General features: G+C 39.6%; 2 protein-coding genes and 1 long non-coding RNA gene across 4 annotated transcripts; all 3 read right to left on the reverse strand.

Annotated features, from left to right (window-relative positions):
- Positions 1-5,990: 5,990 nt before the first annotated feature.
- On the reverse strand, positions 5,991-37,786 carry LOC108433495 (forkhead box K2). 2 transcript variants are annotated; one of them, XM_017708104.2, is made up of 9 exons: positions 37,277-37,786; positions 20,197-20,388; positions 16,405-16,552; positions 14,457-14,603; positions 13,289-13,482; positions 11,788-11,993; positions 10,716-10,967; positions 9,664-9,876; positions 5,991-7,946 (listed from the first exon to the last, which is right to left on the reverse strand). In XM_017708104.2, exons 1-9 carry the CDS (start codon positions 37,573-37,575, stop codon positions 7,750-7,752), a joined length of 1,848 nt encoding a protein of 615 aa, XP_017563593.1. In that variant the 5' UTR covers positions 37,576-37,786; the 3' UTR covers positions 5,991-7,749. The 2 variants fall into 2 exon arrangements, with proteins under 2 accessions (XP_017563593.1, XP_037396847.1); XM_037540950.1 differs by lacking the exon at positions 20,197-20,388.
- Positions 37,787-43,116: 5,330 nt separating this feature from the next.
- On the reverse strand, positions 43,117-45,915 carry LOC108433475. The gene is made up of 2 exons (XR_001858291.2): positions 45,486-45,915; positions 43,117-43,656 (listed from the first exon to the last, which is right to left on the reverse strand). It is a non-coding gene; the product is annotated as an uncharacterized LOC108433475 (long non-coding RNA).
- Positions 45,916-47,734: 1,819 nt separating this feature from the next.
- Positions 47,735-53,300, reverse strand: LOC108433474 (transmembrane protein 238-like). The gene is made up of 2 exons (XM_017708069.2): positions 52,762-53,300; positions 47,735-50,720 (listed from the first exon to the last, which is right to left on the reverse strand). Exon 1 carries the CDS (start codon positions 53,298-53,300, stop codon positions 52,767-52,769), a length of 534 nt encoding a protein of 177 aa, XP_017563558.2. The 3' UTR covers positions 47,735-50,720; positions 52,762-52,766.
- Positions 53,301-72,089: the final 18,789 nt, after the last annotated feature.

The following is a 72,089-nucleotide window of genomic DNA, read 5'->3' on the forward strand; positions in this document are numbered from 1 at the left end:
TGTTTGCTGCTTTCCTAATAACAAGCCCTGGATCACAAGTGACGTAAAGGACCTCTTAAACAAAAAGAAGAGGGCCTTTAAAGACAAGAACCAGGAGGAGCTGAGGAACGTTCAGCGGAAACTCAAGTCCTGCTTAAAGAAGCCTAAGGAGACCTACAGAAAGAAGATTGAGCAGAGGTTACACGACAACAACATGAAGGAGGTCTGAGACAGTATGAGGACAATCACAGGACGCAAGCCAAGGAGTGACAGTGTAACAGCTGGAGGTGTGGAGAGAGCGAACGAACTCAATCTCTTCTATAACCGGTTTGATTGTCCTGTTTCATCCTCATCGGCTTCTGTCTGCCCTACCAGCACAGCAACCTCAGCCTCTGCCCCTCTGGACACCTCACTCCCTCTTCTCGGTGCTGCACAGATCTCCCTCCCACAGACTGTCAGCACACGCTGTGGAAAACCTCATGCCTGGTCCCTGTTCCCAAGAAACCTCACCCCAGTGAGCTCAATGACTACATGCCAGTTGCGTTGACGTACCACATTATGAAGACCATGGAGCGACTGCTTCTCCCTCTTCTCAGACCCCAGGTACAGCATGCACTGGACCCTCTCCAGTTTGCCTATCGGGAGAGGATTGGTGTCGAGGACGCCATCACCTACCTCCTCCACCGAACCTACTCTCATCTGGACAAGGGGAATAGCGCTGTGAGAATCATGTTTTTTGATTTCTCCAGTGCTTTTAATACCATCCAGCCCCCACTTCTCAGAGACAAGCTGGTGAAGATGCAGGTGGATCCTCACCTGGTGCATTGGATCACGGACTATCTCACCTGCAGACCACAGTACGTGAGGCTGACTGACGGTACATCTGAGACTGTTGTCAGCAGCACTGGAGCACCACAGGGGACTGTGCTCTCCCCCTTCCTCTTCACTCTCTACACATCAGACTTCCAGTACAACTCTGAGATGTGCCATCTGCAGAAATTCTCGGATGACACTGCCATCGTTGGATGTGTCAAGGGTGGTCAGGAGGAGTACAGGGGACAGGTGGAGGAATTTGTTGCTTGGTGTCGACTGAAACCAACTGCAGTTGAACATATCCAAGACCAAGGAGTTGGTGGTGGACTTCCGTAGGTCTGGACTACCCCTGCAGCCAGTCTCCATTGAGGGGGTTGATGTGGAGACGGTCAAGACCTACAAGTACCTTGGTCTGCATCTGGACAACAAACTGGACAGGTCAACAAACACGGACACCCTGTACAGGAAAGGACAGAGTCGGCTCTATTTTCTGAGGAGACTGCGGTCCTTTAACATCTGTAAGAAGCTTCTGCAGATGTTCTACCACTCAATCATGGCCAGCATTCTCTTCTACGCTGTGGTTTGCTGGGGAGGCAACATGAAGAGAAGAGATGCATCAAGGCTGGACAAGCTGGTCAGGAGGGCCAGGGCAGTGGTGGGAGTGGAGCTGGACTCTAGCAGTAACAATAGCAGATAGGAGGACTTTGGACAAACTGCTTTCTATCATGAGCAATGATAGTCACCCACTTTACACCATCATCATGAAGCAGAGGAGTGTGTTCAGTGGCAGACTGCTGTCACAGAGCTGCACAACAGACAGACTCAGAAGATCATTCATTCCGAGAGCCATCAGACTCTTCAATTCCTCCCATCGGGGACGGGAGGTATTCATATATTCACACATTCACTTTACAGAACTATATTTTTTACATGTACATATTAATAATTCTATGGCACATCAGTCACTTTTATAACTTTTATAACCAATGTCGTTTGCACCTTGCACTTTACTCTGTGAATTTATTTATTGGCTGTTAGAAAAATCTACTGCACTGCTCCATCTACAGATAGTTCTTTACCTTGTACAGAAAGTTTTTACACCCTTATATATTTTCTATTGTTCTGTGTTTGATAGATGTTGAATATGTTTCCTACTGTATTGTGTTGTTGTTGCTGGATGCCTAAATTTCCTTCGGGATCAATAAAGTATCTATCTATCTATCTATCTATCTGAATGGGAGTGAATGGAGCTCAACAGCTAAAAACGAGAAGTAAAAATAATTTCTAATCACTAGCCCATAACATTTTTAATTTTTAATAATTTGAATTAATTTTTGAAAGTAGAAGCGGGCATTACTGCGAGAGCGTGATGGATCGGTGAGCGGAGCAGCTCATTGGCTGTTTACGGTCACTGACGTCATGGACGTACATGAGGTGCCGTTTTAAACCCCTATAGCTCGAGTTTGAAAGCTCTTAAAAATATAACAGTGGCTGGTGTTAAAATGTTTTACGATGTTCTGTGTTCAGGAAATAATTGTAGTCTTTTACATTAAAAAGCATTTAGAAACTATGATTTTACTCAAATGTTCGATCAACCCATTCATTTTGGACTCACTTGGGAGCGCCCTCTAGCATTTGAGAAATCCGGAAGACATTACAGAGTGGGAATTCTCCTATCTACAAGTTCTCTGACATAACTTCTCTCACTGTGCTGTGAGTCATGTTAGCGCCACTTGCTGTGCCACAATCCCTCACACTGTGTCCACTCTATCTGCGTTGTCAATTCATCCTGTAGATGTAAAGCCAGAGATGACAGCTCAATTCTTGCTGTACATTATGAGCTAATCATCCTCTAGTCCTTCATCAGTGGTCACAGGACCCTGGCCACAGGACGCTGTTGGCTGGACATTTTTGATTGGTGGACTGTTCTTAGTCCAGCAGTGACACTGAGGTGTTTAAAAACTACAGCAGCACTGCTGTGTCTGATCCACTCAGACCAGCACAACACACACTAACACAAAACCACCACATCACTATTACTACAGAGCAGAGAATGATCTACCAGCCAAATAGTACCTGCTCTGTGAGGGTCCATGGGGGTCCTGACCACTGATGAACAGGGTAAAAGGGGGCTAACACAGTATACAGAGAAACAGATGGACTACAGTCTGTAGCTGTAGAACTATAAAGTGCACCTATATAGTAAGTGGAGCTGATAAAATGGACAGTGAGTGTAGAAACAGGGAGGTGGTCATAACATTATACCTGATCAGTGTATCTTGCTGAAATGTTTAAACTGGAGTTTTATTTCAACAGTAGACAAAACTTGTATTCAGTTATTTTTGTTAGGAAGTACCTGGGATGACTGACTTTGCCTTTAGTCGTAATTTTTGTTGGATATCACGCCTTTGCGTGTGTAAGTTTGATTGCTGGTTACAGTTTTTGATGATCTTTTTGTTTATTTACAGCTTTTCAAACGTGTGTTTCTTTCTGGCACAGGATTAAACACAGTGTCTTGTTCACACTATTAGTTGGGCTTGTTTGGTGTGTCAGGTGGAGATTCACAAACAAACATTCTGACAATCGCGCTTTGACAGTAGCTAAAAAGTAGTGCACTACTTTTCAAAAAGTAGCCAAAAAGTAGCCACTACTCTTTCTGGAAAAGTAGCTAAATGCTAGCTAGCTACAAATTTGGGGAAAGCAGCTACAAAGTAGCAAACTACTCATTTTTCAGTAGCTATCCCAACCCTGCATAACCCTCACCCAAAACATCTTTTTCTGAAGGAATAGGCACCTAGAGTCCCCAAAAATGACCATCTGTACCCCTCACACAATGTACCCGTGTCTTCAGTTCTGCTAAGATGTGAGGTGAACAGATTAAGAACATATCAAGATCCATTTCACCACCACCTCAAAGTCCTTAAAGGATGATGGACACACACTATACGCCACCCGGTGGCCAACAACAGAACTACTGGAGGCTCCACAGCCACCTTGGCAGACCCCCACTGCAAATGCCTGATCTTAATGTTTTGGCTTGTAACCACAGCAATCATTACATGAACATATTCAGTTAGATATCTCACTCAGGTTGTTGTAACTGCCCCCATGACAAAACTTTCTCAGCTGGATATATTCCATCTTCTTATGGCCTTCGACTGTCCACCTACAAAAATGCATAGAGCAGCTTTATTTAAAATCAATTATACATGTGTCTGCTTTATAGCAGAGGGGTTTTAAAACAAGCTTGTTTAAAAAATAAATGAATAAAATTCTCCATCCCTTTCTATACTTTGAGAGAACACGTCCAATTTATAAACAAGTATAGAACTGTCAGAATTAAAAAAAAAAAAAAAAAAAAAAAAAAGACATTTTTAATTTATATTAGATATAAAATAGCCAACCATGCAAGACATGATTGACCAGCAAAACTGTCACCACATCACCAGTACACATATACAGGTACTTAATTGTTGACGTTTGTGTAATTTCTTTTCTTGACACTGACAAATGAATAACTTTTTAATGGCCCTTTTGACTGGAAAAGAAAGAAATGAAGGGTGGTCTCTGGTTTTTGTACAGTACTGTATAATATAACTACTGATAAACTGAGCCAAACAGGACTCAGGCAGGCAAAATGTGAACAGTGGACTCAACATTGCTACAAAATGTTAGCAAAGAAAAGACAGAGATACAAGAGTTTAAGGTTTTTAAATTAATTTATATAAAAAAATTAAAAAAAAAAAAAAAAAAAAAAAAAAAAAGCATTTACTCACTGAAGCAGAACAGACATCGATCTTGTGTTTTTTTCTTCTCTTTTTCATTCTTTCTTTAGTTTGTAACATATACAATCTGGAAACAGACTAGACTGGTCACCCGAACAGATTCAAACAAAAATCAAGCAAGAACAGAAGGAAGGTGGAGGGGCTTCTGCCTACAGCATGACATCAAACACAGCCAGAGAGAAAAGGGGGGTGGGGGGGGGGGGACCAGGAGGATAAACAAACAAAAATAATCAAGTGCAGGTCTGGTCTGACTCAAAACAGCCTTTTTTTATGTAGTTACCATCTCTGATGTGTTCCTATAGTCCATTAACATGCAAGCTCGATGAAGCGCTTGGTTCAGCTACACGCGGCAATGTCATAGCATTAATCATATGGGTTACTGGTGCAGGTATGAAAATAATTAGGTGTAAGAAAGCAAGCCTCCGCTTGGAATCGACAGAGAAAAAAAAAACAGGACAAAATAAAATAACGCATCTGATACACATTTCTCCATTAAAAAAAATTACACTTGTTTCACAGAAAAATAAAAGAAAAAAAGTCCACATACAAACACACAGAGAAGGACATGCTCATGAGGAGTAACTGGAAAATGTCCTAACCTCTGCGGCTGGCATGTTTGAAATTAATTCTCCCCCCATCTCTATAAATGAAAAGTTCACAGGAAAGTACACAAAGGGGAAAAAAAGGATGCTCCACAGATGGATAACAAAATACTGCATATTTCTATGAGAACAGCTGCAATGGTGGGTGGGGTGGGGGGGGGGGGGGGGGGGGTGGTACAAAGGGCTAGCTGCCAAAAAGTACAGGAACTGGATGAGTGTGTTGATCCCTTTAAGTTGACGACTGACCCGTGATCCACACCCCAAAACAGACACAGACGAAGACGCACCCCGGTTGAAAATCCAGGCTGCATTGTTAGTGCTCTGTCCTCCTATGATGTCCTCGTCTTGAGTGTTGTTCTTAAAAGCCAGCTGCCAAAGTTTGGAATGTGTAAAACTCAGCAAAACCAGATAAAGTTCACTCAGGATATTTCACAAAGCAGGACTCAGTAAAGCTGGATAACAAGGAAAACACCAGCATTTTTCAACCTAAATCTCTATCTGCAGTATCTGTAGCACACAGTACCACAAACCACATCTGCATATATTCTGCCAATAGCTTCTATTGCAAGAGTCTATTATAGCTAAAAAAATTACATCCTTAGAAAACGCCCAAAACAAGTAGGGGGTGGGATGGGCTCAAAACAGATTAGGGCCACCAAGCTTAACTTGGTATATAAATGAAACTTTTCCTTTACAATAAGTTGCATGTATGATTTTGTACTTCAGTTTTAGGGTATGAGGGCACTGTATTATGGGTACAGTAGTGAATTTATGATATTACCTTGGCAGCTGGAGTCACTGGCACAATGCAAAAAGCTTCCTTTTTTATTTTTGTTGATAAGCGAACCATCCACAAAGCCCAAGCACTTAAACTGCGTTCCGGTCCAACTCCCTCATTTGGAAATCAGAAAAACCCAAAAACGTTTTACACCAAGCCAACAGTAAAGTTAAACTCTGGGAAAAGCTTCCTTCAGCGGTGTTGGCCTGGACGCAGAGTTCAGGGAAGGTAAACAGCAGCCATTACTGTAATGCAACTCCTCACAGCTCGCAGTGATGCCAGGCTCATTACAGCTTCAAATGAGCTTTCCATTAAAGTTTCAGTCTGAAGAACCGAATAAAGCGCTGAACAGAACATATACAGTGCATAAAAGGAAGAGGCACAACTAGCAATAGCTAATTTAGCTGAAGCGGTCAGGTCATCTAGCTAAAGTTTAGTAAGTTACAGACCATATCCCTTTAAAACGTACTAAAACTATCTGGATTAGCTGCAACACTAATACTTACAAACTACAGACTAACCAACCATTTTAACTTGTCCTGACACCTTATTTTAAGCACCCTATCTACTGCGTGTAACACTTCAGTTCAGACTGGAGGGTTTTCTATAAAGAAAGGATTCTTATTTAAAGCCATGATGAACTTGACATGAAACAAATAATGAATAATTCTCTAAGGAATCAAGACTTGACTTGGACTCACATCCCAGAGACATCTCTGCTACAGGTGCAGTGGACAGATTAGGTTGAAACATGATGAAATATTCCTTTATGCCCCAACTAGCAGTGCTTATCAAGAATGTCTCTTAGCTCGTCTCCTATTAGGCTGGCTTGATTTTCTTGATCGTGTTATCCGGCTAACTGAGAATTCCTACTTTGTGAAATACCCTTGAGTCACAGATTCTGGATTTTCTAAGTTGCGTGGGAGTGAGTCTGTGCAGAGCTGTACCTGTACAAGTGTGGCTAGAGAAGAGCAGCTGAATAATTAAGAGTCCAAATAACGGGTGTAGACCGTGTGCAAGTGTGTGCATGTGAGTGTATGCTCCGAGTCCTTTCCAGGTTAGAGACCCACACACACAAACATCAGAGCATGTGTTTGGTTTAAAATAATAACAATAATGATGATAATAATAATAATAATAATAATAATAGTAATAATAATAAAAAAGTCATTTCCATTCTACCAAAGAGCAGAACTCCCAGATGAATTTCCTGCTGAAAACTCTTGGCCAGGTTGGAAACAAAGCAAAATTAGGAGCGTTGTTTTTTTTTTTTTAACAGTTTGATGATTTCTTTCTTTTTTTTTCTTCTTTTTTTTTTTTAAACGCCGCATACCTCAGGCGTTCAGGCCCAGATGGCAGTGGCTGGCTGCTCTCTCTTCCATTGATTATGGAACAAACCTCCTCTGTTGAAGGCTGCCTCACCACACAGAAGTGCCCCTATGTCACTGCATCCACTTCTGCGGTCCATTTGGTGTGGATTTGCTTAATGTCCTCATTTCTCTGCCATTGTTTGCATTGACACTGGAATATATTGTTTTTTTTGCTTCATATGGACATACTGAATGGTCAGCAGTGTTTTCTTTTTGTTTTGGCACAGTAAGCAGGATGGGGAGAGAGACACAGACCGAGAGAGAGAGAGAACAAGGAGTAGAGAGACAATGATAGAAGGCAGAAGGGCAGTAGTGACGATGTAAGCAAACAGAAGTGTGCAAGAAGGGTAAAATAGTGAAAATGTGTGGCAGAACGAAGACGTTTGTGAAAGATGGGTGGGGGGTGTGTTTTATGCTAATGTCTAGTTGTGGTTGGCAGAGGGAGCGTCCGTGTCTGCTGTTCCATTAGGGTCAGAGGTTACGCTCTGCTGCTGCTCATCCTTATCCATTTTTGCTCGTTTATTCTCAGGCTCACTAGCGCTCTCTCCATTCTGCCTTTTGGTAGGGAGAGAGGCAGATGCAGAGGCATGAGCTGCCAACAAGTGAAGCGGGTTGGAGACTGCAAAGAGTGACAGAAAGAGAAAGAGAAAATGATGAGTCAACATCAAATAAAAACCACAGAACATCCTTTTCCCACACGCATGAATAAAAGAAGCAAAGACAGACAGAAAAACAGTAAGACCTATAAGAATGAGGAAAATAAGGCAAGAAGAGGGAAAAGCAGTATTTAAAGACCCTACATCCTACTTTTTCTTCTTCTTCTTCATTTTTTTTCCTTTGAGGTTCGCTTATAACATTTATGCGATTACACGCTAAGCACGGTCATAATTTGTTTTTCATGGTGTTTTTCCAACTTCTTATTTTCCTTAGAATTACTGTTTTTGGTACTGTGCTATCTGCCGTAGAGTCATTAATATGTAAAGGCACTTGTTTTTGTAACATCCCAAAAACAGTAATTTAAAGCAGGTTGGTTTTGCTACTTGCATTTATAGACTGTATGGACTAAAGGAATAAATGATCTTTTGAAATGTAACAAGGCTTGCACACTAGATCAAACTTACTTTAAAACGGTGAGGAAAAGTTTTGGTTTTCTATCATAGGGACCCTTTAAAAAGAGACTCTCTTGTAAGGCCATGGTTAAACACAACCAGCTGCTCTGTGTCCGTGTTTACTGGAACAATCTCCATAATAGCCCACCTCGCTTCACAGTAAACATTCCCAAACACAAGCATTACAGAGAGTGAACACAATGACTGATTAACACAAAGAACGAAAAATTTTGAACACATACAGCCTTAAATAACTTGCTTGTTCCCTTCAAACCTCATCCATCTGAAGTATGTGTGTATGTGAATAAATATTGGAGATGGCATTTTAGTAAAATTTGACATTTGAATTGCATGACATCATTCAGAAAATACTAAAATATTTGAATATTAATCTACTACAAAAAATACAACTAGACTGTAACAGATGAGCCCCAGAGCCAGAGCACAAATCATAGTAGATGGTTAGAATTTTATATGGAGAATGGAATCTAAAATCTGAGATAAAGAGACGAATACTAAGTCTCACCTCAGGCAATGTTACTAGCCCAATTCAGATAGCATTTCACATTGTACTTTTCAGCTTCCAGAATTCATGAAGAGTTAGAAAACTGATAGCAAACATGATTTTTCAAATGAGCTAGATATTTGGAATGGTGGGTAGGAGCCCTTTGAAGGCTTCAATAGTCTTTCTATGCTTTTTCTTTAGAGTAAACTGACAAAAAACATAAGATGGCTCTTCACTTTCCTCTAGTTTTTTAATATGAGAACAAATAACAGAGCACTTGCACATGGTCAAAAGAGTTTAGTTTAGTCATACAACAATATTTAGATGACAAAAGTTGAAGCCATTCTTAACCTGTCCATTAACTACAATGTCAGATGACCCAAATGATTCGGACACATTAATACCCAATCATTTGCTCCAACTGAAGGTGAAGCCTGTTATACCAACAGTCTTCTTTACAAAGGACAGAGCTAATTTACAGGGCAAGTTTAATAACCAGTTGACATGTTCTAGAAAAGCTGGATATGAAAGTATGAAGTGAAAGTATAAACTATGGTGTCTCAGTTAAACAAATTACTACTACTACTTACTTTGAGCTCTTACTACACTGCCTTTCTTGAGTTGAATTGAAATAAGTAAATATTAAGCAATGCAAATCAGTGATATTCCAGCACTAGCATTGAGAAGCACTGATCTTGGTTAAAACGTGTATGGAGACCTACCTGCGTTTGCCTGGCCTTGTATTGCAGTAGCGATGGGCACCACATGGGTGCCATTCTGTGTGATAGTTTTAACTGGCAGCTGGTGCTGGCCCAATGGGGCTTGCTGCACTATGGTAACCGTCTGAAGGGGTGTGGCAGCTGTGCTGCTCTGGATAATTCGATTGGCTGAGCCTATGGTGGCATGGGTGATAGTAGGGACTGCTTCTACTTTCACTAGACAGAGAGAGAGAGAGAGAGAGAGAGAGAGAGAGAGAGAGAGAGAGAGAGAGAGAGAGAGAGAGAGACAGAGAAAGAGAGAGAGAGAGAGAGAGAGAGAGAGAGAGAGAGAGAGAGAGAGAGAGAGAGAGAGAGAGAGAGAGAGAGAGAGACACACACAGAGAAAGAGAGAGAGAGAGAGAGAGAGAGAGAGAGAGAGAGAGAGAGAGAGAGAGAGAGAGAGAGAGAGAGAGAGAGAGAGAGAGAGACACACACAGAGAAAGAGAGAAAGAGAGAAAGAGAAAGAGAGAGAGAGAGAGAGAGAGAGAGAGAGAGAGAGAGAGAAATTTATTTCATCTACTTAAGAGTATTCACGAAGATCTTATCAAAACTAATTATTTACACGTGCATGGCCCAGGGCACAATATACCATTAGTTCATAATCAAATCACAATTTCTGCCTTATTGATATTGCAAAAGGCTGAAAAATTCAAATAAGCCACTAAGCAATCACATTTCCCCCCCCCCGCTGTTGGCTTTAAGCATTCTAACCAACCACAGTTCATGTTGCAATTGCACAAGGCATTTAGCAACTGCAGTATGTGGTAAAATAATCGCGATTCTATCATTATGTCCATATTTTGCAGCCTCATTCAAGGGTGTCCGGTTCCAGTCCGAGAGGGCCAGTGTTCAGCAGTTTTCCCCAATGCTATGCTGAATCATGTGCATCTAAGTAGGAAAATCACCAAACTGCACTGGACTTTAGACCCACAGGACTGAGCTGGGGATGTCTGGCATATACATTTGAGCACAGTATAGTTAAGGGAGGCTGTTCATTCTGCTCTTTACCCACTCACCTTTGACCTCTTCGTGTGCTCCATTCTCCTGGGGTTCTGAGGAGGCTGGGACAGCAGCAACAGGCTGTGTGTGAACTTTAGTGGTGCTAACGGCTACAGCAGCAGGGATTTGGTGTACCACATGCACAGTCTGCATCACTTGCTGTGTGGAGGAAGAGGAGGGAGCCGTGGCCACAGCATATGTCACCGGCTTCAAGCCCTGAGACAGCGGCCGCTGGACAGCTATTAATACAGGCTGACTGCTGAGAGAACCTAGAGAGAGAGAGAGAGAGAGAGAGAGAGAGAGAGAGAGAGATCTGAATCTCAAAACCCCTGTCTACTTACCAGCTTTTCTTTTCTTTTTTCTTCCCCCCGAATGATGTTGTTTATGGCTGTTAAGGTGACTAATGAAAAAAAGGGTTGACATGGATTTTTATTTAAAAGGTCTACGTCTAAATGACATTAAATATACCTTCATATATTGTTTCTCATGACATCACAAAAATAAATTCAAAAGGGGCTGTTTTTAGTTCAGTTTCCACATTTTTTACATATCATATCAAACTAAATAAAAAGACTAAGGAAGGCCAGGTCATTCAAGGTATTAAAAGAAGAAGGAAAAAAGTAGATTTGTTTTCATGATACTCTACAATGTTCAGTAGATCCATGGACTGCAGTACACTACATGAAGAGTAGCAGCTTCGTTTCAATGAACACAAATATGTTTGTCACACAGACATAACAGTTATGCTGTTGGCCAACGATGGTAGATTAGTTTGATTAGCTGAGTAATTGAGTAGTAGTTGGTAAGTTAACTGATAACAGAAATAACATTGCATTTGGTTTTTATAAATACAATTCTGTTCCACAAAAAACATGCATCTTCACCCAATATTAATATTATAACAAGTAGATACTAGGCAGCATAACAGGCATGTTCTTTGCTAGGTGAGGCCAGTGTAGTGTAGAGAGGTCTACCTGGCAGTTCCACATTTTGCTCTATCCCTGATCCCTATGTACTAGATCAGAGCAAAAATGAGGAACCATCTGGCCCCCCAAAGACTGAGCTGAAAAACACTGAAGTAGCATGTACCTGGTGTGGCCTGTGCTAAGCGAGCCTCCTGTATGACAGCTAGCTTTGGTTGCACAGCAGCAGCGACAGTAGAAGGGGACGGGGTAGGGGCAGGCTCTGACTCCATGGGAACAGGCGAGCCCTCACGTGATAGGCTGTCAGGAGTCTGAACACCACTGGAGTGGGCAGAGAGAACCCCCGAGTGATTGGGAGATGCTGGAGCACTCCTGTACACAAAGTGAAAGAGTAACATGTTTAAAATAAAAAGAAAAAAAAAAAAGAAAAAAAGAAAAGACACACAAAACACTTAAAAACTTACTTTACAAATAATAATAATAATACAATTAAATTGTATTAATTTCATCTAGAGCATCACAAGACATCATTTACGAATTCTTATCACTATATTTGCCTTTGTGATAACCTTGATAACACAGAAAGCTGTAATATGAAGAAAAGCTCTCTGCAAGGAGGGGGAAAAAAACCATGTGTTCTGAGTGTCCTGATAAACCTCATATATTGCATGTGTCTTCTTGTGGTTGTTTTGATGAATCATTGATGTAATCAACAAATAACTGTAGTCAAAAATCCTAATGGACTACAATTTATAACTGTTCCACTGTTATTGTTAATGTAAGCTGTTGTAATGAGATTGGAGTCTAATTATTGGAGTATAAATAATTACCTTGAGGAATTACCTTGAGGTAAATAAATACCTTGAGGTAGACAAATGAACAAGCATGTCAAACCAAGGTATATTTTTAATATGTTGTTGTTAACTTTAAAGGATCTAGTGAAAAATTACCGCCCTTATTTTTTACAAAACAACAGAAGCCATATTGTCCCCTATGGCTCCTGTATTTTTGTGCAATCTGTCAGAATGACTTCATGGATCATGGATTTAAGATATGAATATAGGTGAGTGTTGTAGAGTGCAGTTTTAAGAAATATTATCGAAATATCCGAAAAATCTAACTTACATAATTTTTCCTTACCTCAAAATAGTTAATCCACAGCAGAACCATATCGTCTTTGATTCTGCTGTAAAGCACTCCATAGCTAAAATAACTGAAGTCTGCATTATCCATTATTGGAGTCAAATCTCTGTCAAATACTCAAACCAATAAATCTTTTTTTTAATCATGATTGATCACGTCTTATTTGCTTAAATTTAACCCTAAAGAGAAACGTTTCCAATTAAAAAAAAAAAAAATAAAATAAAAATTATATATATATATATATATATATATATATATATATATATATATATATATATATATATATAAAAAAGAGTGAGGCCGTCTACAGTGCCAGTGAAAACATCATATAGATAGATCAACACCAGTATCATTATTCTCAGATCTACAGCTGTATTGTCTCCATCTGTCCACAAGGTGGAGACGCAGCTTCTACTCTTAAAGTGAGACAAAAGACCTGAATCACTGCACCACTCTTATAATTCTCCAAAATGCTCTAGTCATTTCTCAAGAGATGACTCACAATTTGACTCAGGGCATCCTACCTGGAGGAGAGGGGTCCTAAAGGGGTCCTGAAGCAAGGCACGCCGCGAGGTCTTCGTTTTCTAAAAGCCTGCTCGATGAGTTTACCCTCAGAGGACGGGTCTATCCTCCAGAACGAACCCTTCCCAGGCTCCTCCTGTGAGCGTGGCACTTTGATGAAGTAGCGGTTCAGAGACAGGTTGTGCCGAATGGAGTTCTGCACCACACACACACACACACACACACACACACACACACACACACACACACACACACACACACACACACACACACACACACACACACACACACCCTTCATTATTATCACAAACAAGGACATTTGAATCAGGCAAAGAGCTGAAATGCTCTAGAGCTGCAGAATTTATTTTTAGTGTTTGCTATGCTAGCACACTTTGATCTACTCAAAGCACTCAAAGAGCACGAAGTGGCAGTCTGGACATATGATGAATCAAGCTCTGTGCTACACAGAGTTCATTACTCAGACACACAGAGTACATTTTACAGGTAGCTTTAAAAATGTAAAAAGCCGCTGAAGTGCTCGTGCTACAGATGCTCACTTACTAAGTCTAAGGGCACTTAGGGCAACAAAGGAATACACAATATAAACAACCGAAATGGGAAATATGTTCCATGTTTGTTAATTCAGATCTCTTCAGCTTATTGACAACATTTAAATGAGGTCCAGATGTTAAAAACAGATTACTCCAATTATGAGTTGAATTCAGCTCACTGGCTGTACTGATGGTACTGTAAACTATGAACCAAGATAAAAATGTATAATGTTTGTACTAAAAAGACTAGTCAAGAAGTCCAAAGGTTTGCCAAGTTTGCAAAAACAGTTACTTTACTATTACTAAATACAGTCTGAGAATTGGACTGAACTGAACTGTTGCACTCACTGGCCAGCCATGCTAAAAAGGACTGTGTGAGTGAGACTTTTGCTGCAGGACTGGGACCAGACTGATCCAATTCAAACAAATAAATAAATAAATAAATAAATAAATAAATAAATAAAGCAAGCTACTGATCTGAAATCTAATTAAAAGTATCTGGATGAATTGTCCCATCATACTCTGCCAGCATGGCTACTCTGCAGTGCTGTGGACTCAGCCTTCTGCTAATATGGGTAGCATTTCTCGATAGTATGGATTATCTTGGACTACAGCTCACCTGCCAGCCCTTGTCGGCACTCCTGTAATATGGGTAGTTCTTGGTGATGTGTGTATAGATGCCGTTCAGCGTGAGCTGTTTGTCTGGGGCCAGTGTGATCGCCTGGACAATCAACTGAGCATAGGAGTATGGGGGTTTAGAGTCATCCTAAAGAAAGAAAGGTAGGAAGGGAGGGAGGTAGGTAGGTGGGTATATAGAGTAGAGAAAGAGGAAGAGAAAGAAACACACATTAATGCAAGTTGAAGTAATAAGATTCTATTTCAAGTAATGTTGGCCCATTTGTTTGGTCAATTCGTCACGAAATGTTCAATAACATCAAGGGCAGCTGGTGTTTTGATTTGACCGAGATGACATGAAAAAAAGTATAAAGTATATGGTACAAAGGCTGCCAGTTCATAGTAACCTTGAAAAGCACCAAAATCAAGAAGAGGGCATAAATGTTTAGTGTGGCTATGATAGGGCAGCCAGGGCATCATGGGGGAGGGAAAAAAAATACATAAATAAAAAATAAAAAGTCACAATATTGTAAATTAACTGAAGCAGTTAACATTCAATGTTCATTAGTTGGTTTAAATATCACTAGTTTAGACTCCTATTCAGGGATTCAGAAAGTGGGGGTGCTGAGCGTGCTGCAGCACTCTGATTTCAGGACTGTAACTGTTAACACCAACACCAATAAACAGATCTGAATAGTTTGAGTGTAGCAATGACCCCCCTGTGTGCTTGTTTAAGAGTGGAGATTGCATCTTTTAAATTTTATTTATATATTTTTCCTTGTGCTGTTTGAGTTAACGCTGTATTTTCATTACAGAGAGCTGAATCGCTTCCCTTGACAACAGCTGGCCGCTTTGGGGGTGTGCTGTTAAAACACTCGCAGGTTGAGGTTCAAAGAGACAAAGCATAGACTACAGAGTGACGGAGGCCAGCTTTACAACTTCAAGCAGCCTAATACTGCTTTTAAACTCAAAAAATAAAATAAAAAATAAAACCATTTCACCTGCTCAGTGCAAGATCCAACATCAAATGCACCACATATCAACAATCTGACTGGTTGCCACTTAGTTACTTTGCTTCACGTTTTTCCAGAATGGGAGAGCAGAAAGAGGATGTGCATCAGAGGTCTGATGTGTCAGTTATATGCATATATTCTCATCACCTGCCTCATTAATAGTGCTGATGACGATGTCACATATATACTGCTTAAAATTTCGGCACCCCCAACTTAAAACACCTTCCAATGTCCCTGCCCCTGTAGTCCATTGCCAGCACTTGAATTCCAGTTCAGATATCCCTTTATTTTTTGCCCCCCTGGATTTTACGTAAATGTTGCCCTGTGCAATGTTACACTAGTTAAACAGTTAAAGCATGATCAGGTAGTATTTTTCATGCTTAATTACAGTTTAACATGCAATCATCATGAAGACTTGTCACAGAGTTAAGTTTTTGGATTAAACACTGAAAAGTGTGCCACACACTATGCCATGTTCCACTACATCACAGGAGCTTAAATGCTGCAGCATATTAAAACATGGTTTCAATATTACATATATTAACTGGTTATTTGGTTAATTTTTGGATAATTGATCATTTCGTCCTGATCTACCAAGTTTTTAAAGATTACTCATCATTCTAGCCCTAAAACTCTAAATTCTAAACTCATTTCATGCCACATTTGTGTTTGCAAGTAGAAGTTTATTATACAGTTTGATATTAATGAAGTCACTGTTGTATGCAGTCTTGTGTCACAAAAAGAAAAAAAATATATACATTTTTGCCACAATTGTCTCTGATCTCAAAACAAAAAGGTAAATGATACAGAATGTAAATCACTCGCATGTAATTCATTGTGTAATGCACTATGTAATTAAAATACATAACTGCATGATTACATTTCAATAGCATAACAATGTCACTAAACTGTGTATTACAGGGTTTTAAAAATTCTTACCTTTGGGCTGTCTCCCTCTGATGCTTCCTTATCATTCTCTGACTGCGAGTTATCATTGATTAGCTGCAAATCTGATGGCACGATCCGGCCGACCCTGTAGCCTGACGAACCAGCTCCGCGGGGACTGGACGGACATGAGTTGGCCGCACTAGGGAAAGAGAGAGACAGACAGACAGACAAGTTGAACCAATCTTCATTCAAATTTTCTGTAAGGACTAAAAACTCAGTCCACAGCATCAACTCATACTATTCCAAGCAAGTTTTTTTTTAACTGAATAAATCAGAGTGCTGCTGCTGATTTGTCTAGGATGAGCCGATTCTCTGGCTTGATGTTTCAATCCTAATCTTGCTCCCCGAGAAGTTTCTCTAGAAGAATCTGCACTGCAATTATAAATAAAAAAAAATGCTACAAAATATATTTATCAGGCAATTTATAGTCTGCAGCTTATTAGAGCATCAAAGCATGCTACAAGAATAACAACCTACTGCGTTTTTGGAATCAATCAGAATGGCCTAAATGCTTTTATACCACAGAAAATCACATAGAAAACAGCAGATTCAGACTGTGTAGTGTAGAAAGTGCAGCTGAACTAAATGATGAGCCTGGCTATTATTTCCCCAAACCTCATGAAAAACCCAGCAGCTGCTGATCAAGGCTGAAAGGACGTAATACAGCCTGCTAAGCACACTCAAACTAAGTCAGAGAGGAAACGAATACATGAGGGCTGAATAAACACACAAACATGAGTTTTTTGAGAAGAAATCTAATGCCTGGTTCAATATAGCAAGTGCGCCTCCTCTCTCAGTGTCGGACATTAATTGTAATTGGCCAGGCCTCGGGGAATAGAAATTGAATCTGATGTGAGAAGGCTGTAATTAGTCTGCTAAAGCAGCGGAACGAGCTGCTCAAAAGAAACCGGCTGGCTAAAAGGAGCAACATCTGATCTAATACCGCAGCAACTTTTGGCCCTGCCAGGCAGCCATACAAGCAGGGTAAAGTACAAAAGCCGAAACCTAATTCCAATCCAAAAAGAACTGCTGGGCTCTTCCCCCTCAAACTAGCCGATACCTTGAGGTAGACAAATGAACAAGCATGTCAAACCAAGGTATATTTTTAATATGTTGTTGTTAACTTTAAAGGATCTAGTGAAAAATTACCGCCCTTATTTTTTACAAAACAACAGAAGCCATATTGTCCCCTATGGCTCCTGTATTTTTGTGCAATCTGTCAGAATGACTTCATGGATCATGAATTTAAGATATGAATATAGGTGAGTGTTGTAGAGTGCAGTTTTAAGAAATATTATCGAAATATCCGAAAAATCTAACTTACATAATTTTTCCTTACCTCAAAATAGTTAATCCACAGCAGAACCATATCGTCTTTGATTCTGCTGTAAAGCACTCCATAGCTAAAATAACTGAAGTCTGCATTATCCAGAAGATTTGTGTCTTTGAATAATCGAGACCAGGTCCACCTGTTCGTCATTAACAAGGATGGAGGCTCAAAAGGAAAGCAAGACCCAAAAAAGTTACTTTTATTTCTGAAGTGGTAACAACAATGTGAGAATTATAGGCCGGACAGGTGCTTACAGATCAGTTAAAAAAAAAAAGAAAAAAAAAAAAAAAGATTTGGTCATAGACCTTTATCAACTTAATGGTGAAACACAAAAAAAAGGCATACATTTTTTGTTTAGAGCTTTATCTCTAATTTCTGTGTAAAAGCTGGTTTTGTATGTAAGGCAGGGAGGTATTTTATGCGTCTAGGAGGTAAAATGACCAAAAAAAAAATTGTTCTAGGTTGTTTTCACTGATTTTTCAGGACAACGTGCCAACACTGTCAGTACAGAGCAATGGTTCTTCTTCAGTACAAGCCTGATCACCACCAGAGGTTGCTTCACAGTCCACCCTGATATACGATTAGACAAATTTTCTGCCCAATTTAAACATTTAATTCCATGTTGCTACCAGGTTGGGAGACAAAAGTGATTCAGTCAAAAAGGGGAGGAAGACACTGAGCAAGCACTGCAGTTTGGAGTAAGGGGGAGGAGAATAGGCCACAGGCAGAAACCCTGCCAGCTGAGACAGCTGCCAGACAAGTGTCTGACTGGAAGGTTGGGGGGGGGTCACTCTCTTTCTACCGCTCCTCTTCCACACATGCGCCGTCTCTTCATGGCCTGCAGCTGTGCTGATGATACAGCCTCAAAAAATGCCTCATAGGAAGGCAGGAACCTCAGGTTTTCCTGTGCCCAAGTAACAGGAGCAGCTCTGAGAACCCTAAGAGCTCTTTCATGCTTGTCACAGTGAATCCTCCACATGCAGCATTTTAAACCCAACTAGACAACTTTGGATTTGACAGTCTTGGGTTCCAATTACTACTTGCATGGTAGCACTGTAGATGGAGAAGTGATAAAATTGGCTAGTTCATGCTGGGACTGACATGGATTCATTAAAAAAAAAAAAAAAAAACCCACTAACTACAAAACGTAAACTATGAATATGTAATAGTTTAATATCTTACTGTAGGAGTGTTGGAAAGCATGTATATGGCTGTGTATGTATATACACTCACCAGCCACTTTATTACAGGTACATTATAGGTACACCATGCTAGTAAAAAATTGGACCCCCTTTGCCTTCAGAACTGCCTTAATTCTTAGTGGCACACTTTCTACAAGGTGTTGGAAACATTCCTCAGAGATTTTGGTTGATGATTTGAGTTACTGTTGCCTTTCTATCATCTCAAACCAGTCTGCCCATTCTCCTCTGACCGCTCACATCAACAAGGCATTTTCATCCACACAACTGCCGCCCACTGGATATTTTCTCTTTTTCTGACCGTTCTCTGTAAACCCTAGAGATGGTTGTGTGTGAAAATCCCAGTAGATCAGCGGTTTCTGAAATACTCAGCCCAGCCCGTCTGGCACCAACAACCATGGCATGTTCAAAGTCACTTAAATCACCTTTCTTCCCCATTCTGATGCTCGGCCTGCACTTCAGCAAGTTGTCTTGTCCACCTCTACATGCCTAAATGCATTGAGTTGAGGCCATGTGATTGGCTGATTAGCTACGTTAACAAGCAATTGAATAAACCTAATAAAGTGGCCACTGAGTGTATGTAACCTTAAGGTTAAACATTACCACAATGAACTTCTTGATACATTCAGATTTTCATAATGCACAATTTGTGATGAATCAAGGCATTTACACAATCTATGCATGGGAATGCAGGGCCATCTTTAATCGGGTCACATGAAGTGCGGAACTGTGATTAGAATACACTGAAAAGCACATTGCAGTCATAGATTAAGTCTCTGTGTGCTAGAATTGTACCGTGTACACCTGTGCGCATGTATGCCCTTAGAGTGTCAGGCTAGTTGCTTCCCCATCAGACTAATACTGAAGCTTTGTGTGCTTTCATAAAAATGGGTGAAGTTGTCAGTTTTTAACTGCTTAACACCCTTTAACTGCTGTTGCACTCAGCATTTTAACTTTAGACCCATTCACATTGTATGGTTTACAGGTATGACTGTGTGTGTGTGTGTGTGTCTGAGTGAGTGATGGTAGGACTGCATGTTTTATTTTATTATATATTTATTTTATCTTATTCTCTACATGTGAAGGTCTGTCTGATGTGCACTGTGAGCCCCTGTAACCAAAACCAAATTCCTTGTATGTGTAACATATCTGGCCAATAAAGCTTGATTCTGATGTTTTTGCATCGCTATATGCTGTGGCACAATGTACGGTTATAGCTCTATTATTCTCATATATCTACATGAGAGTATTTACCTGATGGTTCCTGTGGGGGAGGGCAAAGGGCTCATTAGGTGAGCAATGTTGTCAGGGATGTTTATGGACAGTGGAGAAATTTGGGGCTGCACTGCCTTCACTGGAGACTCCGGTTCCCTCTTCTCTTTCTTTATGCTGGCCAGAGCAGTGAATGTGATTTTTATACTAGTGCTGGGGAATCGGAACGTACACCTAGAGGGAGAGAGGAAGTGAGAGATTCAGCAACATGTCTGGATACCTTCAATATATAATTTAACCACCAAGGTGCTGTAATCTGTGGCAGTAATGCGTCCACTTTGTTAAGCACTAATGTATTAACTCTGGTTCCACACTGAACATCTTGACAGGAATACTGGCATGACTGCAAGCAAATTAATTATGCACATTATCCTATGTATAAATTAACAATTAACAACACTTGACATTGACTTGACATTCAAACTGACCTCTAGATTTCAACACGCGCTATGCAAATAAAACCTTGAAATAAATAAATTCCTTGAAAACCTTTTTACCTCAAAGTGTTTGTAAGATCAGCTCTTATTTTAACAACTCATGCTCTGTTAAGAACAGTGTAACCCGCAGGAACTATGGTGTTTTGTGCACCGACTAAAGCAGGACTAAGGAATATTGTTTTTTTGTTTTTAAAAAAAAAAACAAAAAACCCTAGTACAGCATGAACACCAGCAGTTAGCACATCCATACTGCTAACATTACCAGATTAGCATTCCCATTCACCTTCTGCCAAACATTTTTCAAAAACAAATGATGTCCTGTTAAAGGAATGTTAGTTAGTAAATCCTCCCTGAAATCTGTTTTATGCTCTTCCACTTGTTCACAACACTGGTGTAGAACAGCGTAAAAGCATGAACTGGGAAAAACTCAACAAACTGTCCACAACTCACTACCTGGGCAATATATAAAATAATTAGCACAATATTTGCCAATAAAAAAAAAAATATATATATATCCAATATATTCCAATCTTGATCATATTGGAATGTTCTCTCCAGGGCTAGAGCTCACTTAGCTGCTCTAGGATAATATCCAGGTCACTTTAGTTTGTTATACTGCAGCAAATCACACTAAGGCCAGCTGAAGCATAACAGCATTTATTTTTGGTTACATTTACTTTAAGTGTAGCTTGAGTGAAATAAGTAGAGTAAGAGCCATAAAGTTAATCAGCTAGCCTCACAGAGCATAGCAGAGAGAAGCAACTGGCAGCTTCTTATACTTCTTGTTTTCTCTCAAACAGAAAAAAAAAAAAAACTGACTACAGGTGTGCACCCACACACTATATAAAAAAGCAAATGCACCTGTTTAATGGTAAATTAGTATGGTCTAATTCACTTTGGTTATTTTCCCATCATCTTATACACACTCATCAGTTTACTTGTCCATCATCAACAATAAATCGATAACATCACCCCATCACCTAGGACTATTACCCATCCTAGCCTTCCAGTGACCAGTTCTGTGAAAGGGGACAAGATTTGCTTACAGGAAAGACCACAGGATGAGGTTCAAGCAACATCTCACATAAACCAAATTCTTCCTTTTGGGAAGTTGAAAGACACTGACCATTAACCCATCTCAAAATCTTAAGTTATGTTCCATCATTAGAGTGGTGCTACAAGCTTGAAGATTTAGGACCTATAATGGCAACTTGAACATTCTCATGCCATCAAGCAAATAAATTTGAACAACAGAAGTTATTATTTTGAAGCGTCCTCCACATTTAACGCAGTCCAGCACCGTCTGGACAGAAACTCAAACCTTCATTGTTCCACGTGTACCTAATGGTGCACGATGATACTTCACATTAGCATGAGGAGGGTGTTTGGGTATCTTGTTCTTTCTGCCCAAGTCTGTGACGTCAATCTGTAAAACTCTCGCCAAAGCCAACCCAACAGCTCTGACATTTGAATAAATATTTGATTTGAGCCTTCACAGGACAACTCGCAGCTGCGCAAGAGCACCATGTTTTAGCATATTCTTTGAGCTGTTCTGGGTGGCAGGCTGTTAACATGATAAACTACTATGCCAAATTAAATACTGAATGAATTTGATCTTACGGTGGTAGCAAAAAGTACACCAAGACTCAAAGCAAAGTCCAATGAAGAACACAGAACAGACCACGTAACATCAAATCAAATTTCTCTCTCAAAAAAAAAAAAAAAAAAAAAAAAAAAAAATACAAAAAGCAAACACAGTGCCACAGTGTCCAGACTACTTTGTCTGGTTCTGTATGCAGAGGGAAGATATTGCCTAGTTTAGAGATGACTTCAGTAGCAAGGCTCTGGAGGGAGTGTGTGTGTGCGCGCATCTCTCGAGGCAGTGCTAAAATTAACCATCCCTTGATACACCATCGTTCCCTTATAAACACTAAGAGAGGCAGATGTAAACAGCTGGGCCCGTCCCTTTTACACGAACAAAGGAAAGCAATAGTCCTGTCATTAGATAAAGCTCACAAGACCCCACACACACACACACACACACACACACACACACACACACACACACACACACTATATCATATTATATTATATTTAAAAAAATACATACATAAATAGTCCGCCCCATTCATTATTGACAATACATGCTGTATATGCTGACTGCCTCATCACTACACTACTTTTTTGCATTCATCACACATTCAATTCAAATATACTGTACATTCCTGAAGTTATCAGCTGACAAGGCATTACACTGAATAGCAAAAATGTTACAGTATACATGTTAACCAAATCACCCAAATGATCAATCAAATTTAATTACGCATACTATAAACTAGCTACTTCCTAAAGTCGGAGGGCCCGATTAAAAATCTGAATAAATAAGTCTAATTATGCTCATTTCGTTAGTCAGCATTATACTGACTTACGGCATCCACAACATGCTCAGAAAAGCGTACTGTGAGTAAAATTTATCAAAACACAAAATATCACATTGCAGTCCTACATGTGCAATGTGCAGCTGTATTATACACAAAAATATAGAGATTAGCTCAGACTCCGATCAGCAGATACAACAATTATGATCAGTATGCTGTAATGGCTGTTACTAAAATATGGCTTTGATGCCAGTGGCACTGCTGACCAAGGCTGGAATCTCATTTTTTTTCCATTTGAATTTTGTTCAAAATATCATACTAATATTGAATCAAGAACTCAATAATGTGAATCTAATCAAATAGTTTGCTGAGTATTTTGACTTTTTACTACAGCAGCAGTGAGCTTCTACAACATGGCATAAGCTCACTGCCTCACACAGAAACCATATTTTTAATTCTTATTTTTGTTTAATATTGACTTATGCGAAGACATTTTGCACAAATTGGATTTATCAATGAAAACACTGGATGCAGTTTTTTAAAAACCCAACATGCTTTCAATATTAACCAAAACATGGGAGGACTGGATCCATCAAGTAATGATGTCAACAATTTATTGGACAATGCAGCTCATATCACAGACACTTAGTAAAAACCCATTCTGGGCGAAGGGAGGCGGGGGGTTAACAACAGCTCTCACAGGATTGCTATAGAGCTCTACAACAGTGCTGTGCATGTGGGGGACGGAGTTCAACACTCTGATTCAGTATTAAAAGGAGTGAACAGAATCTACAGGCACACCATGAGCTTTGAACTCAAAGACCGCATTAATGTGTTAGTTTTCTAACTTAACATCATTATTTTTCTGGTAAAAAGACTTGCATGATGGGTATATCTCATTTTTCACAAAGAGGCATAAAACACAAACCCTTAATTTCACAGTCCCAGTGCTGACAATCATAAAAAGAAGGATAAAGATAATCACAAAAAAGTGGAAGAAAGAATTGGTGTCTACATTTTTTACTTACATAACTTATTTAGAAAACACAACTTTTCAATTGCAAAGCCTCAGCTTTCAACGCAAGAGCTGTTACAGAGCAATGATGATCAGTGATCTCAATAACAAACCTGCAGGGCTGGGTAACGAAACCTAACAGAGATTGAACTGGGTTTGTTGAATCAAACAAGGATCCTTTCATATCATTGACTGGCTTGGAGGGGTATTGAATACCCCTGTTCACTGTAAATACATTAAACATGTTTGTATAATAAACACATTAAACCTGTTCCTCACATTAAATATAAAATGTTACTACTCTCATTGCTTTACACCAAGTGGTGATTTTCTCCATTCCCAATGCCTTTGCACACATTCTAGTCCTCTGGCAATGGATCACTGACGGAGAACAGACTTTTTATCTGCAGGGGAAGGGCACTCAGCATCATGCCCTCCAAACTCTGCAATATCCCACTGCTCAGCGACTTTTCCTGCAAAAATAAACAAATACATATACATATCAGTCAATTTAGCCTTCTCTAAACCAATGGATGTACCGAATTCTTCACTGTGTCTGAATGATCGCTGTCCACCTCACATCAGCTGGCCAATCAAGTATCTGAACAGCTGTCTTCAGCCATCTCATGCTGACACATTAACAGTGCAAGAGAGCCAATAGTTAACAAGATCAAACACATCCAGACATTTATATCGGTTAAGAGGGAAGTGAAGTACACCAACACATCCCTAAGCTCTCCTGCCAATATGCTAAGGAATACTCCTTAAAGGGGGCTTTTTTTTTTTACCAAATTCATTATACCACCACTCATGACAACTGTGAAGAGTATAAAATTTATAAGATTGTAATTCAGTCTGATGCGTTAACATCATTTACTCCTTTGTGAGAAAGAGTTGTTTGTGTGGCCATTTATTTTGCATGCTAATCACCAAGTATAGCTGTGATTAGCATACAAAGCTCAAGATGCTAATTTCTGCTAGCCTGATCACAGTGATTAAGTTAGGTGATAATTTTTTGATCCCACAACCGGGGAAATTCCACCTCCGCATTTAACCCATCCGTGGAGTGAAACACCACATACACACTAGTGAACACACACACTAGGGGGCAGTGAGCACACACTTGCCCGAGCGGTGGGCAGCCCTATCCACGGCGCCAGGGGAGCAGTTGGGGGTTAGGTGTCTTGCTCAAGGACACCTCAGTCATGGACTGTCTGCCCTGGGGATCGAACCGGCAACCTTCCGGTCACAGGGCCAGATCCCTAACCTCCAGCCCATGACTGCCCCTAAATTCAATGTTATGTAAGCATCAAGCTAATTTTGCTTTTCATAGCAGCTCTCTACATTAACCACAGACATCTGAAAAAGACATTCAATGACGTTCTTTACTTTGGACGTTACAGTTTGGATGTTGCCCGTTTTAGTAAGGATTTAAACTCAATAGCCCTATTCAGACAGGATTAGTTTTCCATGGGGAGGTGGGGTAACGACATTGTACCTTTGGGTGTCTAATATTTATGAGTGATTCACATGGGATAAGAAATATTGATATAAATGACAGAGAGGGAGTGGCTATTAAATTTACAAGCCAGCTTCACTCCACAAAAGAGTACAAAAGATATTAAAACATTTGATTTGGACATTACCTCTTTCAGCCAAACCATTTACCTTACCATCTTAAGTGAACGCAGTGCGTTATTAGCATCGCCATTAGCTTGTAAACTCAAAACGAAGTCAGCTTCTCCACATAAAATATACACACGCGAGACAGGATTTTAACATTGTATATTGGCTTGATTTTAGCCCGGAGGACAGGCTGAAGTCATTTGCCAGCTGCTTGTTTGAATTTTCCCATTCCACCTTAAATGGCACAGCAGTTACATTCTGGCGCCTCAGGCATTATAATAACAACTGCCGCACCAAGGTGGAACGGTAAATTCAAAGAAGAAGCTGTGAAACAGCAAGTGTTTCTTCAAGTATCTCCATATTTAAGAAACTCCTGTTCCAAAGGATACAACAGCGTTTTTTTTTACTGGCACGTCAACTGCCACAGGATTAATGTAACATGGTTATTTTTATGGATCATATTAGAGAAGGTAAAAGGTGCCAGACTCTTTACTGAGCACATAGTTGGTATAAAAGGACTGACATGGCACAATCAGACAAGACTAAAATGCTGGTAATAATTACTAAATAGTAATTAATAATAATTACACACAAAGCCTTTTAACAACAACGTAAGAGAAACTTAAAGGGAACCCATTTTCAGATGTTCATAATTCTATTTTCAGGGTTTACTAGAATAGATTTGCATGCTTCAATGTCCCAAAAACATTTTTTCTCCTACAGTACATCTCTTTTCACTCTCTATCTGAAAGGCTGTGTTAAGGCTCCTGTGTTTTTAAGCCCCTACCCCACTCTGTGGTCAACCGCCAGAAGGAGTTAAAAGTGGTAGCGGCATCCAAGCTCCACCCCTATGGACTGCCAATAAGGACTGTGTTATGAGACTGCATCTTTTATCCAAAGCGACTTACATATAATGAGGTACATATAACACGCATAGTCAGGCCTTAAAGGAGGCCAAAAGGGTAATAGCGGGTAGAGAAGGGAAGGAGGGCAAGAAGGAGATGAGGTTGGTAGTGGTTAGATTGCAAGAGGCGATTAGAGTAAGTGCTACCTGAAGAGCTCTGTCTTCAGGAGTTTCTTAAAAATAGCGAGGGACGCCCCTGCTCTGACAGTGGAAGGTAGCTTGTTCCACCATTGGGGAATCAAGTATGAGAAAAGTCTCGATTGCTTTGTGTGAATGTTTGGCAAAGCTAAGCGACGTTCATTGGAGGATCGCAGCGGCCGGGCGGTGCTGTAAGCCTTTAGGAGTGCAGGTAGGAAGGAGCCTGCTCTGTTAACACCTTGTAGGCAATCGTAAGAGCTTTAAATTTGATATGAGCAGCAACCGGTAACCAGTGGAGCTCAATGAGCAGTGGGGTGACATGCGCCCGTTTTGGTTGGTTAAAGACCAGACGCGCTGCAGCGTTCACAACAAAGTAACAAAGGGAAAGAGCTGGAACTCAAATGAGCCTTTTCAGGCAGCTGAGGAAAGTTGCTTCTCTGGCAGAAAGTTTCTCCCTCTGATGTGTAGTTTGAGCTTTGTACCTCTGCAGACTGTTTATAAGCTCAAAAAGCAATAAAACACTAAATGAAAGGAAGAAAAAAAAACAAATGCATACAAGCTCTGCCACGTGTGACATAAGGACATTTCCTTTAATAGAGATGTCTGGATGTGAAACCATTGGGACCATAGAGATGTCTGGATGTGAAGACCATTGCAATGGTGAAAGCATGAAGGCTGGATGAGCGTGCCGGAGTGAGCAGCCATAACTGCTTTAATAGTGTCAATGAGAAGGTAGGGACTGAATTGACTCAAATCTGACATTTAACGGAAATTGCTGTTTTGTCCCAACATACTTGTATGCATTTCAAAATATTTTGGAAAATAGAGTTGTGGTGATATTTGAGATTTCATTAGTGAAGGCTGAGAGGGCTTTACACCTTTGCTCCACACATCAGTCTTTGGTGAGAAAACTCTTTACTCTGTATGAACATCTAACAGCACCCATGAGATTTAACGGCATTTTCATATTTTATTCACACTTCAGGCTTGAGCTTATGCAAGCTTGGGGAGCACATGGTCCAAAAGATATTTCAGATCTGGACACCGAGTTAATGCCAGACCTCCCACAAGTGGCATTAACCCATTTTGGTCTAGAAGTGGACTAAAACAGTAGCTAAACTGCATGGTCTCATCAGAGTGAGGAAGTGTGCAAGAGATTTTTCAGTGCACAAGGAAACAGCCTGGCCTGTCCTTCAGCAACTACATTCACATGGTTGGCACAAGCCTGAGTGTGTGATCCTAACACTGCACTTCATGCCAAGCTCCTACGGACCTGGCATAGATTCTGTGTATGCGGACACAGACACACACAGCGATGCTCACTTCAACACAAACACACACAGCCTCAAATATATAGGTTCCTGGTCTGGAAATAATTTTATGGGGAAATATTTGCTGAGAATTAGATAAATTTTATACGCAAAAGGGGACACATTGCACAATACTTATTTTATTAAGTACAAAACAACTGATCTCAAGCTCAACTGCAGGAAATGTCCAGCGATGCTCAGCATTTTATTAGCAAGACAGTGATTTTTCACTACCTATGCGAGTAAAGTTTGGTGGTTTACCACTCTTAAGCTGGTAGTAAACCTCCTACTAACTTAATGACGTCAACTAGCCTTTCAGTAAATTCTAAAGCCACAATATAGATTTCTGTAGTTTTGCAAGCTATTTAAATAGGACAGTCAACCTGGTGTATGCAAATTTCCAACTTGATATAGAGAATTACAAGTTAAATAATCTGTTTGTAAACATTTGTTGGCAAAATGTAGAAAGTAAATATCCCAAACAACTTGCTAAAACTATAGAATGTTGACATGGAATCTGTAAAGAGGATAAATGGGGAGGGGATATGTGAACTTATGACATCTGTATTTATTTGCTTTTGCAGCCTTTATAGAAAAGGCTGTTGTGATATTGTTCCTCAGATTTTCAGTGCAGCGTGAGATGTTCTGATGTAAGTAATTGCTAATACTTTATTTCTTTTTAGTTTGCACAATGGTGCTTTTGTAATTTTACATTTTGCCATTTGCTTAAAAGGAGAGATTAGTTAGCTTTCCGTTTACACAAAAATTCTGTACTTGCACCGCATCCAATTAAAGGAACACTTAAAATAATCTCCATTTCCATTGTTGTGACATTAAACAGCTTCATCAAGCACTGAATTGCATGTCAATATCATACAGCCCTACAAGCCAGTACAGAGATTTATAAATATGACAATCTTTCCCTAACACTTTCACAGACACCGACAGACACACACAAAGATCGTCACATCCAGTTCTCTAAACAGTAACGCTGAATGCACATGGTGACTAAGTTCATGGTTTGAAGCCAGGAAAAGGCTGCGCCAAGACATAAAGGGGAGAGTCACTTATCTGGCTTTTATATTAGTCACTCTTGTGTTCCTTATCTCTCTCTAAGAGGAAAGCACCGGAAGTAAATCTGTCCACTGCATTCCAGCTAATTGGGGCACAAGTGCTGCATGCTGTATATCGTTTGCTAAACGTTATAGTGATACTGGCCTTGGCAATAATGATACTGCAGCTGGATACAATATCAGGGGAGTCCTTTTTCCATGAGAATCCTGACCATCATGAGTTTTTCTGTGGGTATTCTGATGAATCAGGCTATTCATGTAATGTAATTTTTTTTAGACCATCTTTAGCAAAGTTGCACTATTGATTCTTCAGTGCATTAAAAGTATTTAAAATTTACAAGTTCCAATTAACAATGAGTAAGCTTTGCTTTTTTTTCGTAAAACGTGTGACTGATTACAGTGTTCATTACTGGACTATGGCTGCAGAATATCTACTTGCTGCCTTTCCTGAAAAGGCTGGTGGTACAGACACACGTTGTTACTGCAGCAAAAAGAAACACATTCATGACTGGAATAATCTGAAATTCAAGATATCCAATTCCAGAGGTGCAAAATAAAATAGCACAGGATGACGTGAACAGACTTTTAATGGCATTAAACACATTCATATTTCAAGTAAGCAAATGCTTTTTTTTTTTTTTATTACCCTTAGATATAACAGAAATACTGGCCTTGTATTGCAAATTTCAGACTAAACATTTTTCTTGTTGTGCACCAATTTAAAGTGTTCCCACACAAGTCTTAAGCATCTCTGCCCCATTAGTTTCAAAGACCATGTGGTGTAGTTTATTGCACATTGAGGTAAGGTGACTGTATGTCTGGTATAAATGTATGATGCAATGAATTAAATCAGATAATGACACTTGTTTTTGTAAACTGTCCATTCCTTTTTTTGTTTGATTTTGAAGACAGCAGTTGTTATTTACATTGTGTGAAAATTTCATGATGAATAGACTAAGAGAAATGTCCCAAATTTACCTGGAATAAATTCTCTCAACATCAACTTACGCTCAAAGCAAAGAATATTGTTTCCCACACCTGTAAAGTTACCACATAGAAATGCATGTTTCTTTTTTCTGGACAGCTATGAGGCATTATATAGCAATGAGAATAGGTTTTCTATACAAAGGATTTGCTGAATTTTTAAGGCTATAGTTTTGGTGGCTTTTTAAATGAGATGGAGCTAATAATAATAATAATAATAATAATAATAATAATAATAATAATAATAATAATACACTTAAATCAATCATGTTGGTCCAGATTATTGTGGCTGGCAAACGAATGAATGAACAAATGAATAAAAGAAAGAATGAATAGTTTTGCTCTCAGTCCTCAGTCCTGTATTTTTAACTACAGAAATGGGTTATAATATTTCAGGAAAGGTGTTTAATTTAATACTTGACTCTCCTTTGTGTATGTGCACATTTAAAAAAACAAACCCTGCTGGACTGAATAACTCTGAACAAGTCCAAACAGGGGGCCTATTTAAGCACCCCCCCCCAAAAAGACACACCCATAAAATCAGCAAATGTCACCCAGCCCAATCATCAGTGGCTGAAAACAGTTTTCTTGCTTGTTGCTTCTTTCTGATATTCTCCACTTTGAGTGCTATAGACCCACATTGTGACTGCAGCTCTGGGGGGAGGCTTGGGCCTCACCTACTTTTAAAGCAGACATTGTGTGGCAGCACTGACTTGGCAACCACGAGGCTCTTTTTAGTGAAGGAATGCTCAGCTTCCAAATCGCTGCATTCTTTCCAGTAGGTGGTGTGTGTGCGTGAGTGACTGAAATGAGTGTGTACACACACTGCCTTTTTCATGCTCTCGCATGCACTCACTTTCTCGGCAATACCAGAACTTCGTCAAAACAAGCACCCCGGCCCCCCTCTTTTCAAGGCTAGGGGTTAAACAATCAGCAAAGTTCTCAATACAATTTGATGTTTGCCCCATGATGTGACACAGTTTTGATACAGAGCTATAAAAAAACTCAAACTTTCATTTTGCTTTTTGGTCAGAAAATAGCAAATAAAAACAAGACTGTGGCACCCGACGAAAGCAAGATCAACACAAAGTCCTTTTCTGAGAAGTAGGGAAACAATGATATCGGCCGCGTTTGTAGCCATTTGCCTAAAAAAATTAAATAAATAAAACACTGTGTCGGATAGATCTTTAGACTTTACAGAAGTTTCAAATCAATATTTATTATACTCCACAAAAGTTTACATGTCACTGGGTTACTGCACTAACCCATTGGTATTTTATTACCTTTTACTGCATTGGTAACCACAAAAAAAAAAAATAGAATATTTACCCATGCTAATCGAGGTAGGTGTAGTCTTAATTCCTACCGAGATTTGGTATCAGCAGTTATGTAAATAATATTGACCAGCTGCATTGGACCACAGTCCCTAAACTTACTGAGAGTGTCACCACCACTATAAACAAATCTGAGTCAGCAAGTGTCTTTACAATTATCCATTTCATTTCAAACTATTTTGAAAGCCTTTATCTCCAAGTCAATCGCTGAATGAGGAAAACTGCTTCATAAAAATCAGTGACATTCTCCTTCAGAACGCCCACAATAAATCTTATAGTTGCAGCATGTGGGACTGAAGAAATTTCAAGCAAGACTCATTTACCTGGTTGTGGAGAACAGTGGAAAGCATTCAAAATTAGATTACATCTGATCAAAACTATAGCCAACACCTCTCAGTCATCACCTTCCAGCTCCCTAGAGTTGAGAAACATTCAGTTGAGTTTTTCCTTAGAAAAAATAATTCTCAGCAAAATATGATTGTATAAATCTTCAACATCTGTGTCGCACAAACATCAGCGTAATTAAAAATTCAAGTTGTGTTTCTGCCCATTTCAAGTGGCCAAATGATTCGTCATTCTGGAAACACTGACTAAATCACTGGTCATCCAGCATATGCTGGTAATTATGCTTTCCTTCAATCGCTGGAGGCTCCAGCTTCACTGCTATTGTTACTGCTTGGCTTTCTTCATCCAGTACACACATCCAGTTCTAGCCAAGGAACTGTGCCAATACACTCGCTCTCCCTCACTGCCTTAAAAACGAGAGGAAAAAAAGCAGAAGGTTTGCAGCAGCAATGCACAGTTGCCAAGAGACTGGAGGAGAGTGGAGTGGATTTGGGGGGGGGGGGGGGGGGGGCGTCTGTACACTTTCCCACGTTTCCACATTTTGACTTCCGCTGCTAAGCTAGTCTATAACGCTCTGGTCTTAGACTAACCTAAACTATAGTTTACAGTTATAGCATTTTTTTCTATAAAATTTAGGTTTCCAAATGGCTGTTAGTACTGTTTTTACCTCTGGACTGTACCTGTTTTTTAAGGTAACAGTATGACAAATGTATGATATCCCACAGTATGTCAGACTGAGTCTTACTGAAACTGCTTAGACCAAGTTTGGACTTTGTGTGTGTCTGAAAAGCCAGTTAGACCTTCAGAGACAGAAGCTTAATCTGTAGCTAGACTACTAGTAAGTTCAGTTCAGAATCTCTGTCCCCCCCATCATTTGAGACTGTGAGATTAGGCCACAGACAAGCTCTGCATCAAAGTTGTACAATATGGACAGTAGAAGCACTGCAATAACACTGCTACATCCTAAAACTGATGTACGCATCACAATGCATGAAGAAAAAAAACAAAAAACAAACAACTAACACTGATGACGATATATACAGCACACATACACTGATTGTTCAGAGGACTCCTTTCCCTACTGCTGCCTTTTGGTAATTGTTATCAAGACAATTTGGCTCACAGAAAAGACACTCTGTAGCCATACACAACACAAAATCCAAGTGCACATGAATCTAAGGGCTACAGGTTTCGTAAGGCAGGTAATCACCAACAATTCTCACCTCTTCTGCCTTGTTACCGACTAACTTGCTGCCAAAGATTAATGGCCATGTATTCCAAGATCAGATTAATCCAAACACTGGCTTAAATGCTGGCTCACCTCACCAAAAACGCCAGCATCCATGTTTAAAAACACAGCGTCTGAAAACATAAACAATTAGCAAAGTTATTAACCTCACAGGTCAATGTGCCATCTGTGACATTTCGACAAAAACTAACACGACTGGAGTCCAGAAACCTGATCACAGATGAACTCCCACATCCCTGTAAATGTATAAAGAAATTAAAAACAAACGTTATTAGAGAATGGTGCTCTAAGGCAAATATAACTTCCTTGACTATCTTTCATATATTAGAAACAATGTTTTAACACTGCAGTGTGATTTCTTTAAAAGGCCTATGCCCACCATGGATAAAGTTGTCCTCATTGTTTGAGTTTGATGTAGGCCTGTCATGACCATGAAATTTTAGGTGACAACTAGAAAAGTGCCTTTACTGAAGGAAACGCAGAACAGTTGAGCAGCGGATACTATGGAAGTCTATACAAGGAACGAGGGTTGAAAACTACACATAGAAGAGTGCGGGTCAGTAAGGCGATGAATTAGATCTTTGGGATCTGCTCTGAATATGTACATGCACTTTGGCGGCTGTCGGAAAAAGACACATTGAGGCTTTGTTGGGTTAGAAAATGAACTGGACTCTAAGAGCAGAACGAGGGGAAAAAAAACAAGAAAAAGAGGAGTGTGGGTAAGTATGGCTGTGGATTAGAGCTTGGGCTGTGCCCTGAGTCCATGCATTTCGGTGGCTGTCGGGCAAAGAAGGAACAGAGTTTGAGTGGTGGCAAAAATGAATGGGACTCAAAGGGAGGAACGCCATGTATATAATTGTGGTTGACAACTGGACTGATTTGTTTTTGTTGTTGGTGTATTTAACTATTCAAAGACAAATTGGCTCATTATTGAATTTGCTTCCTAGCTGTTGATACTTAGTAACTGAAACTGATGTCAACTGATGAGAAACAGCTCAAGCTCAAAGAAACATTACTCACCATGCCTCACTCAGGGTCTGCAATATCAAATCAAAAGTCAGATCTTTTGTTTCTTAACAGCCATGATTTGGCTTAATAAATGCATTTTATGCTTTCTTTTATTTACATTTATTTACAGCAACCAATGAATGAAAACAACTCAATATATTCTGTTAACAAAAAAAAAAAAAAAAAAAGTATAACTGCAATTGGCTTAAATAATTGTGGTTACATAATTATGACACCCATAATGCCCATGTGAAATTAATTGCTTCTGTCATGCCATAAACATACAACAAATCACAAACCCTCCCACTAAAGATAAAGGTGCATTTTATTCTACACAGTTTTTGAATGAGGCACAGAACAGCCAACCAGGACAAAGGTCATTTTCATACATCTGTCCTAAAGGCACAACGTTAACAAAACAAAAACAGCCTCTTTTTATTCTGAGGGCTAAAGAGGTTGGTAATGATCATATAAAGTGAATGTGAATTACAGCTGTTCTGGTACCTAAAACCACAGAAAAGTTACAAGAAGGATGTAAAATCAGAGCACTTTAACGGTACATCCTGCTGAAAAAATTTCATTCATGATTCACCGCCAACAGCAGAGACTTCCTCTCTGACCTCTGCGTCTGCACGTGTGCAAGAAATGTTTACTGGGCCCCCAGCGAAGATAAAGACCCCCAAGGGGCAGATGGATGACACCTCTGCCACACCCACTTTCCCGTTTGTCTTTCACAGCATGCAGCCTTATCTCATACAGTTGGAAGGAACTTCTGTTTAACTTAACCAATAAGCTTCCAGAACTACAGGGAACAAAAAGCCTGACTACAGATGACCTCAAAGTGACCTTACATTTAAGTGCACCTTCAACAGTCTGTGCAAAAATAAATCACACTACACATTCTAACTACAGCGTAAAAGACAACAATGTGCACCGTATTTTTAAGGGACATATACCTCTACAGCAAGAAGACTGTGTGATTATTTTACAACAATGTCATTAGGTAGCGTACGATATAATATAATGACTTCTGTTAGGCCAACATTGATGACATTCCTCATAGCCACAAGCCATGCGAATTTTACTGATTGTAAATGGTAGTTTAAAAAGCACATGCAAACAAATATGGACTTTCTTCAGTTTTGAAAAATGAGTAGTCCAATGTGATCAAAACACTGAGTTTAAGATGATAGATTAGACCATACTTGACTTTGTAGTCATATGGTTTGTGTAATTTGATTTTTATGCACAGGCAAAGCTCAGGCAACAAGAGGACCAAAGGAAATTATTAACCCATTGTTGACCATGTTGGTTAAGTCAGAGCACCATAGCGAACACAGCCCAAGAGTCGACTGTTGATTGGTGTAAAGGGTGTGGGTAACTAAAAGAACCATTACACAACCCAAGAGCAAAATTTCAGACAATTCTAAAGCTGGAGGCAAAGCATGACTTCACAGACCATCCAAGCTCAATTATACAAACAAACAATATGATGTGTGCCAAGACTACCATAAGTTGGGTTCATGAAAATAAAGTGACATGGTATAAAAACTCCCCAAGAATCACTGAGCACTGCATTTAATTGTAATCTGTGATCATCGCCGTAGTTTGTCCAGTCTATTTAAAGATCTCAGCAGCTATGTCTGCAGAAGCTTCAGTAGCCTTAGCCATCTATACAGACAAAAAGACGAGACAGACCAACTCCTGATTAAATGCTCTTTGGTCGCTTAACTATTACTGTAACATAAAAGATTTTTGCGTCCAGTTCTGAAAGCGCTCCATCGCCTTATATTATTCTTAGTTAGCCAAAGTTCCTCTATGTCAGCTAAATCAGTCAAGACTACAGCTTTAAGTAGACAATGAACATTGTTCATCATGATGTTAGCATCAAAGTCAAAAAGGCATGACGACTTGTTAAGCTTTCCTATCCATCAACTAAGAAGACATTCTTGTTCAAACAGAACCCAGAAAGTTTGAAAAACTGGCAATTTGAGACTGTATCACAACAAGCTGGGGAGACAAGATGCAACTAATCTTTCCAGGGCAGGTAAGAACATGATGGATTTGAGCAGGATAGGATGTGCATGACCTTGCTGCTGTTTTCACTCGCAGTTTCCAGAGGCCTTGAGATGGTCTGAAAACAGCGTTGTTTATTTATTCTGTCTGACTGACCTTTGTCGTCCTCACGTTTCTCAAAACCAAGCGAGGCACAGAAACCATGTGTGCACCTTTGCATTTCACCTTCCCCAAGTGATCTGACTAGCGCCAGGATCATAACAGGACTATGAAAGAAGCCGGCCAACTTAGAAAAAGCTTTCAGTGAGATATAGCGTCCAGTGAGTTCACATCTTACCCTAGTGAAGTGAATTTTATGCTACATCACTGTGCTGAAAAGCAAGGATAATGATCTGTGGTTTCAAGGTTCAACATAGGTTGTTTTGCAAGCTCGCTGCAGGTTAGGGGCTGATTTATTATTAGTAGTATTACTGAGTTATTTGGCTCATGTATAAGTGTTTATGCCTGTGATAACGTCCAAGACACCCAAGCAGTAAACAGGAACAGACCAGAGAAGGAACAGCCTTAGATTAACCAGCAACGAGGGTTCAGAGGGCGAAGTAAAAGTGTAACATAAACAGGTTAACAACTCAACTATCTTCAGTTAGAGCTACAACAACAAGCAGTGCATGAACAAACCAGAAACACGGACTTCGGGTGTGTGTTTAAACGTGCATGTGTGCCACTACATTTCGCTCGTATGTGAGACGGTTAGTGTTTGAGGGCTGAACTCACATGGCTGGTTAGCAAAGACTGCAAAGCAAACCAGATTGTTTACACTGTCTACAACAGTAAGGATGCGCTGGTCACCAACCGAGGAAGCTCAAGAGACAGTTTAAAGATAAAACTGCTGATTATAAACGACACACAACACATTTTCCCCTCACGAATGTTTCGACTTGTTGGGCTCAGTCTGTATTATAGCCGAAACGCAGCGTTAGCTTCCTAGTTAGCCCAGGCATTCGGGCGGTGTTTACACACTTAAATTACGCGGTGGCTTTACTGTTCTGTGGAGGGCTTAGCATTACACGCGTCCATCTCTATCCGCGTCAACAGGTTTAAAACGAATCTTAAAAGTGAAACTCAGATTGCGGGCTGTCGAAATAAACACCCTGCATGGCGTCCGCGTGAGCTGCAGCACGTGCTCCGCGGAGCTCCAAAACAAACAGACCGACAAACAAATAGAGAAAAGCGAACAACACTCACATCCGCGGGAGCTGCAGTGGGGGAGCGCCTCGCCTCAGAAACACGCCGTCCACGAACACCCCGTTTTTGCCGAGGCAGCGCAGGTAGAAATCCCCCCCTCCGCCGCCGGAGTCCTCGCCCGCCGCGAAGATCTCGAGGTGCCGCCGCGAGATGAAGCTGGAATGTCCCATGCTCACGTCCACGGAGCCCTGCGACGAGTTCCGACCAATGGTCACCGACCGCTTCTTCATCAGGTATTCGAACTCGCGGCCCTCGAGCCGGGCCACCGCCGGCCCGGACAACCCGCTAACCACCGCCATGTTAACCAACGGGACTCGGGCGGCGCGTGACTGTCCTTTCGAAGCGCTTCGAACGCGGAATGACGCGTTTTAACGGTCGGCCTTCTTGTTCGTTTTTAACGGTGGAATTTTCGAATTATGTCCGACAAAATTTTGAAATAATGACCGCTTAACGTTCCACACGCACACCGCGGCTCGACCCACCGCCGCGCCACAGAGAGAAAGGGACCGAGAAGCAGCCAATCAGAGGACGGGAGAGGGTAGGATCTGCGTGACTGGCGTCCCCGCAATCCAACCAGCTGACAAAGTCCTAATGCGGTCATTCAACGAGCACCAATGGAATAAGCGACAGGGGCGGTTTCGCGATGGTTTGAAGGTCGGTTGCCCTGTACATCAACACGCATGTGTGTGGGGTGCAGATAAAACCTGGAACAGGAGTTTCGATAAATTCTGGGTAGGGATTTATGTCTAGTCACGACAGTGAATTGACTAGGAAGATAACAGAGCCAGTCGTAAAGATTTAGTTACATATGGTTAAAGTAAAATGATTGATGAATTTTCAAACGATAATACTTTGACTTCTACTCAACTACAGAGTCACATTGACATGGTCAGGAAACTGGGACTTAACCTTGTTGTTACATTTCTAACTTATGCACTGCTTAAAACACACATCATTTGATATACAAACATGGATATGAACGCACTTCTCAATAACACAGTTCGTTTTATGGAGAAGGAAAAGACCAACACAAGAAACAAGTGCTCACACCAAAACACATTAAGCCATTATATGTCAAATAAATATGCTAATATAATGATAGAGGTAATGGTAACACGTAACATTTTACCATTGCAAGAATGTGTATTAACTTTTTACTCAGCTCCTTTTTACCGTAGTGGGTGTAATTATATTTTTGTTTCAGTTCATGTTTGTTTCAGAAGCTGAAGTGGTTTGCTCCTGTTTACATGGCTACTTTTACTTTTTTTCTTGAGTCATTATTTCATCGAAGCTTGAACATTTTTATTTCAGTGTGGTTTACGTTTTGCTGTACTCACTTTTAAGACGTTTTGCATTTTGAATAAACACATATAAATCACCTCTGGCTCTGGGTTTGTTGAATGTCTGCACGAACTGCTCGTTGTTGAGCCCTTCAGTTCTGAGTTTAATGACAAAAACGTGGCCGATACTTTTTGAGGGCAGATTCTCCAGCTTTAAAATATATTCTAAAAATCTATATTATTTCTAGTGGATGGGTTTGATTCGTCTCGAGGGTCGATCATCTTCCAGAAACTCCACCCCGTGTTTTCTTGGCGCCTGCCTCTGCAGCAGCTGGAGCGCATACCTTCGGTACCCACAATGCCCAGCGCCAGTGACCGTTTAGGCGAGGTGCTGAATATTTTCACGTGTGCTCAAAAGACGCGCTTCATACACGATTCGGCGTCGCTGGTGAATCGTGTCAGTTCTAGCTCTCCGTTCCCCGCCGGTTACGGCAGATTTTCTTCGTACTGGTTCAGAGTCGAGTTGCGGGCTCCCTTCAGCTTGAACATGTGCTTCTTGGCCGGTGACGTCATCCGAGCTGATGCCACGCCCCGGGTGTTTGTAAACAGAGAGGAGCGCGCGTGTTGGGGTTGGGGGGTTGAGTTTGTTGATATGGTTCTGAGGGGTTGACAACAGGGGGGGGGGTCACACCCCATGTTGAAGTGTTCACACCCCATGACAAAAGATCAGTTAGTATGAAACCACTGGCAGCACGAAGAGAGTTTTTCAGCCACTTCGCCCGCATCAAAAGCGTGCAACCACTTTCTGTACCGTTCTGTTTACGACTGTTCAGAAATTGGGCTACTAATATATAAGCAGTGGCCGAATTAGGGGGGAAATGGGATTTACACTTCCAAGAAATTGGATGTGTAAATCTGAAGAATTGACAGACTTACAGATACAGATAACAGACATTTTAAGAGATTTAGTGTAATAGAAATATCATATAATTAAAGGAAGATGAGATGCAAAGAAGGGAGGCAGTTTTAAAACGGGATTCTTCATTAATTTATTCATTATTTAATTTCTCTCTCTCTCTCTCTCTCTCTCTCTATATATATATATATATATATATATATTTATATATATATATATATACATGTTTGTGTGTGTGTGTGTGTGTATCAGGGTAATAGCATCCCTGTGCTTCCCCTTCAAATTCACTTTACACAAAATGTATCAATAAAAAAAAAACACATGAGGAAACACAAAACAGTTCTTATGTTTTATGTAATTTACTAAAGGAAAAAAGTGTGTTTGTATAAGTGTATATAGGTATTAATATAATTATCCATATCCCTGCTTGATTTGAGAAGAAAAGAAACATTCAGACACTTACTACATACACACACACACACACACACACACACACAGACTTCCGGTGTATGTCTGAATGTTTCTTCTCTTCTATCTATTTATATAGACAGAGCACTAGAGAGCGCTGTTGAACTGTTTTCCCATTCATGACCCTGAGGTGACCTGAACGATGGGCAGATCTTACAAGGGCTGTGTTGAAATGCTTTATTACATGCATGCAAAACACGTGCCTGTATGGGAAAACTGGCATCTTATAATGTAATGGCAAAATTCTACTTCGTCATTTCTGCCAGTAAAGCTGTAGGTTTACTTGAAGTCTTTCACTTTTCTGCCTAATATCACGACCTTCTTCATGGAGAAACCTATCCACCCCGCAGAGTGTTCAGTTATTAAAAGTAAGAGTTTTGAAATCAATATCTGACACTCCAGAATGGCTGCCACATAATTGCATCAGAAAGCTTTTAGTGGTCTTTTCTGAAAGCCTGTCTGAACTCATGGTGGACGCTGGACCCCAGAGGAACATTATGGCTTTCTACAGGATTATTACTCAGGTCCTGAAATGTTTTTAACGGCCTGTTCAGGAAAACATGGTGTTGATGGTTTGGACTGCAACTCACACATTTTTTCATGTGAATACCTCAATGTTAGTTTGCCCATATTTGACTTTGCACAGCGTGTGAACTTGAATTGAGTGTAACAGGAAAGTGTTTGATTGTGTTGATGTTGAATTAAACTCCATTCGCTGTGTTTAGATGGTGTGAGCAGGTTGCTTTGCTGAGTGCAAAACAGCTAATTCAGCATGTCTTCCTTGTTTTTTTGCATTTTGGAGGGGAAGTGTGAGTGAGCAAGAGAGAATGAGAGCAGGGAGGAGGGAGAGAGACAGTTTAATTGACAGAAAGAGATGGAAAAACACTGACAGCTACTCAGAAAGAAAGAGACAATAAGATAGATAGCAAGAGGAAGAGACACAGTAAGAGAGACAAAGAAAAATGAAAAGAACAATGTACACAGAGATAAAGTAAGCAAGAAAGGGAGAGACACAGTAAGAAAGATAAAGAGATAAATACAATGAGAAAAAGAGAGCAAGAGAGAGCAATACACTCAGATTGAGACAAGTGAGATGAAAAGAAGTAGAAAAAGAAAGATAGTGAGAGATAGAAGTGCAGAGGTATGGTAGGAGAGAGATACAGTAACAGACAGAAATAGAGTGAGAGAGAAACAGATACAGTGAGATAGAAAGATACGATGAGACAAAAAGAGCTATAAAGAAATGGATACAATAGTGCAAAGATAGATGGGGTAGGAAAGAAAAAGAGAGGTACAGAGTGAGATACAGTAGGAGAAAAAAGAAGACAGGCAGAAAGATAAAACAGAAGAAACACAAATTGAGGAAGATACGCAGAGATAAAGAGAGACAGATGGATAGACAGACAGACCACTCTTGGCAGCATTTTTAGCCCCTTCTTCTTGGCTGAATTATTTTAATTCATCTACATTAAAGGTTTTCCTGCATGAACTGCCTATTTAAGGTCTTGCCACAACATCTCAATTGAATTCAAGTCAGGACTTTGACTCGGCCACTACGAAACCTTAATTTTGGTTCTTGTGAGCCATTCAGAGGTGAAGTTGTGTGTGTATTTTGAATTATTGTCCTGCTCCATAATCCAACTGGGTTTAAGCTTCAGGTCACAAACTTACAGACGGGCGTTCTCCTTCGGGATTTTCTGATAGGAAGCAGAATTCATGGTTCCATCAATTATGACAAGTCATCCAGGCCCTGCAGAAGCAAAGCAGCCCCAGACCACCATACTACCACCACCATGTTTCACTGTTGGTATGGCATTCTTATGGTGGAATGCAGTGTTAGCTTTATGCCAGATATAATGGGACCCATGTATTCTAGTTATATAATAGTTCCATCCTTGACTCATCAGGCCACAGAATATTATCCTAAAAGTCTTGAAAGTTATTTAGATGTTTTTTTTGGCAAACGTGAGATGAGCCTTTGTGTTCTTTTCGGTCAGCACCTTGTGACTCTCCCATGGATATTGGTCATTTTTGTCCAGTGTCTTTGTTATTGTGGAATCATGTACATTGACCTTAACTGAGGCAAATGAGGCCTACAACTCTTCAGATCTTCGTCTGGGTTCTTTAGATGTTTGTCTGGGTTCTGTCGATGCACTCTTGGTGAAATTTTGGTAGGCCGGCCCTGCCTGGGATAGTTTAAAACTGTTCCAAGTTTTCTCCATTTGTGGATAATGGCTCAGAGCCTTAGCAATGGCTTTGTAACCCAAAGGCAATGACTTAGTCTAGCATTTGTATTTGAATTTCTTTAGAATGGGGCATCATGTGCTGCTTTTTGAGACTTTCTAGTCTGCTTCACATTGCCAGACAGGATCTATTTGAGTGATATAGATTCAGCAAGTGTGTGAGTAAACATGCCTGGGTGTGGCTAGTAAAACCGAAACCGATAGTCAATTGAATTTGGTGAACTGGTTGATTAAGTGGCTAAGGGTGCAATTATTTTTTCACACAGGGCAAGCTGGGGCTGAACTGAATTTTTCCTTCAGTAAATACAATCATCATTTAAAGTCAGCATTTTTGGGAAGGGGGCAAATAACTCTGTTTTGCCTCAGTGTAGATAGAGAGCGAGAGAGTAAGAGAGATAGAGTAAAGGAAAGAAAGAGGTGTATATATAGAGAGAGATATAATATGAGAAAGAAAAGAAATGAATAGAGATACTGTAGGCAGGACAGAAAGAAAGAGGTAGAGAGAAAGACACTAAGAGAGAAAGATATGGTAGGAGAAAGAAGGAGGGGGAGAGATCGGAAAGTAATACGGTATGAGAGACGCTCACCCACATATATAAAAGAAAGAAGGTCTTGATCGGTGGTCAGTGGTAAAGATTAAGACCATTTTGGTAACAGTAACAGGCTTGTATTGAAGGCATGCTCTAAATCATAAATCATCATAAAATGATTTACTATCAATCGTTTTCCTCACCATCATCTCTGCCTTCCAATCTAGTAATGACTGTCAGTGGTGCAGTAAAAACCCCTGAGTCATTTACAGTATACGACTGAGTTCAGTGGATTTAAATACACACTGGAACGCCCAGTCTGGCAGGTTTGCAGTGGAATCTGAACATCATTCTTGAAATTACTCTGACGTTAGTGAACAATCATCACTCATTTTCACATTTACGCATTTGGAAGATTGCTTTTATTCAGAGTGCGAAGTGTGCAGCATCTTCCTTCCAGTCAGTTTGTTGGAATAAACTAAAAGTCAATTCTAATTTACGTTAACAGTTCTTATGCATGAAAGCTTGACTCATTGGTCATATTTACAGGCTTGTTTTAGTTCTTCAGATTTTCCTACAAGTGTACACATTTAACTCCAATTATAAGCATAAAGTGCTGGTCAGATTTACAGTAGCTTAATCACGAGCAGGGTTTTGTTTCAATTTCCAAACAAACACCCTAGAGAGTGTTTAGGTCAGGGGTGCCCAACGGAGGTTTTGGAGATCCACCACCTTGGAGAGTTCAGATCCAAATCACTTGACTCTAATATTCAGATGCACCTGAAGACCGTCACACCTTTGCATCAGGTGTGTTCGATTAGGGTTGGAGCTAAACTCTAGGTCGGTGGATCTCCAGGACCTGGATTGGGCACCACTGCTTGAGGTGTATCCCAAGTCCTTGCGCAGAGTTGATGAGTCTTGAGGTGGCAACAGAACCAGTTACCTAAACAGAGAAACATACAAGAGTGAAGACCCCAGCATACAAAGGTCCTCATTTTTTCTCAATAACAATCTTCAGCATGGCATATTTGCTAAGTTAGTCTCTACTAAATGCAAGTCATAATCGATTAAAGCTACTAGTGTAAAGAGACATGTTTGACGTGAAGTTTGCTTCTTTAGTTTTGCACTGGCGCTATAAAGCTAATGTAGCTAACAAGTAATAGAACCTAATGTAAAGCAGTTAGCATTATGCAAACTGCATGCCAAAGGCATAAAATACCATGTCAAATTGTTGAAGTTAGCATGAACTTGAAACCATAGCACATATTTCCAAATGAAACGCACCAGGGAGGGTCTCTGAGCTAGCTGAGCGTCTTCACTCAGTGATACACTGAGTGGAGTACATACATGTGGAGGTGGTGGCAGTGGGAGATGAAACATGGTATTATTGGTTAATATTTTTCCCACCTGCTGGTGCAGAGTGATGTAATCAAAAGTCAGAGAACAAAGTTGTTTTCAAGACATGCAAAATTCACTACACTTAAAGATGATGAGAAAGGGGGCAGTCGTGGGCTGGAGGTTAGGGAACTGGCCCTGTATCGCCGGTTCGATCCCCCAGTGCCGACAGTCCATGACTGAGGTGTCCTTGAGCAAGACACCTAACCCCCAACTGCTCCCAGGGTGCCGAGGATAGGGCTGCCCACCGCTCCGGGCAAGTGTGCTCACTGCCCCCTAGTTTGTGTATATTCACTAGTGTGTATGTGGTGTTTCACTTCATGGATGGGTTAAATGCAAAGGCGGAATTTCCCCCATTTGTGGGATTAAAAAAGCATCACTTAACTTAAAAGTGAAAAACAAAAAATGTGTCATTTCATTGAGATTATATGATGAATCATGCCTAGTATGAGCAGAGATATAAGCTAGCAAAGTCAGTTTTAATTTCAGGTTGACTTTACAGAGGAATTACACATTTTATATATATATATATCCTCTTTTAATCACATAATAAAATGTTAAGATGTAAGAAGTCATTCAAAATGGTTCAACATGAAGCACTCCATTCTGGAAAAAGTCAAAAGAGCTGACAGAAACCAGACATCTGAAGTGTTTAATGCTTCTAAAAGCTACGTCACACATAGTTACTACACGAAATGGTTACAAATATGTTGCCTGATACATGAGACCTTATTTATGATGCTACTGAGATAAGGTTTTGGCCTAAAACACTTTTTCAACGGCAGGGAAACTCATGCAGGGCATTGTGAAGTAAAATACCACTATTTAAACACTAGCAATGTTACATATAAAACTCAGAAGGCAAATGTAGGTTCACTTTTGGTTTTGTATAGTAAACGAAACAGCTAAATCTGTGTTGTAAACCTTGCGCCTTCTGATTTTTGTCTCCACCACTGCAAAGGAATCCGAGCTGGTAAGTTTCCCTACAGTGAACCACTTCACATCACATCATCTCAACCACTGAATTGTTCAAGTTTCTACAGTTTATTTATTTTTTAATTAATTAATTTATTTATATATACAATCAGTGGAATTAAGTCATCAAAAATAGCGAAAACAGCTGAAAACAGTAGCAGCAGGCCTCTTGAAGCCTGAATTTTGTCCATGTTTAGAGATAATTGTGTCATAGTGTCAAAAACCACACAAGTCTATTTGAGACTTGAGTCTATTTGAGACTCAACCATGCTAACTTGGATATAAGCTTCAATGAGCTGTTACCTACATTAGTTTAACAGTTCCAAAGCAAAACTAAAGAAATATGTCTTGGCTGATTTGGAGGGGAAAACTGTAAATGTGATTTTGTTTTGTTAAACTCACCTTGGCTCATTCGTTTCATGGCGATAAACCTGAGTGCTGGGGCCCTTTAGGACCACTAACATGTTCTTTAGTCCTTTTGGTTTCCTCAGGCCTGTTGTGTGAGTCCCAGGCTCTTTCCCAGTCTTCACCACCTTCCGTTCTCCACATGAGGTTGTTTAGTTCACTCATTTGGGCAGCAGCTGCTGATACGGCACAGTGAGGTTCCCTAGATACCAGAATATCCAGAACACCAGGCTGAGGAAGATGATGATTGGACCAGAGAAGATGAAGAAGTCCCAGAAGCTTAGAGGAGCAAATATGCCCAAGAGAAAGAGGATGAGTCCAGCCACGTCTAAGAAAATGGCCAGAACGAAAAAGCCGAAGCAGCGGCCCACAAATTCGTTGCACTTCATCCCCTAAGAGACAGAGACAAGCTGCACGGCTCCTAACACAACACAACTAACACAACAACATTCCTGCACCCTGAATTTCTGTCCCTTGCCCTGCCAGGGCAGGGCCTCACAGAACGAGTTCAACAGCTCTGGATATGCAGCAAAGTCAGCCTCCGTGACATTAAAAGGTGAGATATCACCAGACGGCACAAAGATTTTCAAAAGGGATTGTTGTAGATTCTGATAGTTGGTCCCCAGTATGCAAGATGTGTGTGACATATGGCCTTATTACATGTTGCTGCAAGCCACACAACACCTTTGATGCAACAATCAAGTCAAATCAAGTCAGCTTTATTGTCAATACTACAATATGTACAGGACATAGAAGGGGGGGCAGAAGGGGGTGCAGTTATAGTTTTGCACTGGAGCTACAGGGCTAATGTAGCTAACAAGTAATGGAACCTAATGTAAACCAGTAAGCATAGTGTAACCTGCATACCTAAATAATCACACTCATCTCAAACCATGTTAAGTAATCTCATATAGACTTGCTTATGTGGCTTCTGACACTGTCATACTGTTTCAGAAGCCAACTCAGCAAGTCTAGTGGAGTGATGCTAACTGGTGGGCTCGTATGGCGCTTTAGCTTAGCTGGGTTATTATCTGGACTAGATAAATTAACAATTGTTTAAAACTAATTATGATATATTTCAATAACACCTGTTAATACTTTTAATGTTTTAATAAAAATAGAGCTTAATGTGTAATGTTTTATTATGTATTTGCCACAAAAAATTGTATTTAAAAATTAAATGTCTTTTAACGGAATTATATTCACTGAATAAGATGTATAGAGTTGTTATTGTTTGGTTAAAAGCCATATAGCAAAATGCTCATTTCATAGTGTGTCTTTTCGACAGAGGTGCATAACTCTGGTCCTGGAGAGCCAGTGGAACAGCACAGTTTGGTGATTTACCTCCTTAAACACACCTGATTACGTTTCTCTGTTAATTGCCAAGTTTAGTAAGTGTGTTTGAGTAGGGTTACTTCTAAACTTTGGCCCTCCAGGACTAGAGTTGTGCACCCCTGCACCCCTCTACAATGTTTTGTCTCATTCTCATCATTGTAGGGAAACTATAAAATTGACCCAATTTCATTTAATTTAACTGACAAACCTTTCAGGTAGTTCATAACCATAACGAGAGAATTTACCACTATTCTTCCATTATCAACATTACATATAAAATCTCAAACACGTGCAGATTTATGGTGGTTTTGACTGTAAACAAAATAACTATAGTGCAGCCCCTGGTTCTCATCACCACCCCTGTAAAGAAACCTGAATCAGTAAGTTTCATAGTTCATATCAAACCAACCTGAATGACATCGTTTACATCTCGACCACTGAATTTTGTAGAAAGTTTGAAAGCATTGAATTTCTCTTTAAAGGGGATATTCAACTTTTTTCTTCTTCAAAATTTCAGTATAATTTAGTCGCTGAGATATAAATAAAAAATTCTGATTGGCCACTTGAACCTCTTTACAGTGGTGGGGACAGAAGACTAGAATACAAAGTAATTAGCATTAGATAGATTGTAATGTCTATAATGCAAAAAATTGATATACCTTTCAAAAGACCAGAAAACCTACAAATGTGTCCTGGGTTTTTATATGTAATGTTGATAATGGCAGTAAAAGTGTATAATAGTGTTACATCTGGGAAAATACAGGTTTCTTTGGATACTCTGACTTTACAACACCCTGCATTTTAAAAATGCATTTCAGGCCAAAAGACTATTGCAAAACTATCATAAAACAATGTCTCAGACATTAGGTAATATACTTTTCATGTAACAGCTTTCTGTGAGGGAGCCTTTATACTCTTCAGACATCCAGCTCCTATCACAACCACTGTGAACAATTCTGACGTTTCTCTAATTCAAAGCACTTCACATCAAATGTCTTTCCACACACACGACACACACACTCAACAGCACTCATACTACCATCCTGCACTTTCTTCTTCTCACATGCACTACTGCCACCTTGTGAGTATCTCTCTCTCACACACACACACACACACACACCTAGCTTTCTCAATCTCACAAACCTCAGATAACACTCACACCGCCACCTTGTGTGCTCCTTCCCCATCTCACACATCAGAGCTTTCGCCTTGCCCACTCCTTTTTCTTCATTCCCTTTTTTGTTTCTCTCTCTTTAGCTTCTGTATAGTATAATTGCTGAACGCTGGCTGATTCTGGACTGTTGTCCAACCCTAAAAAAAAATTTCCTCCACCAAAAGGTCACAAAATGTACATATATTCATACAAATTTTACCATTAGTTTCACACACATTTCATAAAACTACATTCTCATTACATATTTACATATTGCATATTTAGTACTGGTCACAAACATTTAATCAAAGTACATACGCCTGCATACACTACCGTTCAAACGTCTGGAATCAATTTTTTTCCATGATATAAAAGCAAATTGGTTGCAGATAAATGTATAAAATCATCATAAATATGTAAAATGAGTCTAAGGTAGTCCTGTTCAACTTCTCAGGTTTCAAATTAGTAAGAAGCTGGGAAGCAGTAAAACAAAAACAAAGTAAGACATATGAGAGCTGCGGCTGATTATGCGATGGACCTAGAAAGTAGGGAATAAAATAAAATAAAAGCTGCACTGCGTAATATGTGGGGATTTGGAGACCTCTCTGGTGGAAATGTGTAATTGCGTCTAATGCTCGGACAAATGCTTTGAAACAACAGTAATGTTTCAGAGCCCTTCCCCCGGGGAATGGATCTGATGAACGTGCGACAAATGAAAAAAAGAACTTCGTGAAGGACGTGTTTCTGAGGATGTAAGTGAACTATCTACTATTTTTTATCATACTAACTTCAGTGTAATGTTGATTTTGCATTTGACACCTAAACGTTGAGCCAGAGCTTCTTTTTTGAGCCTGTACGTATGACGTTAACAGGAAAAGACATATGACACGGTCCAAATAACTACAAAATCTGAACACCTCTGACTTTTAAATCAATATTCCAGGCTTTAAAAGTTGACTCACAGCAGCGCGCACACACCATATTATAGCGAGATTGTAGTTTCCTGCATCCGTAATGCTACTTCGTTCAATATTAACAAAATAAAATCTTACACAGTGCATCTTTAAAATAAAATGTAAAAACGTTCAAAAATAGCGATCAAAGTTCGAAACGCAGTACCTTGACGAGGAATATAAATGGACTAGCAGCGTATTTTTTATCATTTAAGAACTTCTTTTTTTTCCTAAACTCTTGAAATGTTGAATAACATTTACATTTACAGCGTTTAGCAGACGCTCTTATCCAGAGCAACTCATCTACAAACTCCTGTGAATGTAGTATATGGCATTTGAATCTACAATAACAAAAGCTATTACTATGGCAAGTGATTCTGAATTTTTGAAAGGTAGTGTATGTTCACAAAGTTGAACAGAAGTGAAAAACAGCGTTACTGGCCTGAATCTGAGTGGAAAGGTGACCCCTTCTGAACATGCATGAAGTACCTGCACAGTTGAAACCGGAGAACTGTTGGCTTTCAGCCAAATGACACCGGCAGCATTTGTTTATTGACAGCCAGACCAGTCTGACCACTCTCTCTCTCTCTCTCTCTGGTACTTGGGCAGTAAATGTAAACGTCCGTCCTGTGCTGCGTTTGCATCCTGGCTCGGTCTGTTTGACTGTGAAATCCATTTGCTAAAGCAAGGCGTGATCTTCTCTGGAGGTCACGGTGGCTGGGCCAAGGCGAACACTGGATACTGTTCATCAGTCTAATCACCATCTAACAAAAGCTTTTATCTCCAAAAAGGATCATTTATCCGGAAAATGAAGTGTTCTTAACTTTTAATGTACATTAATGTATCGATTTTATTCCAGTAATTTTAAGCGTTGCTGTCGGAATTAAATGTTCACACGGTGTAATGGGCAGGTGCCAATTCTAAATGGTTTAAAAAATATAAAAAATATAAAAATTAAACGAACAAACAACAAATAATCATATGCTTATTTTGGGGGACCAGTGTAGCTACTTGACTGCACAAACTGTTAACAAAGTTGCTGGTGCTGATACTTTTATCAACAAGGTTACGGTTGGGTTTTGTGATGAGGTTAAGTTTAGAGTGAATGCTAGGGTAGAGTTTAGGTTTTATATCCCAGATGTAGGTGATTAACCAAGACATGTTTGGTTGCTTTATTAGTTCAGCACGGGAGCTAAGAAGCTAACATTGCTAACAAACACTAGAACCCAAATTTCTCTTGTAAATACATCCCCAAAACTTCTCTCAAACCAAAAGATTGTCTCAAAACATTTGGGTGACTATTGACGTCTACTGTTTGTTAGCAATGGCAGCCTCAATGGCTCCAGCGCTAAACTGAAGAAGCAAAATCTGGACACCAAACATCTTCGCTACATCTGGGGTACGTTGAAAATGACTGATCACTGACCCAAGTTTAAAGAGAGTGCATTTTAAAGTTCAGGCATTTAGTCGAATGTAAGATACACACAAGGTGAGCACCTACAGCGGACCCTCCAAACAAAGTTGTCAGTGTTACAAATGAAACATGAAAATTTAGGGACTTAATGCTCCAACTAAAATAAATACACAGTTCAGAAAGATGGACACTTTTTCATCTTACGGAACTTCCTCTAGCCACACTGTATATTGCACTTTGTCCAGAGGCTGACATGAAACAAGTTCAAATAAAATGAATGGAATCGCACCGTCGTATACAAACATTGTAAATCTTGGCATAAAATCTCATCGGTCCAGAGATGCGTCCGCTGAGAGACCCTTCCATAAACATGTAACCTGGAAAACAAAAAGGATGTTTTAAAGTTTGAGCTAAGAGACAGACGTATGCATTCTGTACACCTCAGCAGTTTTCCCAAGATATTATAGATGGCACAGTATCACTTTTTCTTTTCTGGTACCGATATTGATATTTAAATCCAACTGCTGTTCTTTAAAATAAGCTAGTTTTAACTGAAAACAAGATATTTAATGTTCAAACGGATAAACTTTGCTTTTTGCAAATATTCACACATTTTGAATTTGATGCCTGTTCCAAAGAAGTTGGGACAGGTTCGTGTTTACCACTGTGTTACATCACCTTTCCTTTTAACAACACTCAATAAGTGTTTAGGAACTGAGGACACTAATTGTTGAAGGTTTGTAGGTGGAATTCTTTCCCATTCTTGCTTGATGAACAACTTCAGTTGCCCAACAGTCCGGGGTCTCCGTTGTATTTTGCACTTCGTACTGAGCCACACATTTTCAATGGGAGACAGGTCTGGACTGCAGGCAGGCCAGTCTAGTACCCACACTCTTTTACTGCGAAGCCACGCTGTTGTAACACGTGCAGAATGAGGCTTGGCATTGTCTTGCTGAAATAAGCAGGACGTCCCTGAAAAAGACGTTGCTTGGATGGCAGCATATGTTGCTCCAAAACCTGTAGGTACCTTTCAGCATTAATGGTGCCTTCACAGATGTTTAAGTTACCCATGCCATGAGCACAAACACACCCCCATACCATCAGTGATGCTGGCTTTTGAACTTCTGCGCTGATAACAATCCGGACAGTCCTTTTCCTCTTTGGCCTGGAGGACACGACGTCCATGATTTCCAAAAACAATTTGAAATGTGGACTCGTCAGACCACAGGACCCAATCATGACACTCACCTGTTTCCAATTAACCTCTTCACCTGAGAACTGTTCCAAACAGGTGTTTTTTGAGCATTCTTCAACTTTCCCAGTCTTTTGTTGCCCCTGTCCCAACTTCCTTGGAACATGTTGCAGGCATCAAATTCAAAATAAGTGAATATTTGCAAAAAGCAATAAAGTTTGTCCATTTGAACATTAAATATCTTGTCTTTGTAGCGTATTGAATTGAATATAGCTTGAAAAGGATGTGCAAATCATCGTCTTCTGTTTTTATTTATGTTTTACACAACGTCGCAACTTCATTGGAATTGGGGTTGTATTTGTTACAGAACTGGATCAGAGGCATTGTATTCAGACTGATACCAATACCCATTGAAGGGAATTAGAGTATCTCTGGTAACACTTTATTTAAAGGCTACCCACATAAGCATTGTGCACTTTAACTCACGTAGAATTGATATAAACTTCTAAACTAGACCTTCCCTCTAAGTTCCATAACTTGGGTATGATGTTTCATAATAGTGTTATAAAAGGAGCAAATGTCCACCACTTTAGTTAAAGGTCCTTTATGTCAATGCAGTGCCATTTACTTCATATAACATCTTGTGTCATCTCATGGTTACTAGCATACACTGAATTGCTTCATAAATAGGTTATTCAGTGCTTATGCATGTGTTACGTAGTCCTTATGTATGTAGCCTTCAAATAAAACATTACTATATCTTTGGTCTGTAATGATGACTCGGTATAAATTGCTAATGTAGACTGTCTGTTTTAGATATTATTTGCATGAAGTGACGTGTGTGGGCCAGACCTGGGCCGAGGACCCAGCCATGTACTGGGCCAGAGCAAACCAAGGAGCCAGTGAACACTGATTCACTGATTAGTATCTTCCACTCTCAGGAAAAAAGAGTAAAGACATCTAACAAGAAGCAAAGATGTGAGCTGGACATGACTCAACATATATGTCTATGCCAGCAATGAAATAAGGAAATCAAACAAGAGGAGCAGGGTGGCTCGCAAAAGCAGGATAAAGCCTGAGCAGGGTCAACACAGCTAGGCTAAACAAAGAAACTTGTGTAAATGAGGAGAGTAGCCTACAGCTAACACAGCACACAGCATACAACGCCAAGCACTGTAATAAACAGCTTATAACATTCATATAAACCTGCTCTGACGTGAACTCACCGCTCTCACAGCAGGTTCTCCACGTTAGCCGCCTCTAGATCAGACTTTTTCTCTTCCACTGAGTTTTTCTCGTCCTTGTCCTCCTCGTAGCCATGATTGTGGTAACAGGTAGATTTGCCCCACGTTACCTTCGAACCTGGGTGGTGCGGTGATGCAGCTTTCTGTCCGACATCACCCTCTCCTCCTCCTCCTCCTCCCACCGTCTTCATCACACTCTGCTCCTCGTCTCTCCTCTGGCTTTTGGAAATCCTCTCGGTTAACTTTCTGGCCAGCTGTTTGAAGCTGTGAGCGGTGCTCGCTCTGCCCCTCCTCGCGCCCTCCTTGGCCACCTTAATGTTGCCCACGTACCACATCAGCCACCAGGCCAGGCTGCAGAACACGATGAGAGCGCCGGTGAGGATCAGAAAGTCGCCGTAAAACCTGCCGTCCACCTGAAGATTCGCGAAGATCCCCACGAAGAGCACGATGAAGCCCACCAGGTCGAAGACTATGGCCAGGACGAAGAGCGGCAGGCAGCCGCCTATGAAGCTCAGGTCCATGTTGAGGAGCTACGAGTGCCGCCGCGAGCCGCGCGAGAGACTTTTAGACACTCCCACTGAAGACACGCCCACTGCGAGGCACACCTATCGAGGACACGCCCACCGAACGACACTTAATTGACAAGACACGCCCATTTCAACACGTCACTCCAGGTTATAACTCATTGCTTTTGTTTTCGTCTTTTTAAAATTGCTTTTATTATTATTATTATTATTATTATTGTTATTATTATTATTATTATTATTATTATTATTATTATTACATTTTGGTCCTGTATGACCTATAGGTCCTATATTACATAATGGTCCTATATGAAACCATCAGTACTCAAAGAACCCTTTGCACGGTTATAGGGTTCTTTGCATGGTGAAATTGTTCTTCAGATGGATGGAAAATGTGCTGTGGATGGTTCTATATAGTGCCAGAAAGGGTTCTTCTGTTGTTATGATGTCAAGCTTGACATTACCGAAGAACTCTTGTTGGTGCTACATAGAACCCTTTTCAAAAAGGGTTTTATACATATACCAAATCAAATCAAATGAAATTTATTTGTATAGCACTTTTTACAACTGATGTTGTCACAAATCAGTTGCACAGAATTCCAGAAAAGACAGAGTTTTAACAAGAATGTAAAACCCCCCCGGTGGGCAAGCCAGGGGCAACAGTGGCAAGGAAAAACTCCCTCAGAGCTGAGGAAGAAACCTTGGGAGGAACCAGGCTCACCAGGGGGGACCCATCCTCCTCTGGTCAAACTACCTACAAGTGATTATACTACTAATATTAATAGCAGTAATATTAGTAGTAGTAATAGATAGGAGTCTATGAAAACACCAGTGTAGGGTGGGTAGCTAGTCCAATCATATAGGAGGTACATAGAACCTACAGCACATTCTCAATCATTCTCATGTGAAAGGCTCTTTGAGGGTTCATGGTTCTACATCAAACCACTTTCTTAACCTTTGAAAACCATTCTTTGTGTGCGCTCTTAAAAAAGATCGGTCTTCAAAGGTTCTTTAGTAAAGGGACTGGTTCTATTTAAAACCTTGGGTCCTATAAAGAACAATTTCATGGTGAAATGGGTCTTCAGATTGATGGAGAATGTGTTGTATATGTTTCTGTATTGAACCTTTTTGAAAACGGTTCTATAAAGCACCAAAACGTGTTCTTCTGTTGTTACTACATGATAACTGCCAAAAACAAAACCAGACAAATTAACAAAACAAGCATCAGGTTTCAGGACAATAGGGGGGCAGAATCTGGGTGAATTGGGGGGGGGAGGGGGTGTGGGCACATGAATGGACTTGTGAATGTGTCAATAGATCCACCCTTTTGTTTTATGTCAATTTACAAAAGAAGAACAAAAAAACAGGTCTTCACTGCAAGAGCCAATTTATTCATGAACAGCACATCACTATTAGCTTTTTACGCAATGCACATACCTCCACAACAAAGGTGGCTTTTTTCTGCTTTCACATTTACCAACAAGCTGACTGGCTCTTTTTATTGAACAGAGGCGTTTCCTAAATACAGCCACCTTGTTATTCATCAATGTTGATCATGAAAACAGACCCAGCAAACAAAATGAATGTTTTCCCACAGTGGGCGTGTCCTGCGTCCTGCACTGGGATTGCCAAGTAGAGTCCCTAACATCATCATAACAATACAAACAGCCGTTAGTAACAAGTTAATGTTTTAGGCAAAGTTTTTCTAGTGAAGAGTCTAATAAAAATACTACATTTCTGTTTTATGCCATTTTTAGTACAGTGTTGTGAACTTACATTACACGTAGTCTTGTGCTCCCAAAATCTCATGTTACAATAGAACAGACCCTGGATTCTGCTTGTTTTGTATCAAGTTTACATTTCAGGAATTTCTCATGAAAAACAGGTCTTCACATTTGTGTTGCTTGTGCGTGTCAGTGACGCTTTAGTTCCTGATCATGTGCTGCTTTTGCCCTCATGGACATTTGCCAGTCAAATGATCCAGCACAGGCCTACAGAATGTCCACATTAAGCAAATGTGCTGTAAAGACCCCTCCACTTCCACACGAATGCCATTTTTAGACATTTGCAGTTCTGTTCACTGCTTTTTTATGTGTAAGAATGCAGGAAACAAAGTGAGAGTGAAAGAGTTTAATCTTGTATTTCTGATGTACTCTCCTGGCTCGCAGGATTTCACCAGAAGTGAATTTAGGGGACAACTTTACTCACTTTATAGTGACTCATTGACAGGTTATAATAGGAATAAGAAATAGAAACGTGATAAAGAAAATGTGAATTTATTTCCATTTTCCTTAATCCCTTAAAATCACAGGCTTATTACATACTAAGGCTTATTATTCAGTAACTACAGGAGCTTCAATGCAAACTCACTGAGCTATTCTTAAATTATAGAAGTGTGTATAGCAAAACGTTGGGTTGCCGTTGAGCTCTGGCCATTTAAGGGGTTAAAACATTTTTTGTTATTCAAATACCTATTGGGCATGCTTTTTGACTGTCCAATGAAGAACAATGTTGGTGATTTTAGTAGAGAGAATTTTGTTTGTTTTTTTTCCCTCACTCACTCTCTCATGTTTAGCAGGTTAAAGATTCTCCACAAGGGGGCTAATGTCACAATAGCGATTGATGCTTCATAAGAGCACTGTGACACTGTGACACATGTATCAAATGTATCACAGTGACACTGTGTGTTCTTGTTATTTGAACCTGAGGAAATACCAGTAAGACAAGCTATAATCATATCCTTAAAAAAGACATACAGTCAAAATACATGTAAATGAAAAAAGTGAAAACTTGCTTTACATGGAACAAACTTAACAAACAAATTCTATTTTATATAAAATTTCATGTATTTTCTTTTCTGAATTTCACATATTGGAAAAAAGTAAAACATTAAATATATAATGTGCTAAGTGAGTTCTGTACACACACACACACACACATACACACACATACACACTGTGCATTCCAGTGGATAGTGTTCTCCTGGTGAAGCACGATTCATCATTCCACAGAAGTTCCTCTGCTCCAAAGTGTGCTTTGCATCACTCCTTAGCTTTGCACATAGTGATCTTAGGCTTGAGTACATGTTGCTCAGCCATGGAAACCCTCTGCTCTAAGAATTTGCAAGGTCTACCACTTCATGGCTGAGCTGTTGTTGCTCCTAGACTCTTCCATTTCACAATAATGTTGCATCTTTAAAGATATGTAAACATTACCATATCATCCTACAGAGAATCTTATGACCAGTCCAGGTTTGAATGTTTTAAATCTCTCTACATCACTAAGTGCAATGGCATGCATTATGTATGGGCTGTGAAAGAAACAGATCGAACACAGCACTGCATAGGCACTCTCAGCATTGTTCTTACACAACGTTATTCATAAGTGACACCAACACAACACTGAAAGTCAATCACATTCTTTTAAAGACCTTGTTTTTATCAGCCACTTTGTTTACAGCAAGTACTGGACACAAAAAGGGCTTTTCCTTTCAAAAACACATATGACCAATATACAGACAATTTCTTTTAGATGCTCCAAGAGCTTCATGAAATTTTCTAACTAGAACATTAAAAATCCAATGGATTTTTTCTTTGGATGATTGATTCCTGATGGTTTGTTCCTGGATTTTGGTTCTAGCAGCTTTCCTTTGGATTTGTAGCCATCCGAGTGCTAAGCTCTCCACTGTGTCATTCTAAAATCAAGACGTGGCCTTCTAGAACTCATGCATACATTTTTTTCTCATGTTGTTTGCAGCACAGTTTCTTGGCCAGATGCAGAATGCTGTATGTGTGATTATTTGCATGGACAGTCATTCATCATGTCCAGGTGTAAAGCATGCTAAACTCTAAAAACAGATAAAACAGAGCTGCTTGTCTCATCACTGTTATCAGCTTTAAGGCAAATCTTTGTGATGTCTTTTGTGAAGTACTAGCATGCCATGCCATTCCTCTATCATGTGTCCAGTCTATCTCTCCTGTACAGTTTATCTCACTCAAATCTGTCTCACTTATACAGTCTCACCTCTATCACTTAAATCTTCCTCACCCTTAGAGTCTCATAGGTGTTACTTCAGTCCTGTCTCACCTGAAAACTCTCACACATGTAACTCCAGGTTGTTTCACCTGTAAAGACTCACAGGTGTTACTTTAGGCAATGTCAGTAACTCATTTTACTCCAGTCTATCCCTCTTGTATCCAGCGTTGGGCAAATAACTCTGAAGAAGTAGTGATGGCCGAATACTGAATACACTGACCTGAATGCATTCAGTAACATATTCCATTACAACGTTAAAAAGCCAACATATTCAGAATACACTGAGAATGCATTTAGAATACATCTTGGTAAGGCACAAGGGACACCTTTTTTTTTTTTTTACTTCATTCACACTTTAGCTCACTATTACTGCCCTTTTCTTCATGTAATCATTCTGTTAATATGTTTCACTAAAAAGCTCTTGAATGAAGTGAAATCTAAATTTTCTACATTTTTTTATTCTCTCTCACCACCTGCCTCCGTGTACAGTCCCCTGATGTGTACAGTGAAACGCTGAGTCTAAACTTATTACTTACAAACATGTCCAATATTGAGAAGATTATTAGTTTGAGCCTCCCTCAAAAGAGCTCAGTAATGCTGAGATTAATAACTAGATCATCACATTGATTTTTCAGTCCACTCAGGCTTTAGTAGGAACTTCAGTGTTTGTAAAAAAAAAGTTGTAAAAAAAAAAAGCTGTTATTTTTGGTCCTCTTTAGAATTAATTTAAGGAGCATGTTTGCTACATGCCATAGTTCAATAAACGTTGATGGTGTTTTTTTTTTTTATATTGTATTCTTTTTTATTTGCTTGTTAAGTATTCTAAAAGTGTTCTAAAATATACAGTAACTGCATTCTGAATACTGCCTGTTTAAAATGCGACTCAGACTAAATACAGATACTTAATTTCTGTATTCTGAAGACATATTCCCAGTACTTTTATTCTGTTACATCCCAACCCTGCTTGCACAGAGTCTCTGTTGTTACTACCTGTAGAGTCTTACAGGTGTGACTCCTGATGGTCTCACCTGTACAGTCTCACAGGTATTACTCAATCTATCGCACCTTTACAGTGTCAAAGGTAGTGCTAAATTCCATCTCACTAAATTCTAGAGTCTGACAGGTGTTACTCTTATCAATACTACCTGTTGAGTTTCACAGGTGTTACTAAATTCCAGCTCACCTGTATAGTCCCACAGGTGTTATTCCAATCAGTATCACCTGTAGAGTCTCATATGTTTTACTAAATTCTCGCCCGTATAGTCCCACAGGTGTTATTCCAATCAGTATCACCTGTAGAGTCTCATATGTTTTACTAAATTCTCGCCCGTATAGTCCCACAGGTGTTATTCCAATCAGTATCACCTGTATAGTCCCACAGGTGTTATTCCAATCAGTATCACCTGTATAGTCCCACAGGTGTTATTCCAATCAGTATCACCTGTATAGTCCCACAGGTGTTATTCCAATCAGTATCACCAGTATAGTCCCACAGGTGTAACTTCAGTCTGTCTCACCTGTAGAGACATACAGGTGTTTACTCCAGGCTATGTCACCTGGGGTAACTCATAAGCATTACCAGCAGCATTGGCTGGGGGTGTAAAGATCCAGAGCTCAGCCCAGTTCATTGTTGAATTGTTTTGGAATATTATCTCTCACATTTTATAAAATTAAGCATAATGCACAGTTGCTCCATTTTTATTTCATGTATGGATTTACACATCAACAAAACATGCAGCGATGCATGCAACATTGTTGATTAGATCTTCTGAACTAAATCATTAAAAAAAATAAAAATAAGAAACTACTATAACAGAAAGGGAAAAAATGGAGATTCTTAAATAGAGCCTTCAGTAAAGTCGTCTGCACGTTTTCTGTTCTACACATCTCCTCTCACATGTCCTGCTAACAGGAATATTTTATCTACATTTTTATGAATTTTTAAAGCAACAAGAAACAATCATTTTAAATATAAAAAAATCATGAAGTGTGGGTAATTTCGTGTGCTTATGAAGATTCCACATCAGGCTCAGGATAGCCTGGTTTTCAAATGAGTGTTTTTTTTTATGTACACCGTAAAATCAAAGCTGGAGTTTTAATTTCAGAAGTCACTAACCTGGCTGTATTAACATTTAATGTTATTGTACTTCAAATAATGATTTACCACAATGTAACACACATTGTTCTGTTAACTTAATATTACAGGTTCAATAACCTTGAAATATTCATAAGTTAATATCATTATTGTTTTGCAGTGGAGTAGATTTGCCTTTTTTGCAGAGTTTTCAGGCACTCACATCTTTCTCTCTCTCTCTCTCTCTCTCTCTCTCTCTCACTCTCTCTCTCTCTCTCACTCTCTCTCTCTCTCTCTCTCTCTCTGTCTCTCTCTTTCGCTCTCACTCTCTCTCAGTTTGAGGAGGGGGTGAATGTGACCCTAAATTAAATCATGGACAATGACAAGGTTCAGGGCTGGGTGAAAATATTTGGGGCAACTATAGCCCCATAAGGCCAGGCCAGACAACGCCCCTGGCCATTTCTCCAATCTGTCTCATTTGCGAAGTCTCACGATGTTACTACAGTCTTCCTCACCTGTAGAGTCCCACAGGTGTTACTCCAGTCTATCACACCAGCAGAGCCACACAGGTGTTACTCCAGTCTATCACACCTGTTGAGTCTCACAGTTGTTACTTCACTTACAGTTGTACAGGTGTTACTCCAGTCCAGGTCACCTCTAGACCCTCACCTCATGAGTGTACAGCATGTACCAGCTCCTGCAGGTGTTAGTGGGGTGCATAGTATTTGCATTACACTTGGAACTGAGGTTTATACAAGGTGCTCATCCTCTTTAAAGAACTCTGCTGCTTCATTTCCTTTGTGATGGGCACCAAAACCACGCCAACCACTAGCACCACCAGGCCAATGGAAAGTAGGGCAGGGCCCAGAATTTTGGTTGCCTTTATGGAGAAGCCAGAGAAAAAGAGTCCGCTCAACACAATACCGCAGGCCAGCACGCTGCCCCCGGTGGTCATGAGGAGTATTGCATGACGGTAGAACTCACAGGAGGTCCGGGCAGTGCTCGAGTGCCACAGAGACTCGCTGCGGGAGAGGCTGAAGATGGTGCTCTCTGTGTAGGGCGTGAGCTGCTCAGGAGAGAGTGAGCGAGATCGCTCTCCTAGGGGGATGTGCTCCGGAGGAGGCGGCAAGGCCATCAAATCTTTGCTGACCGGCATTTGTAACTTGGAATAAAATGCTGTAAGATAGGAAGAAAAGCAAAGACTGTAATGTAATGTTGCAATAAGGCAAATGTGTAAAAATTATGCACCGTTGGAAATGGTTGTATCAAAGAGGACTTCCTTTTTTACAGAAACGCAAGCATCAAAATAATTGACAGCCCTAGAAATTCTTATAATTAAAATGTGACTGACACACGATCCCACCTATATTTCATATTAATCATCCTGAGTCTTATCAACACGGGAGAAGATTAGAGAATACACAAATGAAGCAAGACAGAAGTGTGTAAATACCCATATCCACTGATATGGCAGTAAATAAGAAGTTTAAAACAACCAGAACTGTAGTGAACCTGCCTGGAACAGAATGCATGTTTATTTTACCCCATGCACAGTGAGGAGGATGGTTAGTGATTCAAAAATTTCACAGTTGGAGATCTGAAAATGACGGTAGCCTTTTGGGGGGCACCAAGTCTGCAAAACTGCAATTAGATGTGGAAGGCATAACAGAAGTTCTCTAGAACACGGGTTCTCAACCTTTTGCATCTCATGGCAAAACCATCCACAAAAGTTTCTGTGGTCCACAAGAAGATTTAACTTGTCTGATCTTTTTTTCTGACTTACCTAATGAGGAACTTGATATTGTAAGAAAACAGTTGCGAGTGGAGCTTTGGCTCAGTTTGATAGGTTTGCATACATATTCACTATGTTTACTCTTTAAGTGATGGAGTGAACTGTTTGCATTTATAGAGCAATTTTTGAACACACAACACGGAGCTGTTCTCATTGAGATGAGCTCATTTTCAGTTCCCATGCACATGAATGTAGTTAGTCATAGCTTATATTATAATATATGAAAAAGTAAAATGTTTTAAATTGACTTGAACTGAAAATAATATAACTAGCTGGCAGTTTGCCAGACAAGTTATGAGCTTCAGTTCACGAGCCGCTACTCGAGTCGCACACTAGGAAGTGCCCTGGAAGCTTGATATAAATGTTTATTGTTGCAAATAATTATCACATCAATATTTGTCATATTTAAAATTGGCTGAAACCACTAAATGCTACTGAAACTTTGAATGTAAGCAGGTTCTACGAACAGATGTGACAAACATTGTGCTTTTTGCCAAAAAGCGCTGAAGGTGGGTTAGGTGTAAAAAGAAGACAAGAACCTTATTCCAGCTGTAAGGTATGGTGGAGGATCTTTGATATCTGGAGGCTGTTTTTCCTCTAAAGGCTGCAGAGTCAAGCTTTTGATATGGCCACCCCTGTCCCCTGACCCAAACCCTGTTAAGAATCTCTGGGGTACGGTCCACAAAGAGAAGACCTATGATCCTGGAGAGATCATGTAGTGAAGTGAGTAGTGGTCTTTGCTCTGTATTTTCATCAAGCATTACAGGAGAAGACTTGTTGCTTTGATGCTATCAAAGAGAGACTGCCAATAATCGTGACATATGTGGTTATGTAGACTTACATCCATCCATTAAGTGTTAGATTTTGTTTTTATTTTTTGGTTAAAGAACCATTTTTACCTAGGGTTCCAATAATTATGAATGATGTAACCCTATCACATGTGTTCTGCAGCCCAACCACTGGATGTTATAGCAAACATAGACCACTTGGCAGTAAAGCATAAGATAAAAAAGGCAATGTATCAAATATAAACAATATTGATTGATTAGATACAGTATTAAAACATCTACACTACACTTGGATATTGCCTGATGGCAAAGTGAATATAATTAGATAAACATAGAGACAAATAAATGACACTACTAGCCATGTTATTCTAATTTCTTCATCCTTATTTATTTATTATGAGGCAACCAGGAGTTTATAATCATGAAGGTCTGAATACCTTAAGGTGAAATAACACAGCTGTGAAAAAAAGATGTTTGATATCTGAATTACAGTCAAATATGCCATTCAAAACTTTACAGCCAACACTGAGTACATGCTAGCGCTAAGCTAGACTGCTCTGCTCTTTACTAGACCACACCCTGACTTCATGAATAACGATGAGCTTAAAACCCACTACTGCACAGCAGGAAACAGGAAAGGAAGTTTCACACCACAAACAAAAGTGAGTCATTTTAAAAATTCTAAAAAGAGATGAAGAATAAGACTGAAGGGGTGGCTGTATTGCAAGCAAAGGATTGATGGTGTAGACTGAAAATCAAGCTCTAAACTGCTGTAATAGGTGAAGTTGGGCCTTACCCGAATCAGGCGTGAGCTGATTGCCACGGACTATTATCAGATCAAATCAGCAGCAGCTGTTAGATCCCTCATCAGCACCAGTGTTAACTCTGATCATCCTGTCAGCAAGAGACTCGGTGTGGTAATGTATCGGAGACGCTCTCTCAGGAAAACTCTTAGCATCTTCCTCCCTCCTCTCTCTCTCTCTCTCTCTCTCTCTCTCTCTCTCTCTCTCTCTCTCTCTCTCTCTCTCTCCTGACTGCATAGCACTGCCGAAGCATAAACACATCATTAACAATAACATATTATAACATCAAACATTTCTATTAATAACAACATTTATTAGTGGATAACAATGAATATTTAATACTTTTTACAGATGCTGTTTAAAATGGTCTTTAATTGTTTTCTTATTTTTATGACATATTTTGTTTCACTTACTTTTGTTACTATTAATCATAATATTATTGTTGTTCCCTATATTATTCTACCATATTCTTGCTGCTTTCATGATCTTGTTTGTAAGAAATATAACCATAAATACACCCATACAAATACTCATTTGGATGTTGTTATTATTATTATTATTATTATTATTATTATTATTATCATCAAATCTATAATATATTATGTAGATTGTATATATATATATATATATATATATATATATATATATATATATATATATATATATATATATATATGTTATACAAATAATCTCTCTCTCTCTCTCTCTCTCTCTCACACACACACACACACACACACACACACACACACACACACACACACACACACACACACACACAGACAAATAGCTTCTTTCTGTCTATCTCACAAAAAACACCCTCTCTTTGCTTCCCTCCCCCCCCTCTCTCTCTCAGATGTCTGATGGGTTGATGGTGACAGATGATGTTTCACTGAGGACCACACTGACCACATTTGCTGATTCTGCATGTTAGCATCCACTCGCTGACTAACAGCACTTATGGTACCAGACTGGACGCTGTCATATTACATCATTATTATTGTAATGTCGTACAGGTCATTATTAATTTTGTGGTTCCTCAGAACTCTTCAAAGCTCATTGAGAATCAGTGATTTGGGCGGGGGGTGGGGTGAAAGAGAGAGAGAGAGAGAGAGAGAGAGAGAGAGAGAGGTTTACTGCATCATCTTCACAGTTTTTTTTTATTGTAAGACTGTACAATATTTACTTTTATGTTCAGTCTTATTTAGTTATTTTTAAAGGTATTTACTGATCTTTAACACAAGCTTTGATAGAAGAAAAGTCTTCTTAACATAAGATGTTCTTCATCTGTGCATCTAAAACAATAAATCTCCTGCGTCATTCTTGGACAGACCCCCACACCCTGACTACATTCATCTCTTCATCTCAAACCCAACCCCAGCATTATCAGTGGGTTAGTAAATGTAATAGATTTAGAAACAAACAGAAAGACTGCCTAGTACTTCATTTTGCTAAATTTGCTAAGAATCATGGACTTTTGGCGCTTTAAGTGCTTGAGCGAGAGAAGGAGAGAGATGTTTACCACGCATTCTGTCAATAATCAGTCTCTTGTGTCGCCTCTTTGCCTGTGTTTGATGTCACACTGGGCTGATTAGCACCAATAATCAAATTCACTCTACTTTCTGCAAGAGGAGAGTGGAAAAGCTTAATGAAGGCTTTCATTACAGAGAGAAACATCATTACCCCCCACCCCCCCCTCTCTGAAGCACTAAAAGGCAGTTTGATACTTCCTCTCAATGATGAGATCATCCCTTTATTCCTTTCTGGTCTCTCTTCCTCCCATCAGTGACTAACAGAGCAGGAAAGGATGGACACTGACCATCTTCACATCAGTGGGGGGTTTATAGTCAACAGAACTAATACTAAACATTAGTTGTACTGATCAGTTGTACTGAATCTGACCAACTCCAGCAGTGAGAGCTAACAGAGTCTGATCAGCTCAGAGCTGTGAGATCCACAACATAGAGACACACAGAAACCATTCAGCTACATATCACACAGCAAAGAGACAGAGAGAGAGAGAGAGAGAGAGAGAGAGAGAGAGAGAGAGTGAAAGAAAGAAAGAAAGAAAGAAAGAAAGAGAGAAAAATAAAGGAAAGAAAGACATAAAAAATTAAAGAAAGAAAGAAAACGGGAATGAAAGAAATTAATAAAAAAGAGGAAAGAAAACAGACAGAGAGAAAGAAAGAAAAAATAAAAGAAAGGAAATAAATAAATAAATAAAGAAAGAAAGAAAGAAAGAAAGAAAGAAAGAAAGAAAGAAAGAAAATGGGAATGAAAGAAATGACTAAGAAAGAAAGAACGAAAGAAAGAAAGAAAGAAAGAAAGAAAGAAAGAAAGAAAGAAAGAAAGAAAGAAAGAAAATGGGAATGAAAGAAATGACTAAGAAAGAAAGAAAGAAAGAAAGAAAGAAAGAAAGAAAGAAAGAAAGAAAGAAAATGGGAATGAAAGAAATGACTAAGAAAGAAAGAAAGAAAGAAAGAAAGAAAGAAAGAAAGAAAGAAAATGGGAATGAAAGAAATGACTAAAAAAGGAAGAAAGAAAGAAAGAAACAAAAATGAAATAGAGAAAGATAGAATGGATTAATGAAAATGGCAGGAAAGAGAGAATGTAAGAAAGAAAGAATAAAAGAAATAAGCAAAAAGAAGAAAGAAAATGAGAGTAAGAAAGAAAAGAAGGAGAGAAATAAAGAAGGACAGAAGATGAAATAACCAAAGAAAAAGAAATTATAAAGAAGAAAGGTCAAATTAAATAGAGAAAGAGATAAATGGAAATAAAGAAAAAAGGAGGGAGAAGGTATGAAAAAACAGATCCACCTAAATGAAAAATAGATCAAAATAAAAACATGATGCAAAAATGAGTAAATTAATATATTAATTAGACATGAATTAGAACAGAAAAATAAACATACATAGAAATGAATATATTAATGCCCTGAATGTAAACGTAATGAAACCTTACATAAATAAACAGTCTGCATTTACGTATGTATCTATTTAGTAATGTCCCCTCCTCACTAGTTTTCTTTTATTTATTTTGTTATTTATATGTTTCTTTATTAACATGTTTTCTTTTATTTATTTATTTCCATAACTGTTTTTGTCTATATTTATTTATTTCCCTATTTACTTATTTCTGTATTTCCTCATCCTTATGGTAATAAAGGGGCCGCTTGAGTCATTTATAATTCAATTTGATTAATTTCTCATTTTGGCAGATCAGAAAGAAAGAAAGAAAGAAAGAAAGAAAGAAAGAAAGAAATACAAACAAAAAAGGAAGAAATAAAGAAAGAAAACACCATAAAGGAAAAAAAGGAAGAATAAAGAAAGAAAGAAAGAGAGAGAGAGAGAGAGAGAGAGAGAGAGGTTGAGAGAGAAGGAAAGAAATATGATCAAGGAAGAAATGAGAGAAAGAATGTAAGAAAAGAAACAGATGAGGAAAGAAATAAGAAGGCAGAGAAAAGTTGTGAGAGTAAGAAAAAGAAAGAGCAAGATAGAAAGAAAAAGGGAAGAGCAGAAAGAAAGATGAAAGAGCAATGAAAGGGATTGAAAGGGAGAAGAATGAAAAAACACAGGGAAGTGAAGAGGAAGAAAGAATGAAGAAGAGAGTCCGTTGTGAGTCGCGCAGATGTGGGCAGTTTTAACGAGTGCTGATCTGCAGCTGCAGCTGTGAGTGAAGCTTAATCAGTAACTACACAATCACACTCACATCTGCTCAACATCACATCCTCCTCATCCTCACTCTGCAGTGTGGAGGAAAACAGGGCATTTGTCTTAAAACACTCCCACGTTTCTGTCCTCAGAGGAGTCGGCGCTGTGCAAATGTCAGAAAAACTGCACAGCGCTTCAGATCAGCACTGCAAAATGTACTGTTTCAATGGAATTCTGGTAATAAACCTGATGATCTGGTAATAAACCTGCTGATATTGTAGTAAACCTGACCTTTAAAAAAATTATGATTTAAAATCTAAAATGTGGATGAATTCTGCACATATGGGTGCTCTAACACTAGAGGGCGGTAGAAGACTGTGCTTGGAATCAGGGTCTGCTGTGGTAGGTAATATGAATGCCCCCAGTACAGAGTTCAGTACTGATCTTTACCACAGACCCAAGCTATCATCTCATCCTTTAGTTCTAGTTTACCAGCAATAATAAAACAAAAAGTTTAATCATCTCTGCTCGCTTATGTTTATCATGCTTCTGTGTGGCTGTGTGCCTATAGTAATATTATCTTTACAGACACGCACAAATATGTATGCATATATACATCAAAAACAAAGAAAAAAACAAACAGTTCATTAGTTTGACATACGAACAGAATAAATATCAGCTCTATGTTCACTTAGAGTTGATTTACTTTCCCTAAAGATGCAACGCAGCAGTTGACCCATGCATGGTCCAGCCACAAATGGCACAAGTTTTACATAAAGACAAAAATCAACCAAACAAGAAACGATAAATCACTCAACTAGTCAACAACTACAATGGGCTCAAAATATGCAAATAATTCTTTTTCTAATAATAATAACAAATCATTCTAATTCTAAAATGTTTGTTTTGAGTTTCTAGGCTAAAGGGGAATTTTTCCAAATATCCACAGAATTATATAATTATATAATTTTCAGAGGTTTGATGTGAAATACATTCTCCTTTCTAGAGATTATCAGAGGCCAGATTCACAACAGCTTTCCCAAGAAAAAAAAATACAAAAGATCTTAAGATGAACGCTAAGACGTTTATAAAAACAGTATTCTAGTAAACATTTAGGGAGCTCTCAAGAAAATGATGATTGTTTTCATATGTAAGTTGTAGGGTTTGTTGTCTTACAGCTTAGTTTGTCATGTAGACTCTCAGTGTAATGCTACATTTTACAGATTACCAGATTTTTTAAAAGTTATGTTAAAAATTTTGTGATGTTTATTAGAAGTTACCATATATAAAGGTTTACCCTTATATTCCCTCAACACGCACCCTGGATGCCTCCCGGTGAGGTTTACCAGGCATGGCCTACTGTGACAAGACTTCAGGTTCATCCTAGGACCTACCACTTGAGGGATCCTATCTCCAAGTTGGCTTGAGAGCGGCTCGGGGTCCCAGGGAATGAGCTGGAGGAAGTAGCGGGGACGAGTTCATCTGGAATCTTCTGCTCTCTCAACTGCTACCATGACCCTATCTGGACTTAAGCGGTTAAAGATGATGATGATGATGATGATGATAATGATGATGACAATGATGTAGGTAAGAAAAAGATTAAGATTTTCTTTCTTAAGGTACTTTTGGGAATCTGGGCCCTGAATTGTTCAGAGCAGTGATGATGGAACTGCAAATAATTTTATGCCATTTAACATCCCCCATAAAAAGCTATTACAAAAGATGATTAGGAATATCACCGTCCAAAGAAAAACATCTCCACTTTGTCCATTTATATTTTTTCTACATCATTTGAACTCAATATTTACAATATCCTGATGAATGGACTAACAGAAAAGCTCCACAATCACCTGGGATAAAACCTTTTTTACCTGAACTGACATTAAAAGTAAAAAAGAATGTTTTTCTTTGATTTCTGAGACATTGCTTTACAGTCATTTTGAGATAAGCTTTTGGTACATTTTAGTGGAGTCAGAAGAACTTTTGAGACGCCACAGAGCTAAAAAATGCTAGTGCAGCTAGCTGAGTCTACTCAACGTGGAAACAGCATCAGCAGAACCCTATGCTAACCATAGCTCAGAGAAAGAAACACATGAAATAAAATAAAAGTAAGAAAGAAAGGGGTGAAAAAAGATGGAAATTAAGAAAGGAAAGAAAAGGAAGAAAAGATGAGTGAAAATTGAAAGGAAAATCGAAGGAAGAAAAAGGAAAGAGGAAAAAATGAGGGAAGAAAAGAAAAGAATAGCCTAGACAACACCTTATCCACCACTAAACAACAGGCTAGAATACCATGCCAAGCTCATAGCAACAACTTCATGGAATTAGTATAAGTCCATTTTTATTCTATTCCTGAAGAGAAGCTGCTTCACATTGACCAGAAGACGTTCAAGTTCGTACAACATAGCATTATAACAATGACATAATAACATGAATATTTGTTAAATAAGAACAGTAGTAACTATGTTATTGACTATATTTTAATGAGGTTATTACCATTATGGTCATTATAATCATACAGTCTAGGAAATTAATATAATTATGTATATTTTTACATATGTGTAGTGCTGTGGGGTCAGTAGGTTCGGGATATGGGGGCTGTTACCCTTTATCTTTCAGGTGCTGACATATTTAGCAGCCTCTCCCCACGCAAGACAAACTTTGAGATCATCTTTCTAAATTTATTTGTGTGAATGTTCATACAGTGATCACACAGCCTCTCCTCTCTGGGCCACCCAGACTTTTTTTTTACCTGCCCTTTTCTATGGCCAGGCTGTGGTCAGGTAATGGTCAGGATTTGTCCCCTGCCTGGTATCCCTGACAGTCATAATCATACTCTTAGTCATCAGAGATAATCTTCCGATTCATACTCAGTTTTTAGCATTCCAGCTCATTCTGCATTTTATTTTTTTATTTCTTTTTCCCAGTGTTCCATATTATTACTCCTACTGTTTGTGATGATGTGATTAATGTTTAGTCTGGGCTATAAAGCAGTGCTGGAGCAAGGTTGCAGCTATTAGCAGGTAAACCCCTTTACACGGTCAATGCAATGACCAACCTGCATTTCTAAACTGCTTCTATAACAGCTTCTGTTCAAACGCCAAGCAAGTCTTGCCAAAAAAGCAGGAAATAAAAAGAAAGGAAGTCTGTCATTCATATGAATCTTGAGTGCAGTAGGAAAAGCCTTCAGTGAGACCAAAGCACCAGCACCCAGTCCAGGCTCTGAGGGCTCAAACTGCCCTTTGAAATAAGGGCCTTATGGTGGTTTGAGCCACTATCATCAGAAATTCTCAGTGTAAGATCCATGATGAAGGCTGACAATGACCATGCCAAATCTGCAGGGTAATGAAGAGTTTGTTAGGAGCTAGAGGGTTAGAGGGTTAAGAATAAGGTTAAAAGCTACAGGGTTAATAAGCCGCTAAGCCAGCTGACTGAGGGAGCTCTTCTCAGGGTTCAGTTTTTGGCTCTGTAGTGCCTTAAAATGCAACTGTTTTCTGGGACTCGTCTTCAAGCGTGTCCACAAATTTTCACATCTTTTTGAATGTTTACTAACAGAGGGAATCAGCCTAATTCCAAGACGCTTGCATTGGTTGATGTTTTTCTTTGGACTTTTAGGATCATACTGCAGAATTCTGCATGGAGGGCTTCTGTTGGATACTTGTTCCATCTAGTATAGCTGTGCCTACTGAGTGGACCCCATCCCTCTCACTCTCATTCTGAATGCTAAGAAGGTTTTTCTGTGATGTGCACATATACGCGGACACACACACATACACACACACGCACACACACACACACACACACACACACACACACACACACACACACACACACACACACCCAAGCCATTCAAACATGACAGACCTGTATTGCCTCATGAATAGTTTCATCATTTCTTACAGTCAGAAAATAACCTATTTTTTGTGTTTCTTAAAGAGAGCGTAACACACCAGCACAGAGAGAACTGTTGCAGCTGTCACAGCGGTCGGCGTGAACCATGTGTGTGTCCAGGCTGCTGGTCATCAGAGCTGTCAGGCTTCATTCAACCACTGCCGAGAACAGACAGGGCATGTCACACACTGTCAGAGTGAGCAGACACTGATGGCCTGGCTATTGTGGGTGAGCAGAGGGATGATGGTGGAGGGGAAAAATGTAATTTCCTTCAGGTAATGTCCTGCAGAGAGTAACAGCTGCCATTCTGATTTTACACTACACATACATTTCCATGTGGACAGTAGGGCGGGGAGAGGCAGAAAGAGGTATAGAGCAGCAAAGTTTAGCACTGGCTCTGTGCCTGCTCACATTGAACTTGTGTGATTAGTGGATGAGTTAGAAGAAGGTTCAGGAAGACTACGGATTAGAGTTTACTCTAAAGCTCGAGTCTAAGGCTCTGTTCAGATTTCAGGCAAATCAAATATGTTTCTCAGATCTTTTGAGATCACTCTCTGCACTGTTATTTGCAAGTGGTCAAATCAGATTTGTGTGTCCAGACATCTATCTGCATTGGTTGCTCTGGTAACGACTTAGGCATCAGTAACTGTGTGGCTACACTGGTAATGGATTTCAGATGCGGATGCGGGAGAGGTGGTGGAGCATCATCTTGCCCTCCAAACTCTTCAAAATTCTCTGGCACACACATAAAACCTTGGCAATTTTTTAATCCCAGGACTTCCGTATCTCTAGATTTCACATAATCATTGTTTGTCGCCATTTCGAAATCAGATCTGAGTGGCCACAGCATCCAGATGCATCTAGAAAAATCAGATTGGAGCTGCTTTTCAAACAACCTCCAAATGTGGTTTGGATCCAATTTCTAAATCCATATCAAAAATCAATCTGGATATGCCAAGAATTGGGTTTGAGTTGTATGAATGATGTCTAATACTCCTACACTGGAAAAAAATTGCATCAGTGTGCTGGCTGCACTTTGTCAGGTGTACCTGCCCAAATTTGTCCAGAATTCCAGTTACAGTTTGTCCAGGATTCTAGCCACAGTCTTTCCAAGTACAACCTGCAGTTTGTCCAGTATACTAGTCAAAAATTTTACAGTGTATCAAACAGTTTGTCTAGGATAGTACTTGCATTTTCCCCAGCATATCAGCTGTACTTTGTTCAGTTAGTAAAAGTTAGCCTTCATTCAAGTATGAAAACCAGAAACTGGTTAATAAGGTAAAAAAATCAGGAAGCACACTCTTGGAAATACAGCTGCCAAGAAGGGTTCACTGGAATGATGGCAGAGAAGAAGTACTTTTGGTTCCCTAAAGAACCTTTCAGTGGATGCTTTATTTGTGAAAGAGATGTTGGATGGTTTGAATAAAGTTGACAGGATCAATAAGGCCAGTCAGCAGAGACCTTCAAGGTAGCTTGGCACTGGATTTTGGAGCGTGCTCAGTTTCCAAACCCACTGTCAATGTACAAACAGACATATAGACATACTAATCGAATGTCAAAATCAGAGGAATCAGAGGCCAAGCTGCAGTTCTAAACTGCTTCTGTAACAGTTTCTGTTTAAACGCCAACAAAAGAAGAAAAAAAGAGAAAGGGAGTTTTTCTTTCATGTGTATCTTGAGTGCAGTAGGAAAAGCCTTCATTGAGACTGTACCACCACATAGTCCAGGCTCTGAGGGCTCAAACTGGCCTTTGTAACAGG

The sequence above is a fragment of the Pygocentrus nattereri genome, chromosome 1 (assembly GCF_015220715.1).
Source record: "Pygocentrus nattereri isolate fPygNat1 chromosome 1, fPygNat1.pri, whole genome shotgun sequence".
Lineage (NCBI taxonomy): Eukaryota > Metazoa > Chordata > Actinopteri > Characiformes > Serrasalmidae > Pygocentrus > Pygocentrus nattereri.

Excerpts from the sequence above, each read along its gene's own strand:
- LOC108433495 (XM_017708104.2), bottom strand. The coding sequence starts at position 37,575 with ATGGCGGTGGTTAGCGGGTTGTCCGGGCCGGCGGTGGCCCGGCTCGAG. Across the intron at positions 20,389-37,276 it reads CCACTGCAGCTCCCGCGGAT|GTGTACGTTCCGATTCCCCA; the intron begins GTGAGTGTTGTT and ends CTCTCCCTCTAG. Across the intron at positions 9,877-10,715 it reads AGCACACGAAGAGGTCAAAG|TGAAAGTAGAAGCAGTCCCT; the intron begins GTGAGTGGGTAA and ends CTCTCTGTCTAG.
- LOC108433474 (XM_017708069.2), bottom strand. The coding sequence starts at position 53,300 with ATGGACCTGAGCTTCATAGGCGGCTGCCTGCCGCTCTTCGTCCTGGCC.